Source organism: Anoplophora glabripennis, unplaced genomic scaffold (genome assembly GCF_000390285.2).
Source record: "Anoplophora glabripennis isolate ALB-LARVAE unplaced genomic scaffold, Agla_2.0 scaffold1049, whole genome shotgun sequence".
NCBI classification, from domain to species: domain Eukaryota; kingdom Metazoa; phylum Arthropoda; class Insecta; order Coleoptera; family Cerambycidae; genus Anoplophora; species Anoplophora glabripennis.
This window is the reverse complement of record NW_019417124.1, coordinates 1-69772: the sequence shown is the minus strand read 5'-3', so window position 1 is coordinate 69772 and position 69772 is coordinate 1. Positions and strand designations below refer to the sequence as shown.

The 69772-nt window shown below is 35.2% G+C and overlaps 6 protein-coding genes across 8 annotated transcripts in view; 2 read left to right on the top strand and 4 right to left on the bottom strand.

Moving 5' to 3' along the window:
* Nucleotides 1-7924, top strand: part of LOC108913548 (retinal homeobox protein Rx-A-like) — an 11085-nt gene extending 3161 nt beyond the window's left edge. Inside the window, exons 2-6 of the mRNA XM_023455949.1 lie at nucleotides 2942-3128; nucleotides 3708-3801; nucleotides 6454-6683; nucleotides 6873-7085; nucleotides 7599-7924. Of these exons, the coding sequence (XP_023311717.1) occupies nucleotides 2984-3128; nucleotides 3708-3801; nucleotides 6454-6683; nucleotides 6873-7085; nucleotides 7599-7783 (867 nt within the window). The 5' untranslated portion in view covers nucleotides 2942-2983 and the 3' untranslated portion in view covers nucleotides 7784-7924. The remainder of the gene's footprint in view (nucleotides 1-2941; nucleotides 3129-3707; nucleotides 3802-6453; nucleotides 6684-6872; nucleotides 7086-7598) is intronic.
* Nucleotides 7925-12488: 4564 nt separating this feature from the next.
* On the bottom strand, nucleotides 12489-22623 carry LOC108913555 (cullin-2). Of its 2 annotated transcripts, none has more exons than XM_018719119.1 (12): nucleotides 22419-22623; nucleotides 22134-22328; nucleotides 21633-21913; nucleotides 20728-20903; nucleotides 20461-20673; nucleotides 20212-20403; nucleotides 19391-19651; nucleotides 18554-18712; nucleotides 18164-18385; nucleotides 17840-18106; nucleotides 13745-13960; nucleotides 12489-12958 (listed from the first exon to the last, which is right to left on the bottom strand). In XM_018719119.1, the coding sequence occupies exons 2-12, from the start codon at nucleotides 22250-22252 to the stop codon at nucleotides 12827-12829; spliced, it is 2238 nt and encodes a 745-aa protein (XP_018574635.1). In that variant the 5' UTR covers nucleotides 22253-22328; nucleotides 22419-22623; the 3' UTR covers nucleotides 12489-12826. The 2 variants fall into 2 exon arrangements, with proteins under 2 accessions (XP_018574635.1, XP_018574636.1); XM_018719120.1 differs by having other exon boundaries at nucleotides 18554-18700.
* Nucleotides 22624-24331: 1708 nt separating this feature from the next.
* On the top strand, nucleotides 24332-41103 carry LOC108913552 (vesicle-associated membrane protein 2). 2 transcript variants are annotated; one of them, XM_018719117.1, is made up of 6 exons: nucleotides 24332-24404; nucleotides 26989-27203; nucleotides 28321-28400; nucleotides 30361-30412; nucleotides 30795-30824; nucleotides 35593-36638. In XM_018719117.1, coding segments are annotated over exons 1-5 (363 nt in total). In that variant the 5' UTR covers nucleotides 24332-24402; the 3' UTR covers nucleotides 30809-30824; nucleotides 35593-36638. The 2 variants fall into 2 exon arrangements, with proteins under 2 accessions (XP_018574633.1, XP_018574632.1); XM_018719116.1 differs by lacking the exons at nucleotides 30795-30824; nucleotides 35593-36638 and adding an exon at nucleotides 39373-41103.
* A 3383-nt stretch (nucleotides 41104-44486) lies between these two features.
* LOC108913554 (aminomethyltransferase, mitochondrial) lies at nucleotides 44487-48158 on the bottom strand. The gene is made up of 6 exons (XM_018719118.2): nucleotides 47864-48158; nucleotides 45715-45923; nucleotides 45450-45649; nucleotides 45196-45324; nucleotides 44831-45000; nucleotides 44487-44759 (listed from the first exon to the last, which is right to left on the bottom strand). Exons 1-6 carry the CDS (start codon nucleotides 48111-48113, stop codon nucleotides 44506-44508), a joined length of 1212 nt encoding a protein of 403 aa, XP_018574634.1. The 5' UTR covers nucleotides 48114-48158; the 3' UTR covers nucleotides 44487-44505.
* Nucleotides 48159-49671: 1513 nt separating this feature from the next.
* Nucleotides 49672-57112, bottom strand: LOC108913551 (cytochrome b561). Its single transcript, XM_018719115.2, has 5 exons — nucleotides 56907-57112; nucleotides 56516-56727; nucleotides 52270-52478; nucleotides 50554-50708; nucleotides 49672-50343 (listed from the first exon to the last, which is right to left on the bottom strand). The coding sequence occupies exons 1-5, from the start codon at nucleotides 56960-56962 to the stop codon at nucleotides 50181-50183; spliced, it is 795 nt and encodes a 264-aa protein (XP_018574631.1). The 5' UTR covers nucleotides 56963-57112; the 3' UTR covers nucleotides 49672-50180.
* Nucleotides 57113-58446: 1334 nt separating this feature from the next.
* Nucleotides 58447-63417, bottom strand: LOC108913547. Its single transcript, XM_023455950.1, has one exon. It carries the CDS (start codon nucleotides 63415-63417, stop codon nucleotides 58447-58449), a length of 4971 nt encoding a protein of 1656 aa, XP_023311718.1.
* Nucleotides 63418-69772: the final 6355 nt, after the last annotated feature.

Genomic DNA, 69772 nt, shown 5'->3' with positions numbered 1-69772 from the left:
ATTTATCATACCCCGTGAAAATTCCGATTTCCAGCTGTCGGACTGAAAAAACGCGGCTTGAAATTTGTCGGACAACAATACTTTTTGACTGAATTAATTATTTACAATTAATTTTACTAAAAATTACCTATGTGGTAATTGATTTTCAATACCCTGTTATTTTGGCATCTTTTGACCGGTAGACACGTCAATGTCGGAAGAATTTCTGTCGGACAAATTTAAATCCGCATTTGCAACAAAATTTCCAGTTACTTCAGCTAAAAATAAAAGATGTGGTCTTGACTTTTCAAGACCCCGGGAAATTGTCATGTTTTTGGACTTTTCCGAGTGGAAAAGCGGAGGAATCGGGAAAAGTCGCAGAAGAAAAATGTGATAGACTCGTCAAAAGGATGCTCCTCTGGAGTTATAAAGTATGTGGTAATCAACTTTCCAGGGGGGGGGGCTGTACTGTGGATTAATTAACCATTGCACAATGCCCAATCCGGTGTTCAAAGTTATCAATTACATTTTGAATAACATTTGGTGTTATGTTTCGACCTACTTTTCTAATACGATTTTTCAATCATTCGATAGTGGCTGGTCTGTTCAAATACACTTTGCTTCTTAGACAACCCCACAAAAAAAAAATCTAGTGGGGTAAGTCAGGGGAACGTGGTCAAGCGGCCCTCTTCTGCCTGTCCATCGATTTGGGAAAACTTCATAAAGGTAATTTCTTACATCGAGGCGAAAATGTGGAGGGGCGCCCTCTTGTTGGAACCAGTCGTCATCAGCAAGCATATCGTGCTCATTAGGAAAAATTAATTCCAGGGCTGGAATCAGCTGAAAACGCAAAAAATCCAAATAAATGTCGCCTGTCAAATTGCTCTAAAATAAATAAAAGGTCCCAGTATGCGATTTCCTACTATTCCAGCACAAACATAATTTAACAGCGAATGAATTGGAACTAAAACGATTCACGTTATACCTAAGTTACTCTGGTGAATTTTATGTGTTTATCTATGTTTTTTTTTTTTGAGAAAAAAGCTTTAAAGTAAGTAGGAAAAGATTAATAAAAAGTAGGCACGTTTTTTAAAGTACAGAAGAGACTATGACTGTAAAAGATGATTTTTTACTTTTTTTTGACAACTATGACAAAAAATAGGCAGGTATAACCTTATATCGCTGAAAAAAAATATGAATTTTGTTCCATTAAGACACGTGTAGAGAGTGAGTAAATTTAAATGGGATTACAGGATATTTAGAAAAAAATTGACGTTACGTTCTCGAGCTCGATCTTCAAGGGATGGAATACCAAACAAACTATCCGCACCAAAACCAAGTGCCCTGGTAGCACAATCGTGTGCAATTCTAATACAAGTTGTTTCAAGTTTACTTGAAATATCCAAATTGTGTCAGATCGTTTTGTGTGTATTGCTGAAATTTATATCGTTTCTTATGCAAGATACTTTTACAATACTTGCACCAGACTTAACCAAAAGTACTGGAGTCCAAAGGGGTGAATTAGTATAAGTCAAGTACAATATGTCTTACTTAATTCTAATGTAAGTCTGCAACATAGTCACTGGCTTTAATTTTACCCCTTTGTGCTCAAGTGCCCTGAGTCAAATCCATTGAAAGCATTGATCAAGACAATTGCACAATGAATCTTGCAGTAAACCTGATGCTGATTTCAGCAGTAGGTACACACAGCAGTCTTGTATAAGTGTCTTGTGCAGGATTTTGCTACCAATTTAAATGTACACCAAAATAATATCTGAGACACATCGATTTTCGCTTCAAGGGGGACGCGTGATGTAAGTTTTAGTGTAAAATACCCTTAAACTTTAAATGGCACCCTATGTTGTGTGACACCAATTGTGGTTTGGATATGAAATAAAATCATCACTTAAAGAATAAGACAATATATCAATGAATGAAAGAATTTTATTTTATTAAATGTTCAAATTGGTTTACCTCCGCTTCCATACAATAATAAAATCTTTGCTCCACTTCCGAATGAACATTCCATTCTAAGGGCGTTAGATCTGGCGATCTGAGAGGCTACTCAATTGAACCTCTGCGTTCTATCCAGTGATTTGGAAAGTTCTGATTAAGAAAATCACGAAGAGCTACGGCATAATGTGATGGAGCACCATCTTGCTGAAACCATGCATCCTCTTCTTGCAACGCGTTGTCATTTTCCAGTACTTCCACAATCATCGGGTAGATATTCGTTTCCAGTAGATTCACGTACATGTTTCCATCCAGATTTCCCGGTTATCTATTTTTTTTATTGAGAAATTTTTAAAGAATGTCATCATATAACGTCCGAAATGCTTCGAAATGTTCGTTCGGAAGTAGAGCAAAGATTTTATTATTGCATGTATGGAAGCGGGGAGAAACCAATTCGAACATTTAATAAAATAACATTCTTTCATTCATTGATATTGTTTGTATTATTCTTTAAGTGATGATTTTATTGTCATATCCAAACCAAAATTTAAAAAGTATGTTGTCGTGAACAGAATTAAAAAAGCTTTAAAATGAGATGTCACTCAACATAGACTGCAATTTAAAGGTTAAGAGTATTTTATGCCCTTCAAAAAATAACTTTCCATCCTTTTAGATCATTAGCAATTACAGTTCCCATTAAAAAAACTCGTTTTTTCAAATCAATCCTGTGTCGAACATAAAGACCAGTTTTATTTTAATTCTGACCTGTCTGACAATGAAGATACACAAACATACAACGCTCGGTAGTTTGCAAACAAATCAAATATCAATCAAATAGGTACCTACCTAACTGTTGGTTGTTGATTTCGTATTGAAAATCAAGAAATCCTATCGAATTCGACTCACTCTTGAGTCACCCCCCGTGTATACTGTTAGATCATGGATTAACTTTACATATTGTACTTTACGACTATGAAATTGCAAAGTTTTGATTGTACTTACCCCAAAGGTCGTCGGAACATTTCGCTTCAAACGAGTCACCTCCATTGCCATGGATTTGGATAAAAATCGCGACATCCACGACGACATCAACGAAACAATGGACGACCTGAGCGCCTCTACCGGGTACGCGATCAACAGCCTACTTAGCAGTTTCGCCCAGGAGGAAAACGACGCCGAAGAACAAGAAAAATACGGTGAGTTGTCGATTTTTTCGCTTCTTTTGACTTTTATCGGCGTCGTTACTATGCGAACCTTTCGCTTTATGTCTTTGAACGACTGAGGGTGTGATAAACTTTCGAAATTGGTAAAATTAAATTACGTACAAATTGAATTACGGCCCTCCTTCTGCCCAGTATCTATTAAATTAAAGGATACTATAATTTTAATTCAATTTTAAGCGTTCCTCTGTGGGTGAGGTTACGTAGGGTGAGATTCCGTTAAAATACAAACCTTAAACAAAGCAATTAGAGGTTTAGTATAAACAGGGTGTATAGGAAAAAAATTCTAAGATAGTTTTTTCCTGTTTCGCATAAACGGCGAAGTTAACCTAAAGAATTCATAAAAGTCAAAAAAACTGTTTTTCGCTAATAAAAAAAACTCAATTACAATCGAAAAAGTTAAATTAGAAAGTTGTGGCTATTAAAAAAACCTATCGATTCGTTTTTTTTTTGAAATATAACGATTGCTATATTACTTTTCAAGATATATTCGCATATCATTAAGGAACACCCTGTGTATGTCCTTAAGTATATCACCTTGCATGTTGATTTTAGACTACGCTGACCCCTTGCAAAACTATAATTCGAATGAAGACGAAACCACATCCACTTTATCGTCTGGTTCTAAAAGGAAACAGCGGAGATACAGGTAGGTAATTTTTTATCTGTTAATTACAATACCTACATATTTCGTTTCGAATTCATGCTACCGTCATCTTGACCGCAATAAAAGGATATTGTCATTTAGTCATGGGCGTAGCTAGAATTTTTGCTTGGGGTGGGCCCAGGGCTGGCAAGCACTATGCAGCCTCCAAAAAAAGGCTTCCGCAGTCAGCGACTTACCGAATAAAATTTCAAAAACCCGAACGCGTTTTGATTTCATTCTAAAAAAGGTCACGCAGTCATCGACTTACCGATATGCCGATATGATAGACGATAATATTAGATCTTTTTTCTGGGGCGGGCCGTACATACCCCTGCTCCTCCCTAGCTACGCCCATGATTATAATCAATATAGGGCCACATGTAAAAAGTATTAATTCCATAAAATCTAACTCATATGAATTTAAAGGTTTTATAGCCATTATACCATCTTTATGCTTCGCTTATTCCTTCATAGGATTTTTTAGTGTTTAGCGATTTGTCTGATTAAAATTATACATTTACTAAATTTGATTAAAAAGTCAATGCTTGTCACTACATTGTGGTGATTCTAAGAAAAAAAAAATATCTTATTCTAAAATGGACCATTTTTGACTTATTTTTGCTTCCTACTCCAATTTACCATTAATGAATTTTTTACAAACATTTTTATGCAAAAAACGCATTTTTTTAGATTTTTGGTTATAAAACCTAAACTAACGTAGCAATCTGAATATACAGGGTGTTTCTAAATAAGTGTATAATATTTTAGGGGGTGGTTGCCGAAGTTATTTTGTGAAAAAAAAGTTGATATAAACGTAGGTCGAAATATACTTCGTTTCTGAGATACAGAGTGTTTAAATTTTAATTTTGTATTTATTTTTATTAATTATTTGGGAGTTTTAAAGATATTGACTAGAAATTTGATGGTTGTATTTTATTTAGAAATATTGACAGCAACCTACTAGATAATGTATCAAGAGAAATTAAAAATACACAACTAGCAGTAAAATGTGTTTTATTTTTTTCCTCAAAAACGGTACATCCTACGAAAAAAATTGAAGGGACCAATTTCATTCAGAATTGATGGCGGATCTCAAAAAAAAAAAAACCCGAAACGAGAAAAAGTCAGTGGCGTCCCATTTTTTTTATTAAAAAAGTTTGTGGCGTTCCCGCACGAACGCCACTGGTGCAAGTGGAAATATTCGGATCTCGCCAAAAATGCACATTTATCCCTCCAAAGCGTTTTTCAAGTTTCGAGTCAATATCTTCAAAACTGAAATAATTCATAAAAATAAATAAAAAATTAAAATTTAAACACTCTGTATCTCGGAAACGAAGCATAGTTCGACCTACGTTTATATAAACTTTTTTTCACTTCAATTAATCTAAGTGGTGGTATATACAAAATGTAATAAAATTTCCTTAACATATGGACACCTAAATATACATTTTCTAAGAAAACTTTCAAATTCACGTTTGATGTCAAGATTTCAAGTAAATATTAAAAAAATGCAGGTTCCACATCATTGTGATTCCGTGTATTGGTATTATTTATTATGTATCACACCACTTATAATAATATTAAACTAACAACATTCAAAATTGTATGCCTATACAGGGTGATCCATTAACGATCCGGAGCAGCTACATAGGAAACTAGGCGTGCTACGATTATGGTGTAAAAAAATCTATTAAAAATTGATTTTCAAGTTTGTAACTTTACAGCTAGAGGGCGCAACAGCTATAGTGTTACAGAGAATTATCGTTTTTTCGAAATTTCGCTTATATAACCTAAGTTGAAAATGCACTTTTTCGGTTCACTGTTAAACCCTTCACAAGTTTTGTTTGAACTTTTTTTTTTGTTATTACCATAGCAACGCCAGTATGAAGGACGCCATCATGAAATTTTTAAATTGTCATAACTTCTGAATGCCTTAATCGATTTCAAGAAACGACGGCTCATTTTAAAGAACTATTAATAAGATTTATATTTATGATATGGGAATAACTATTATTTTCCTGCGCAACGGTAGACGACGCCAATCAGAAAAGTTTTGTAATTGTCTCCGTTTACTAAAAAAAAATTAATGCAACGATATAGGGTTTCGTGGATTGATAGACCATTTATTAAGGAAAACAAATACACAAACCGGAGGTCGATATCTTCTTTCGCTTTCAAGTTATTACTAAAATAGTGAAGTTGTGCTAGAACATCCTCCTTTATTTCGTTCTCTAAATAACATTGACAGTCCAAGCCATAATTAAATTGCAAAACTATACCAAGCTTGTCATTAGAAAAGTACTTGCTATATTTTGAAATTTTTTTGTTAGCTACAATTTTTATTTTTTTTTTTTTACTAATTCCAAATATCCGAGTAGGTACTTATTATCCGCAAATTGAATTTCTTAGTCTTCATTGCCTCATTTCAACCTTTCGAAGTGCGAATGTGACATTTTTCACCTTGCACGTTGTTATATATGGTGTATTATCGATCATTAATACAGAACATACCGGCAAATTTGGCATAGGTTTAATTTTTAACGATTTTTGCAATTTTGACAGTCCATGTCATCGGGATAGTCATTCCCAAACCATTTTCCGTTGAACTTCCATAGCAGTCTGCAATATTTTTTTATTTCAAAGTTATGTTTTCAGAACGACTTTCTCGAACTACCAACTGGAGGAACTCGAGCGCGCCTTCCACAAGACCCACTACCCCGACGTCTTCTTCAGGGAGGAGCTGGCCCTGAGGATCGACCTCACGGAGGCCAGGGTCCAGGTTTGGTTCCAGAATCGTAGGGCCAAATGGCGGAAACAGGAGAAAACTGTGAACAAGGGCATGGGGGTCCAGGCGACTGGCATCAGCGCCCCCTTGAATTTACCAGGTGAGTTTCGACGCCATCAGAACGGCCTTCAAATGCACAGGTGTTTGATTTAAGTCTATGGTATCGTACTCGTGTTGATTTAGATCAGTAGATGTGAAAAAAGACAAGTTAAAAAAATTACAGGTGACGAACGAAACTTCGGCGCTTAGACAAAAATGACTTCTGAATATATATCTTTTTCACTCTCAGGATGTTCGGCGCCACTCCAGAGTCCCATGCTGAACTTCTCGTCGACAGACCAAGGCGGCACTTCGAACTTATTTCTGGGGTTGGACTGGCCAATCACGTTTACCGGTCACTCGACTTCGCTCAACATGGACGTCCAAACTGTGAGCGTCGAGCAGGATTGCCCAGTGGAAAATCAACTGGGCGATAGAATCAATGAAACCATCTTGATTGCAGGTAGGTAACCATTGAATTCAAATAAATAGATTCATTAGTACCATACGCCCTACATATTGCAGCAAATTCTCTTTATTTGGCACAGTTCACAAACTTTGACAGATTCGAGACTTCACAATAACAAAATGTACCTAACCTAAAAAAATTCCCCTTTTTTTCCAACCATTTAAAACTTTAGGGTAGTGATGCGGATTTTGTAATTATTTGCATTTTTCAGGTGAGATTTCTGATTAGCCAAATTTATTTTCATTTTTGGTGAAATTATTTATTTCATATTTTATCATAGGTGGCATAATACCCATAAATAAAGAATAAAACAAAAGTTAACAACTTCGATGTGTAGTTCTATTGTACTGTAGGTTAATAATCAAAATCAGATCCCAACAAATATTTGAATCCGAATAACATTATTTGACGCCGAAATAACACTTTAAAGAAGAATAACAAAAAAGATCTATAAACTTCCCGTAAAAATGTTGGTATTACTTTTTTTTTCATTTTTTTTCTTTGTAGATAGAATAACAAATTCTATGCAGACCAGCCTTATGGACGACAACATCTTGCTGAGCGAAGACCTAACAGAGAGGATAGACACCAACATGACACTGATCTCACCCGGACCAAACGATATATCTATAGACCCTGATCTCCTCACCCTAAAACCATCGAGAGGTCATATAGAAAACGAAGAACGGTAGAGATACTTTAAAATAACAAAATTAAAATACTCGTTATTCAATCTGAGATGACGCAGTGGACGATAAATATTAATGTTACTTCGTTCGCCACTTTATATACAGTGTTTCTAAAAGTCTACGAAATATGTGCAATAGAAAAGCCTTACTATAACATAGACTGTGTATTATTTTCCCACAACTTTTCCAGGCAAACGATTCTCTCGGAAACACAATCTCGATAAATAAAAATGGGTAAGTTTTATTAAAAAACATTTATTTTCAATTGGATATAAATTGTAATTGTTAAACAACAATTATTCCTTAAAGTTAAATCAATTATATACAAGTATGGTACATGTGATCATTATTATAACGAAAAGTCATGCAAGAATTAAAAAGGAACGATAACAATTAGGAAAATTAATTTTTTAACAATGATAAATGGCTTTTTGGTTGTAACAATTTTTTAAACCGCAAACGCAAGCAAACAGCGGAAAAATGCACTAAAATATGGATTATTTGGTGTTCTCTCAATTTTGTAACGCTCTGTGTGAGGTTTGTAGTGTCATTTGGATATTTGACAACAATAAAGCTTTGTTTGATGGTAAAACATAAACGCTTACGATTTTCATGAGTAGTTTTATTGTACAGTAGGTCAAGAATTTGTCATTAAAAAAACAAGATCCTAATTTTTAAGTAATTTCTATAGAAGTATGTTTCTTCAATTTCACTAATATCTATCGGTAATTTCATAATAATAAATCGGAATAATTTGATGGTGATATTTTAAAAAAACAGCTTGCAGTGTTCACGAGTAGTTCTATTGTACAGTAGATCAAGGACTTAATTCGGATCACAACAAATATCTGAGTCTGAATTAAATTTATGTCGAAAGTGGAACACCAACGAAAATGTATTTAAAAAAACATCAAGATCTAAATATTTAAGTAAATTCTATAGAAAATTGTGGGTCTTTAATTTTGTAACACTCTGTATGTGTATTAGTTACGTTTACAGGTAGCTTTATAATAAAAAATATGATATAAAAAAGTATAGTCGCGACATAAAAATATTTGCAGTCTACACGAGTAGTTCTAATGTACAGTAGGTCAAGAATTTGAATCATGAAAAAATAACTGAATCTGTACCAACAGCTTGATCAGATATTTGTGGCGTTATTTAAATTCTTTACTGATGCTGGATATATAACAAAGCAAGAAAAATTAAACAAATGATCTAGATTTCAATTTTATAGAAAATGGTTGTTTTCTAATTTTGTAGCACTCTGTAACATTTAAAACTAATTTTACCCAAAAAAAATCAGCATCATTTGGTTTGCAGTTTTCATGAGTAGTTCTAATGTACAGTAGGTCAAGAATTTAAATAACACTATACTAAATATCTGAATCAAATTATTTGGGGCTGAAAATATCACACCAAAGAAAAATAACAGAAAAAAACAGATTTTTAATTGAAATCTATAGAGAATAAAAAAACGTTAAAAGTCTAGATTTTTAAGTAATATCTGCAGAAAATGGCGGTTCCTCAACTTTTAACACTGTATGAACCTCAGTAATGTCTACAAGTAATTTTACAACAAAAATCAGCTTCGTTTAGTGATGATATTTTTTAAAGATTTCTTGCAATCCTCGCGCGTAGTTCTAATGTACAGTAGGTCAAGAATTTAAATCAAGAAAAAATATCTGAATCTGTAGCAATAGTTTGATCAGATATTTGTGGCGTTATTTAAATTCTTTACTAATGCTGAAAATATAACAAATCAAGAAAAATTAAACAAGATCTAGATTTCAATTTTATAAAAAAACGGTGGTTTTCTAATTTTGTAGCACTCTGTAATGTTCAAAAACAATTTTACCCAAAAAAATCAGCATCATTTGGTTTGCAGTTTTCATGAGTAGTTCTAATGTACAGTAGGTCAAGAATTTAAATAACACTACACCAAATGTCTGAATCAAATTATTTGAGGTTGAAAATATCCCACCAAAGAAAAAACACAGAAAAAAACAGATTTTTAATTGAAATCTATAGAGAATAAAAAAACGTTAAAAGTCTAGATTTTTAAGTAATATCTGCAGAAAATGGCGGTTCCTCAACTTTTAACACTGTATGAACCTCAGTAATGTCTACAAGTAATTTTACAACAAAAATCAGCTTCGTTTAGTGATGATATTTTTTAAAGATTTCTTGCAATCCTCGCGCGTAGTTCTAATGTACAGTAGGTCAAGAATTTAAATCAAGAAAAAATATCTGAATCTGTAGCAATAGTTTGATCAGATATTTGTGGCGTTATTTAAATTCTTTACTGATGCTGGATATATAACAAAGCAAGAAAAATTAAACAAATGATCTAGATTTCAATTTTATAGAAAACGGTTGTTTTCTAATTTTGTAGCACTCTGTAACGTTCAAAACTAATTTTACCCAAAAAAATCAGCATCATTTGGTTTGCAGTTTTCATGAGTAGTTCTAATGTACAGTAGGCTAAGAATTTAAATAACACTACATCAAATCTCTGAATCTGAATCAAATTATTTGAGGTAAAATATATAACACCAAAAAAATGCAACAAAAAAAAGTCTTCAATTTGCAAGTAATTACTACAGAATAAAACAATATGATCTAAAACTTCAGGCCACTTTTGTAGAAAATATTGGTTTTCCAATTTTTAATAATGTCTGAATTTCAGTAATGTCTAAAGTAATTTTTCAACAAAATTATTTGGTAGTGATACTTAAAGATTGCTTGCAGTCCTCGCGAATAGTTCTAATGTACAGTAGATCAAAATTTAAATAACACTACACCAAATGTCTGGATCTTAATTAAATTGAGGTTGAAAATATCACACCAAAGAAAAATAACAAAAAAAAACAAAATTTTTATTTTAAGTCACTTCTGTTATTAAAACAAATAACTAAGGTCTACTAGATTTTTAAATCACTACTGTAGAAAATGGTCATCCAATTTCTAACTCTCCATGAGCTTCAGTAGCTTTTTTTCAAAAAAATCAACATTGTTTGGTAGTGATACTTAAAGATTGCTTGCCGCCTTCGCGAGTAGTTCTAATGTATAATAGGTCAAGAATTTACACCAAATATGTCTGAATCAAATCATTTGAGGTTGAAATTATCACACCTAAGAAAAATAACAGGAAAAACACGAGATTTTGAAGTCTATAGATAATAAAAAAAGAACATTAAGGTCAGATTTTTAAGTCATTTATGCAGAAAATGGCGGTTCTTCAACTTTCAAAACTGTAGGAACTTCAGTAACGACTAGTAATTTTACAAAAAATCAGCTTCGTTTAGTGGCGGTACTTAAAGATCGCTTGCCGTCTTCGCGAGTAGTTCTAATGTACAGTAGGTCAAGAATTTAATTTGTGTCCCAGTAGCATATCTAGAACTACTCATGACAAATAAATGAAAAAATCACATTGGAACAATAAAACTAAGCTTATTTAGAATTGTTAAGCATATTTACCACTTAAAGAATTGTTACAACTCTGCACGAGCGTTAAAAAAAAAAAAATAAAAAAATTGCCGTAACTTTTTTGCCATCGGTGGCTTACTATTGAGGTACAAGACACAACATAGCTGCCTTCACAAGAGATATATACATAGTGCGTCCCAAACCAGTGACGAAATATTTCCAGAAAAATAACTCCTTACTTTTTTGACACGAGTGATCTTNGTTCTAACGTACAGTAGGTCAAAAATTAAATAACACTACACCAAATGTCTGAATCTTAATCAAATTGAGGCTGAAAATATCACACCAAAGAAATATAACAAAAAAACAAAATTTTTATTTTAAGTCACTTCTGTAAAAATTATTTAAAAAAACTAAGGTCTAGATTTAAATCACTACTGTAGAAAATGGTCTTCCAATTTCTAACTCTCCATGAGCTTCAGTAGTCTTTTTTCAAAAAAAATCAACATTGTTTGGTGGTGATACTTAAAGATTGCTTGCCGCCTTCGCGAGTAGTTCTAATGTATAGTAGGTCAAGAATTTAAATAACACTACACCAAATGTCTGAATCAAATTATTTGAGGTTGAAAATATCCCACCAAAGAAAAAACAGAAGATTTTGAAGTCTATATAATAAAAAAAAAGAACGAGAAAAGAAGTCTAGATTATAAGTCATTTATGCAGAAAATAGTGGTTCTTCAACATTCAGCACTGTAGAAACTTTAGCGACTAGTAATTTTACAAAAAATCAGCTTCGTTTAGTGGCGATACTTAAAGATTGCTTGCCGTCTTCGCGAGTAGTTCTAATGTACAGTAGGTCAAGAATTTAAATTGTGTCCCAGTAAAAGATCTAGAACTACTCATGACAAATACATGAAAAACACACATTGGAACAATAAAACTAAGCTTATTTAGATTTGTTAAGCATATTTACCACTTAAAGAATTGTTACAACTCTGCACAAGCATTAAAAAAAAATTTAAAAATTGCCGTAACTTTTTTGCCATCGGTGGCTTAATATTGGTTTGAGGTACAAGACACAACATAGCTGCCTTCACAAGAGATATATACATAGTGCGTCCCAAACCAGTGACGAAATATTTCCAGAAAAATAACTCCTTACTTTTTTGACACGAGTGATCTTGATTTCTTTAAAATTAACTTAACCGCGCAAATTTATTCAAAAAATCAAACTCGATCCTGAACGACAAATCGGTTAGTAGAACAGAAAGATCGTAGAAAATAGAAAAACTCTATTTATTATAATGTACACGATATCATAAATAATAAATAATTAATCACAAAAAAAAAGTTGATCAAAAAATAAACAGGTCAAACTCATTTTGCATCACCGTTAAAATTTCCTATACAAAAGTCGTCGTTGGGGCTGCAGTTTACTAAAAATAAAGAGAACGTCACGTTAAAAACTCCCAGGGGTATCGAACACAAAATTAATTTCCTCAAAACGACCTTAAAATGGTGTTAAGTTCCTTCAGACGTCTCTCGTTCTGTACTCCAGCCAGAACGACCGAACGAGCAATCAGTCGTTGACTCGTTCCGAGTTAGTATCGAACGGCATTAAGCTACATAACTATACTCTTCACTAGAATGAGGAGTTCTTTCTATGTACTGTTTGTCGATCAACGATTCGATGCATTTCTTTATTAACTGTACACTAGGCGCGAACGACACCTTCGACTGGGCGTACACCTGCGAACAGAAAAAGGATCACAATATAAGGGAACGTTTTAATGGATCACACGTTCATTTAATGTAAAAAAAATGGAATACCAAATTGATAAAGTTCCGTAAACAGTTGTTTTCCTGCAGTAAACAGAAAATTTCGCTTATAAATGATGACTTTTTGACATTTGACAGTTACCCTGATTTAACTTACTAGCAATCGTGAATGAATAGCAAAAATGTCAAATTGCCGCATTCGAACAAGCGGCATCGTAAATTACAAATTGCTTTACACCAAAAAGTACTTTGAATTTTTGCAATAATTCATATTTAGACAAACTGTGTAATAAAATCTATAAAAATGTATTGCTGGTTGGCTATTTGCTATAGAGCTCTCTTTTCAAAACATAAAATACTATGAAAAAACAAACATAACCTCAAACATTTTAAAATCGCACCATCACAATTGGAGTTTGACGCATTTGAACAAGTGAAATTGCAAATTACAAATTTCGTTACACCAAAAAGTTATTCGAGTTTCAAACTCCATTTTATAGAAAATCTGCTTTAAAAGGGGGAAAGTCTGTTATTTGCCCATTAATTCATATTTAGACAAACTGTGTAATAAAATCTATAAAAATGTCTTGCTGGTTGGCTATTTGCTATAGAGCCCTCTTAAACACTTTTCAAGACATAAAATACTATGAAAAAACAAACATAACTTCAAACGTTTTAAAATCGCACCACCACATTTGGAATTTAAATAAAATTATTCCCCAAACCAAGAGAAGAGACAAATGCAACACGACTCACCTCCTGTATTAGCAGGTTGTGCTTGAGTACCTTCCGCGACTTCATTATCCTCACTATGGCGGCCTGCAGGTACATCTTCCTGTCCTCCTCCACCGAGTTCATCGTCTGCTCCACCTCGTGGGGTGTCTCCTTCTGCACGGCCGCCGTGATCCTGAACTTGGTGCGCTTGTTCGAGTAGTCCGTGTTCAGCCTCAGCGTCGTCTCCGGCGTCAGTTCCTAGAGAGGAACATAATTCACTCGTAATTTTACGTAAATTCACGTTTTTCGCTTATAACTTTTTTCTGTTCATTTCCACGAGAAAACAGTAGAGTACTTTTTTTTCGTCTTCAAAAGACCTACGAAACTAGCCCTCGAGCCTCAAAAAATGTTGATTAGATCAGAAGTTATAAACAGAAGAAGTTTATTTACGACTTTTGAATTAAACATTTATAAATTGCGTTATTGTTGCCAGAACGTTTTGGCGTCGCATCCTCTCATTCCTGATCACTGACTAATAACTCACGTGAAATCTGGAATCGGTAAGTCGAATAGTTTACAAGTTATGGCCTTATAAACAAATTAACTAATTATTAGTCTGGACGATCCCGAGGATCTTCCACAATCGCACAGAATTTTTGTCATGGTAGATTTCATCAGTCTTTTTTAAATTTCAAATTTGCAACTTGGAAAGTTTCATTTTTTAGCCTTAGTTGCAAAATGAAATATACGACGCACTCGCGTGATATATTTTTTTGTCCAAAATTAAAAAATATATCTATTTCTCTGAAAGGAAAGTTTACATTTTTTAGAGTGGATTGAAAAAAAAAACAAATATAAAATTTATTCATTTTTCTGCTTATGATTTTTTAAAATTTCTGAAATCATCCCTTAGCTCAGTAAATGAAAAAACATTTATACAAAAATTCATTTCAGATTGAAACTTGGTTTAATCGTCAGTTTAGGCAAAAAGAAATAATATTTCCCAAAAAGTATCGGTTAAAAACAACAAGATCATTGTTTAAACAATGATTATAATGTAAAAATTACCAAAAATTTGGTTTTTTAGCTGTATTAAAAACGCTCTCACCAACAGAAGTTTTTGTTTTTGTTTATACTTGTAGGTTTTCAAAAAACGCTTCATTTGAGACCTGCTAAATTAAAATGCATTAACAATTTGTTTAAATAATTGCAAAAAACCAGCAAAATTTGAATTTGCTCTAAATAGAAGAAAAGAGCATAAATCGTCTCTAACTGCAGTAAAAGTTGTATTTTGTTACGCTTAAGAAACCCTGAAAATTTGGTAAAAAAATATTTATTTGTTCACAAATTTTTGCATTTGTTTATTAGAAATAGTATTTTTTCAATTGCAAAAATGCGGTTGTTAGCGTTTTAATAAAGGGCCTTATGAGGGCTCATTTGTTTCGTCTGGACTTATATTTTCAAGATATGCAATCGAAAATTGTAATTTCATAGGCTAACCTCCTCAAAACGGTGTATAAACAAATAGTGTAATTTGTTTATAAGGTTTTTCGTTAATAACTTTGCGAAGAATGAATATTTTTTAAAGCCGCTTTGATATTCCTGGTCATATATCCTGGTCATTTTTCGCGAATTTAAAAAAAAATTGTTCTAGGACCATTTTTAGCCGAGATAGCGTTTTTCTTTTAAATTCATTACTTGTTAATTTATAAACATTAAGATTTGAAATTTCGGGAATAAATCAATGGACCCTTAAACTTCATAATAACGGTTAAAAATATCGAAAAAGATGCATTTCATAGTAATTTTTAACCCTTTAAAAAACGTCCTCGAATACATGGTGAGGGAAATAAGACAGAAACGTTCCGAGACTTCAAATCTTAACTGCCCGAAAATTTTGCGATATCTCCGGTAATTGTGGACCAATTTTAAGGTTTTTTTTTAATCAGGGGCAGCGCATGAAAATAACAACTGCACGGTCCATTTTGCAATAATTATTAATTTGTTATAAACTATTAATTTTGTGAAACAAAATTTTTTTAACATTTTTTCGAGAAATAATTTTCCACAATGGTACCAATAAACAATTTTCTTAAACAATATTTTTATGTAAAAAAATTCAGGAAATGATATATTTTTTATGTATAAAGTTTATTTTAATGAGAATCGAGTGTTTTAATTTACTTACCTGTTTTATATTACATCCAAAAACTCGATTCTCATTAAGATAAACTTTATACATAAAAAATGTTATTTCCTGAATTTTTTTACATAAAAATATTGTTTTTTAAGAAAATAGTTTATTGGTACCATTGTGAAAAATTATTTCTCAAAAAAATGCAAAAAAAAATTTTTTTACAATAGTTTATAACAAATTAATAATTAATTATTGCAAAATGGACAGTGTAGTCCATTATTATTTTCATGCCCTACCCCAGATTTAAAAAAAAAACGTTAAAATTGGTCCACAATTACCGGATATCGCAAAATTTTCGGGCAGGTAAGATTTGAAGTCTCGGAACTTTTCTGTCTTATTTCCCCCACCATGTATTCAAGGACGTTTTTTAAAGGGTTAAAAATTACTATAAAATGCATCTTTTTCAAAATCTTTAACCGTTATTATGAAGTTTAAGGGTCCATTGATTTATTCCCGAAATTTCAAGTCTTAATGTTTATAAATAAACAAGTAATGAATTTAAAAGAAAAACGCTATCTCGGCTAAAAGTGCTCCTAGCACAATGTTTTTTTTTAAATTCGTGAAAAATTATCAGGATTAAGAATATCAAAGCGGCTTTAAAAAATATTCAATTTTCGCAAAGTTATTAACGAAAAACCTTGTAAATAAATTACATTATTTGTTTATGTGCTGTTTTGACGAGGTTAGCCTATGAAATTAAAATTTCCAATTGCATATCTTGAAAATATAAGTCAAGACGAAACAAATGAGCCCTCATAAGGGCCTTTATTAAAACGCTAACAACCGCGTTTTTGCAATTGAAAAAATGCTATTTCTAATAAACAAATGCAAAAACTCGTAAACAAATAAATATTTTATCACCAAATTTTCAGGGTTTCTTAAATGTAACAAAATACAACTTTTACTGCAGTTAGGGACGATTTATGCTCTTTTCTTCTATTTATAGCAAATTCAAATTTCGCTGGTTTTGTGCAATTATTTAAACAAATTGTTAATGGATTTTAATTTAGCAGGTCTCAAATGAAGCGTTTTTTGAAAACCTACAAGTATAAACAAAAGCAAAAACTTCTGTTGGTGAGCGCTTTTTTATTCCGGTTAAAAACTCAATTTTTTGGTAATTTTTACATTATAATCATTGTTTAAACAATGGTCTTGTTGTTTTAAACCGATACTTTTTGGGAAATATTATTTCTTTTTGCCTAAACTGACGATTAAACCAAGTTTCAAACTGAAATGAATTACTTTTTGATTTACATGTATAACAAATTTCATTTACTGCGCTACCTTAACTTCTAGCCACCCTAACTCTGTTAATTTTAATACTACAAGAAAAAGTCAATGGACCATTTTTATGTGGAATTTTATGCTTTACAACTTTTATAAAAAACTTTTTTTTCTGGCTCTTACCCCTTTTGAGTAATCTTGAAAAACCCCTTTATTTTATATTTTTTCACCCCTGACCGGGGGTTGAAATAAAAAATTACTGTCAATTGTCGTTATTATATACCTCAAATCAAAAATTCAGGCAAGTTGACCAAATTGCTATTTAAAGACCCATTTAATTGGACCACTTTGTACACAATGACCTTCACAGCAATGACTTCGTGTTTACCGCAACGCTAGTCGCAAAAATCAAGAGAACATTGAATTTATAAATTTTTTTTTTAGTTAATAACAATCGCTTGTATTGAATAGCGAATAGTTTTATTTCTGGTACTTTCCGTGATATGTATGTTAACTGGTTGGTCCCTTTTAAGTGACTTTTAAGTGTTTCTAATGATATTTTTAGTATATTCAAGAGGACTACCGCAGTTTAGACGAATCCTGAAATATGTAGAAGTGTTAAAAACGTATTTTCTGTGCGCGCACGGAAAATATTTATCCGAGGACAGACGCTTCCAAAATCCCTAAAATAAACAAATAAAAAACAAATAAACAACCTCACTGTCGGCGAGCAGCAGCTTGGAGTCGATGAGGCTGACGGCGTGCCGCTGGAACTGCTCCGGATTCAGCTGGAGCGTCTCCCTGATCTCCTTGCTGGTCAGCGCGTTGCTGTTCTCGAACAGCAGCAGGATGGCCATCTGGAAGGTCTGCACCGTCATGACGTACGGCTTCTTCAGGTAACCCAGCTTCAGCTCAGCCTGGCACAGGTGGTGGAGCCACGTCAGCTTGCGCCCGTTGAACCGGTTGTGGTAGAACTTCTCGAACTGCGAAACGACCGTATCACCACACGCCCTGCGTCGCATAAGAAAAAAAATACCCACCATCTGGACGCTCTTCTCCAGCTGCTGGGGCAGGGCGAACGGCGTGACCACCGCCTGGCCCAGGGGCCACGCGCCCGCCTGCAGGACGTATATGCTGAAGTTGATGCCGAGGTCGACGTTGTCCTGCTTGAGGAAGGTGTTGAACTTGTTGTTCAGGCCCGAGCTGACCGACATGTCGGTGAACATCCTGTGCAGTTTGCTCGTGAACTCGTAGCCGCACGCCTTGTCGTGCGAGAAATAAAAAGTGTTGAGAAAATTTCCAGAGACAATACACATACTACAACCTCGCCGCGTAATAATAATCAACGTTACCTTCCGCCGCACAAATCAAACAAGTCAGATATATCGGACACTTTGGGACGTTAAAAAAATTTACGGATCGTCGCTCACCTGTTTCAGTCTGTTGATCATCGCCTCTTCGGCGTCCATGCTCTGCGTCTGCTGGTGGATGAGGCGTTTCGCCAGCATGCGCGAGTAGAACTTCTGGAAAACGTCCTTGTCGTCGATGTACTTGAAGACCGTGATGCTCTCCGCCAGCTTCTCGTCCACCTGAAAACGGCGGGAACGACTACAAAGGGTTCATTCATAAAATACGGGGCAGAAATTTCATGAAGGACGGGACACGGTTGAATTGGACCTAAATTAATACGGAGCCACCGGATTCGTTGGAACGCATCAAAAAGTCAAACCTTAATGGCTGAAGGTCGACAGTCGGGTGCTAAAGGTCAAATATCGGGAGCCAAAGGTCAATGGTTGAGGACCAAAGGTCAATGATCGAGGATCAAAGGTCAATGATCGAGGATCAAAGGTCAATGATTGATGACCAAAGGTCAATGATTGAGGACCAAAGGTCAATGATCGAGGACCAAAGGTCAATGATCGAGGACCAAAGGTCAATGATCGAGGACCAAAGGTCAATGATTGAGGACCAAAGGTCAATGGTCAGGGGTCAAAGGCCAACGGTGGAAGGGGAAAAGCCATTTTTGAAAGTTTACTGTTAGCGGACCAATTACTTTAAGTACGTTTTTATATTTTACTGGTTACTTTTTGTATTTTTAAATCCTGCAAACTTTTTCATAATGCTTTCTGGGTGCCTAAAGATTCCGGGAAAAAAAAATAGCCTTTGTTCTCCCAGCCCTAATGAATAAATAAGTAAATAGAATTTGTCCTTAATAATAATAATTAAAAAAAAGTCAAGTCAAATAGAAACGGCTCGACCCGTCCTACCTCGGATTCGCTGATCCCCTTGCTGGACTTCTTCAGCAGCGTGTCGCAGTACTTGGCGAGCAGCTCGGGGCTCCGGCACGGCGACCTGCCCTGGTTGGGCCTGTGGTTGATGACAGAGCTGCACGCCTTGTCCAGCGCCCCCATGAAGTTCTGGTCAGACTTGAACACCTCCTGGATGAGCTGCTTGTACTTCTTGTAGACCGTCAGCAGGTTCTCCACGAAGTTGATGTGGATGTTCTCGCCCTGAAGGTTGCCGATGGCCTGAAATGTAAAAAGACGTCACAGCGCCGGTTTCTTTACGGTTTTTTAAGAATACGCTGTTGTTGAAGTTTTTAAATTGAATCGGTGGTGTTTTCCCAGAGAAACAGCACGTCTAAAAAGTCATTCGATAACTGTCAAAATAAAGACAGCGCCATCTGTCAAAATTGTACTGCAACTGTCAAATTCAACTACAACAGCAACTTTTAAGCCTAAAAAGTGCATCACAACTGTCAAATTCAACTACAACCGCTCCATCTGTCCAAAACATTGATATCACAACTGTAACAGTGCCATCTGTGAATAGAAATTTCTACCACAACTGTCAAATTCAACCGCAACAGCGCCATCTATCCCCAAAAAATTGTATCACAAGTAGTTCGTGATTTTTTTTGTTTAAAAACAAGTAATTTAAAAAATTGTATAATCTAAACGTTGATACAGTGGCCAATGTACATTCTAATGTTGAAAGACTTAATTCGCGTGTAAAAATGAATCGTAAAGGGTTTCAAAACACACATAAACGCTGGAGTTTAATCGTGGAAAAATCAATGTGGACTTACCGTGAGGCCCTGCGTCTTGATGTGGTCGAGCACGGTATCGACGAGCACGACCATGGCATTCTGGACGCTCTTCAGCAGGTCGTACATGTTGGAGAGGTCCTTTTTCCTCTCGCCCTGCACCATGTTCATGCAATCGCTGTAGAGGAACTGCAGGTGTTCCGCCACCATGTGCGTCTCGCACCTGTGAGACACCTGCGGGGGTTTAAATGGGATGAATCCGTTTCACCGCGGGGTTATTTCGACGCTTACCTTCGGTAACGAGCTGGAGTGTAGAAATCTGCGTGCCCTGAACAGTTCCTCCTCGATTTTCGCCTTCACCCGCTCCATGTACAAACTGACGTCTTTCTCCTGCAAGAGCCGAGCCGCGTCCCGCTTGAAATTTTCCCCGCTGGCGTTGAGGAAGGGTTCCTCGAACAGCTCCTGGTAGAGCTGCAGCTGGCCCTTTTTCCTATAACCCTGGACCTACGACGGAAAGCTCTTACACTTAAACTTAAAAAAGCAAAATTTATTCCGTACCTCGACGAAACTGAGGATGGTGCCCCGTACAGCCTCGATGGGGACGCTGAGCGGCTGCTGCGCCCTATCCTGGTCGATAGCCTCTAGGAGCAGCTTGACCAGCCTCTGGCCGAGCGGGGCGATCATTCCCGACTGCCAAACCTCCAGCGCCAGCTCACCGATCTCCATCTGCTCTCCTGCGTCACGACAAACCATCAGATTTTCTAAATAAAATTTATCCCGTAACCATGATAACACCCGATTGAATTATATGCAAAGAATTATTCGTTGATGTCGACTTAAAAAAAAAAACTAATCGTGAGGCTCTATTTTTCATAAGAGAAAAAGATATGGCAAAAATTCAGTTCGTTTTTAATATATAAAAAAAAATTTAAAAACAGTATCTGTTTCTTGTAAATGAAAAAAATTACATCTATTATGACAAATGCAGATTAACGAGAAACAAAAGACCATCAATTGGGAAACATAGTAGCCTCTGACCTTTTGACAGTTCATTTTGTGGACCTAATTACAAAAGAAATAGGTTATGAAGTCATAGACATAAGACAGTCTATTTTTTTTATGAAAATATAAACAATACAAATCTAAATTATAAATAAGAAGCATTTAGAAACGTGTGAGTACAAACTGGTTTTGACAAAATAATTAATAAGCCTGCTAAATATTTACGAAATAAACAACCATAAAATATCACAATCGAGGTTAGATAGTGGCATGGTGTCTATTATAACAAATGCAAATTAACAGGAAACAAAAGACAATCGATTAGGAAACACTGTAGGCCGTGACCTTTCGACAGTTCATTTCGTGGACCTAATTATAGAAAAATGAGGTTATGAAGTCACAGCTGGTAACTTTTGATACTCGCAAAAACATAAATTCATAAATCAGCCGCTCGTACTTACCGGTGGACGCATCCGAGCTCCCGTAGATAATTTCTGCGTCGGACAATTTCTGTATCCTGATGTGCTGCTGGTTCAGGTACAGGTAAAGGCTGTGCAGGTATTGGCTGCCGACGGAGTACTGAGACCAATACAGGAAGTAATTCTTCACCAAGTTGTGCTCACCGTCCTCCTGGACCTTGTTAAGCAGTTTGGCCACGTGATCGATGAGATACTGCTTGGTTTCGGCGTAAAGGCGGTCCGCCATGGGTTCCGGGTGGGCGACGCATAGCGAATAGACGTCTCTGACAAATGTTTAGTATTAAATTTTAATATCGGCAAAAAAATAAAGAAAACGTTTACTGAACATTTTGTTTAGGAATTCCACAGACAACAAAGCTGATTAAGTGTACAGATAAGAGTTATTTAAATCGGATGTTTACAAATAGTGTGGTAAATGTGGAATCGACGGTGATTTATCAAAAATGTAGCAAAGAATGACAGTTAACATAACCTAGAACTTACGAAAATCTGTCGTTCCAGACGGTCCTGGCGACTTGATCCAAAGTTATTACTCCCTTTATCGTCTCCCTTATGGCGCCCCAAGTGGCGTTAAAATCCACCCGCCTAGGCTTTAAGGACATTTTCCGTATTCACACCACCTTCCCACAGTGCCAAAATTTGACAAACCTCCAAGAAATGACAGGGCAAAATGCGGTTCTAAAAATAAAACCGCGATTCAAAAACGCGCAAATAGGGTTTGATTTGGGCGAATTAGTGGATTTTTCGTAGTTATTTATAAATAGTTACCTTGATTTTATGCTGCTAACTGGCGACCTTGACTCAATTTCTTGAATTGTTGTGATTTTTTTAATTTAAAATATCACGATGCTGTCCGCACCCATTTGCCTGGTTTTGGGTCGTTATTTTCTGGGTTCTTGTAGCCCACTGAGACGAGGAATTTTTCGTGAGAAATGATGAATGTGGTAAATGTGTAATGCGAAATAACCTAGGACAGACGTCGAATTTTTTACAATTCTGTGAAATTTTTTTAGTTGGCGGCTTCATATAATTCTCACTGGATCGAATTCTGATTTGCCATAACGTTGATAATAAAGTAAGTCTGGGGAACAGAAATTTTCATTTATTTGTTACTGAAATTACAAAAATAGCTATGAACATCGACAACCAGTGTAACATATCTCCTTAAATTGCTTTTGTGTGTAAAAAATTGGGAAGATTTTCATTCCAGTAGGTGTAATATCCCGTAGGTATTCTGATATGATATAAGGACAAAATATCTACAAAAGTGATAGATTTAGGCTCTTTCTAATGGACTGATCAACATATCAAGTGGATTCCATTGGATGTTGTCAATCGCGAAAAGGGGGGATAGTCTTTGTCAAACGACGAAATAAATATGCGTAAATTCCGTTTTTGCTTTACCTCCTAGCTTTGGCATTAAGTTACGTAATTGAAGCAAAAAATTATTTAATATTTTATGCGCCGCGCGCGCCATTATTCTATGGCTAGAAATTGGCCTCAATGATTTGGGATCGAGGGGGATTATCCCTCTTTATCCTGCCTCATCTCATGTAGGCCTGGACAGCCTTCGTAGGTGGGCCCCATCCGTCGTCTACCCCGCACGGCCACCGACGCGCCCTGGTACGTAAGAAACACTGACATATTACGAGACTTACAATAGCCGGCTAGGGCCCTTTCTTCTGGCGCTCTTCTTGCTTCGCCGGCTCGTCTGTGTAAACCCCGGGGGTAGTGTCATGTTTATGTGTGGTATGGTTGGGTAGGGTAGTGCGGCTATGCAGCCTGGGATGCGCTTTGCTAAGGTGGCCCTTAGGCTAGCGCGGGAGGGGAGGGGTAAGGAGGGTATGGGGGGTGTGTATGTGTGTGTGTGTGTGTGTGTGTCGTTGTCTTCGTTTCTTGATCCTGGCTGTCTCTGAAACAGAAAAGGTTAGCGGGCAGGGGGGGGGGCATTGGGGTGGTCACCCAGGGTCAAAAAGTTGGTGTCTAGGTCTTTTGTGTTTGTCGGTCACGTCGGGTACGTAGTCAACGGCTTGCCTGAGGAGGGGATTGTCATGTCTAGCGGCTACGTCAAATCGTTTCTCCGCGTTTTGTCTTATTGTCTGTGTAGTGTTTGTGTATTGTAAGTCTCGTAATATGTCAGTGTTTCTTACGTACCAGGGCGCGTCGGTGAATATTTTATGCAAAAATGTTGACGTTTTAAATTTTATGAAGACACTAATAGACAATATCACTGAACATTGAAAATTGAAATAAATCGAAATACCAATGAGCCAGTGAACATTATAAATTTGAACTGACTTTTTGGGTATGTTAAATATTGCACAACGGAAATAATAAAATTAAAAAGTCTACAATATGCAAATCTCTTGAAATTGAAAGTGAATGTACCGAAAAAGTTTTCGCATACCCCTTACACCGACCGTACATTGTTGCCAATCTTATACACCCCTGACGATAATCAGCCACTAAGTAGGCCGTTCGGCGAGTGCTAGATGGGAATTTCCGCTTTGTCAACCTCTCAGGGCGACAAGCGGGGGCGGCATAGTAGTAGGCCGGCACAGCGCCGATCCCTACCGATCGTCATTTATTAATGAAACTTGACCTATCGCAATGCTCTCTGCGCCCCATCTAGTGCGCGTGCGCGACGCGCCAGTGTGACGTCACGATCAATAAGAGAGGAAGAGGATCCTCACGTCCCTCAGTGTTATTAGTGTACCTCCTTTTAAAAATAAGTTATTGTACATTTTAGAACATGTAAGTAAAGTATTTGGCTTGCTTTTAACTGTCGCTAACCCCGACTGTAAAATGTAGTTGTGCGATGTTTGATTTTTTAACTAAAACGCGTTGGCTCGCCTGAAAAACCGCAGATTTTAGTCTTTCTTTCAGGGCCTACTAGATCACTCAAATAAAGCAAGTAGCTTTTTGCTAGAAAAACGCTTTGGGCGATTATTTTTCTAGCAGATTTATTTCTGGTTGCTTACGACAAAACTGTAATTTGGTGGTTGCTGCTCCCAAAAGGAATACGAAAAATTTTAGCAATTAGTGCACACTTTTATGATTTTTTCAAAATTAAGACACCACATTATTACGACAGTGGCGTGTACTTGTGATTTTAACCGAGTTTTTTTGGTCTGGAAGTAACGCGAACGTAATAAAAATCGGTGCTATGAGTAAATGCACGGCAAATTGTTGTTATATTAAATAAACAATTTGCTGATATGTGGGTGTCAGAAATTGATTTTTAACGGGGTCGTGTGCGCAGGCGCGCGTGGAGGTTACCACGAAGTATTGAATCGCCGTAATTTTCCGTATTTAAAGAAGCCTTAGTTGATAGTTTTGCGTAGATTTTATTTATAGTAGCAGATATCATAGAAGTGTCACAGCTCTGAGGCTTTTATATCTCTCGCCACTGGAAAAATGTAAGTCACGACACTAATTTTTACATAAAATACAACACTGACTAATTATCTGAGAAGTAATAGTGATACTTATGCCTTATTATAAAATTTATGCATATAGTATCCGTGGATTTTGATGGATCTTGCATCTTGAATTCAATTTTCCAATACGGAGCGTATTTAAATGAAGAACACTAATGTTATCGGGTAATTTAAAGGTCAAAATATGATAATCTGGTCCAAATTTACTGCATTTACGAACTAGGAGACATTTAAGTGAAAATTAAAGAAAATATTTTTGTAATTTATAAAACAATGAACTTCAAATTTGGCCTGAGGTACCTACAGTAGTATTATTAACAGAATTAGAATATTAAAATTTCAATATGTAGCCCCTATGACTTGTTACTATTTTAGCTAAACCTTTCAAGATAAAAATGTGACGCCACTGTCCAAAATCCACGGGCAATAGTTAATGATATATATAATTTTTAATTGACAGTACAACCGTAAATTTCCTTAAGAAACTGCATGTTTTTTGGTGAATTTATTGTATAATTCAACAAAATAATTATATATGTAATCTATGCCCAGTGGCATAACCTTTTTTATTTTGAAAAAGGGCCTGGTTGCAATAACAGTATATCACTGAGGTATAACACAAAAACATGTGATTTAATTTTAACTTAAACACCCTGTGAGAGTTATGAAATACACTGATATTGTATCAGTTTTTGATTTTGACGTATGGTTATTTTCAAGGGCAACGCCCGATAACGACAAACAAAAAGCAACCGGTAGACTTACTTCCGTTTGATAGCAATGAAATAATATAGTACGTAAATAATGAAAAGATCGCATTCGTTTTCTTTATTTCCGATTTTAAATGATTGCACCCAGATTGATGACGTCAGGGTTTGTTTTTATCATCGAATGTCAATACTTAATGAAATTTGAACAGAACAGAGAAAAGAGTGTTGGCCATAAAGCATACATTATACAGGGTGTCCGTTAAAGAATGGGCCAAAAGTCGTATACAGTGTCACTCATAGTTTAGTTTCCGAGATAGGTACAGGGTGTTGAAGTTAAAAACATAAAACCGATTTTTAGGCATAGGATCTCGGAGATACGTTAAGGGATTTTTTTCTAATTTAATATGAGGGGTTTTAACGGGGACCTACACCATTCCCTGCCATTTTGCGTCAATACAAAAACCCAGTGGCGTGCGAACCATATTTTTGAGACCCTTTGTCTAAATAATAAATGTTACGAGACTGCGTAAAGCGGGAATAGATAATATTTTTCAAAGAATAAAAGGCATACTTTTACAAGAGAACAAGTCAACGATTTTCTCAAGCTAACTTTGAACGACAATTTCAAAAATTTCGATGACATTATTATAGGTACAATTCCAGATTCTAAACATGGTATGTCACGTAGGTACGTTTACAATTACTTTTCGTCTGGGTTCTGTTTCTCACCTAAAAATTCTCAAGAAATATATCAAAATAAAATTAAAAATAAAACTGAAATTTCATGCTTTTTTTACGCGCTATGAAGCAGGTAGATGATACAACCAACCAGTCGGCAAGAATACCCTTTCTATGATTCCTAATAAGATTGCACCGTTTTTTAAACTAGAACATCCTGAAACATATACAGGCCGTTCATTCCGAATAACATCGGCAACGTTACTGGCTAATACAGTTACCTCACCTCCCGTTGTCCATAGTAACTTCCACTTCTACGGTCAAATCCACTTACCTCCTTAATAACAATGTATTAGTAGTCTATTTAGGTACTATAGTGGGAGCAGATATGTTATACCAAAAATGTGTTTACGTTTTTATTTTAGTTTTCTTAATTGTTGATATGTTTTACAAGTGTAATACCTGAAATATCCCACGTAAGCACTGTACCTTGCCCCTTCTGCTTCTCAGGTCAGCAGGGGACGCACTGGCCCCAGGGGCGGGTACCGGAGGCGGAGAGGGCGGCGAGATCACGGGGGGTCCTCGGACGCCCCAGCAAATTGCCGCCCAGAAACGGCTGCAGCAGACGCAGGCCCAAGTCGACGAAGTCGTCGATATTATGAAGACGAACGTTGAGAAGGTGCTGGAGAGAGACTCAAAGTTATCGGAGCTGGACGATAGAGCGGGTAAGACCAATAATTAAACGAATCACTAACGCGTTTTATTCTTCTTTTATTTTTAAAATAGGTTAGGATTGAGTTAGGATTTTGTAAATTGGAAAGACCTTTTTAATAGTGACGTCATATACGCCAAATAATAGGCAACCCGGCCCATAGTGCACATTTGCAAAATTTTCCGACTATGCAAACAAATTTCCCGAAAGATTGTTCGAATGTTTATTACAAATGTATCCAAACGTTTTTGAAATAAGATAGGTCGAAAACGAACTTAATATTTTGTACAGAGACGAACAATTTCGTAATTTAGAAGTTCAAAAAACAGTAGAGATATTATACAAGGAAATTAAAATGGTATTTTCGGAAACATACAAATTGTTTTGACCAGTTTTAACAATTCCTGCAACAAGTTTCACGGTAGAAATAAATTTTTTTGTGTTAAGCGCATTAAGACTTAGAAATACGATGACACAAGAGCGCTTAAAAAACTTATCAGTGATGACGATAGAAAAAGAACTATTGCAAAGTCTTTAAAACATTATAAGTAATGGAACAAACCAAAAAGTAGTACAGAAAAGCAACCACAAACCACTAATCATGACGTCGATGACGTATCAACAAGCTCTCACCTGCGTATGAGGCTATTCCTTCCGAGCATGCGCATTAGGAGTAACACGGCTACTGTTAAATTTGTACTTTATTTAAATTTAGGGATATCCTTTTATATCGTTTTTTGTCAGTTTAAAGCACAGTAGTGTATCTATTTTACCAAACACGTGTTGGTTGTTCTTAAATACCTATAAATCCTTGTACAAATAAGTTAATTTGAAGTTGTTCATTTTTATAGTATCTATGTAAATAGCACACAAGGATCAGATTCGGTCTGTACAATTTCAACTATGACGATTTGTTGCGGCGTTGCCTAAATATGTGACGTCACAGTAAAAGGGTCTATTTAGGAAGGAAATCAGCGATGATTTATTCAAAATTGAGGTTAGAACCGACCCTTTACGGGTATGAGAAGGAAAAAATAGATGTATCATTAAGATTATGCTACAACGTAAAGCTCCTAGAGTACGTATAATAAGCCTACAATATATACGTGTAACGGTAATACTATTTTTAGATGCCTTGCAGCAAGGTGCGTCGCAGTTTGAACAACAGGCGGGAAAACTCAAGAGAAAGTTCTGGTTACAAAATTTAAAGGTAAGCATATTATAGTAATACCCAAGTGCAAAGCTAATATTGTCTTTTTGTTATTTCCCCTAAAATAGTTTTCATTAAATCAATTTCCGTAGAGTCGTTTTTATATTTCCCGATTTAATTGAGTTTCGTGAAGAAATTTTTCAAAATCGCAAATATTTACGGAAATATTTCTTTTCAAAGAAGTCCATCCACGTGTACATTTTGAAAACCGCTGCCCACATGGGAGGTAATCACTTGTACACGCACACCAATGAATTGTGAGGTTGCCAACTCATGTGTCAAAAGAATTATTTGAAATTGTTTTAATTTCAGCCTTAGGTTATATCTAACTCGAATTATACCTAATCTAACCCAAATTTTAGCTTTAAAATATAGTGAATTTTATAGGATTGAAAGAAACATTAATTTCAGCAAGTTATACAGGGTGTGGCGTGTATAATCTATAAAATTTAAACTACAAAAGTCTTATACGAAAAAGTTCTATCTTCGCGTTTTTTTTTTGTAAAAAGTTCATTTATTCAACAAAGATGAAGGCCGACCCTGTGTTTATTTATTAAAAACTTTGTAAATGTTTTTATGCGACCCGAGATACATCCTTATAATATGAGTGGGTATAATCTAATACTAGTAATACTAAAAGGTTAGGTTACATTCTCAAAAAATTTGGGCAGTCAACTGATTTTATATTTTTATTGAATTCATTATTCACTTAGTTATTAAATAATAAGCATCGTCCATCGACCCATCAGTGTTAAAAAGTGAAAGATTCCAGACAAAAGTTTTTATTTTGTAATTCCAAGATAGTGACAGTGTAATTTTTATAAAAAAGTAAAAAATAAGAATAGCGTGCCGATTACATTAAAAAGGAGATTCTTATTTCTTACTTTGCTTAATTTTTTAGTTTGTGCACAAACTAGTTTTACGATTAACCGAGAAAACAATGCATTTACTATTTCCGAACGTGTCGGATATGGTGTTAGTGTATGGTGCAGCCGGAGAAAATGCCCTCGCGGCGACTAGGTTGTACCGGGAACGATGGCCACAATGCCCCCCCCCCACATGTGCAAATACAGTCCTACAGTGTGTTCAGCGGTTGCGAGATATGGGAAGTGTTATTCCTCGAGGAGAAGGACGTGATCAGCAAGTGAACCTTAATGTTCCCCGGATTGTGATCAACGAATGCGTTTTGCAGATAGTTTTTACGGCAATGTGCCAATCAAGTAGACTTTCCGGCTTATGTTTGTGTAACAGATGAGGCGACATTTACCCGTGATGAATTTCCATAATATGCACATATGGGCCGATGAAAATCCTCACGCGATTAGGGAAACTCATTTTCAACATCGGTTCGCGGTAAACGTTTGAATTATTAGACGATGTGGCATTACCAGTTCGGGCACTCATGTTTTATCTTCAAGATGGGGCTCTTCCACCCAATTCTCGAGAATTAACAACACTTTTAAATGAAATGTTTCCTCAGCGTTGGATTGGACGCGCCTCTAACTCTGATGGACTTTTATCTTTGGAGTCACTTGATATGTCTTTGGTTTACAATACTCCAATTGCGACGGTGGAAGAATTGCGAAACCAAATACTTGAAGTTGTTGACACAATTTGGGGAATACCTGGAATTTGTGAAGACGCAAAAATCTGTCATTTTTGCAAATCTTTGCATTTCTAGTAACACATAACACTGCACTTTGATTTTGTTTTTGTATAACTTTGTTTAAAATCAAGTCGCCAATAGGATTGTCAATATACGAAATATTCCAGTCTGTTCAAAATGAAGCTAAAATTTGGGGAAATAATTTCAGGCTTTTGCGCCAGCAAAATGTCGTCGCAACAAAGTTTTTATCACGCTGTATTATCCAAATCTCATTGTAAAAGTACCTACCAGAGGTACTATTATGTAAACAGATGGCGCTAGATTTCATTATAATTTCCGTTTTTTATTTTCCAGATGATGATAATAATGGGAGTTATCGGCCTTGTAATTCTAATCATCATTGTTAGTAAGTAAACCCTTTTATTATCTCTCTCTCTATATATCTATCAAACAAACACCGTCATCCTCATACCTGTAAATCACTCATTCTCGAACAGATAAAGCAACATTATTTGAAGGAAGTTTTACACAAAACAACTTGTCGTGTTAAGTTACCTACAAAACAAGAAATTTCGAAACGATACAAAGATCTCAAACGTTTCGACAACTGCCGCAAGATCGCAGAACGATAAAGGTGAACTCAAGGCGTTTTGGAGGTAACTTAACGCCATAATAATACTACAACTACCCCAAAATATATTACCCGGTACACAGAAAACACCGAGCCAAACCTACTAACCAATTGGAAATCAAAATTTGTCTTAACGAGAGTGTTTTTTCCTCCCTAGTGAACTTCATGTAACTGGGCCAAAAATTCGGTAATAGTTTTGAATGAAATTTGTGTTTTAATGTAAAGGCTTCTGTCTGTCTTTCTGTCTTAGCGCCCCCCTATCCCCCCACCATTTATGACATATAGACCGATTTGAATCATTTCAATGAGGGCATAGTGAGAGTAAATTGATTTCTTGTCAATACGGCTACGAATGAAGAGTTTGATATCGCAACGCGGGGCAGAACTGATTTTTCTCGTTGAAATAAACAACAAATAAAGAGTAACATATTGTTTCCTTTTTTTTAACTCAAATAAATAGTTTAAAATACACTTCAATTCTTGTGTACGCCGCCACTGTAATACTCACGTATTTATAACAAGATTGTCGGCAACCTACAGTGCATGTGGAGGGTGATAGTGCGGGTCACCGGCGACGGAGCGAAGGGTTGTTCCGCATTTGAAGATGGTACATTTAACTGTGAATTTGAATGTTTTTCATCGTCGTTAAATTACAAACGAACTCCGTATCTTGAGGTCCGCGTAGTTAAAAGTGGCAGGTTACGCATTTAAGAGATCACGTGAGCTTTGTACATTACACGAATAATGGACTGGAGCAAATTCAGAGAAGTGTTATAAAAATCATGTGAAGAAACAGACTATTTATTTGACCATACCACACATTCACTGAAAACCGTTCGTGGAACATTTTCAATCGAAAGTATTATTTTTGGAATTTGACAGAAACGACTAATTATATTTCATCCAGAAACATACCCAATTTTTTTTCCTGTTAAAAAGCTCTCTTTTCTCTAATAAACTTTTATTAGAGAAATTTTTCTGGATTATTTCCAGTTTAAAAGTTATATAGGGGAGGAAAATAAGTTGGGAAATGACCATTTCGCGACTTTTTGTTTCGGCAAGCTGAATTTATCACTACAGATGTTAAATATTATGTACAATGACATATTAGTTTCCACAGTCATAAAAATGGGGGGAAGATTGTTTACAGGATGGTTAATTGTATAATTTTTACGTAAATTCACGTTTTTCGCTAATAACTTTTTTTCCGTTCATTTCCACGAGAAAACAGTAATGTACTTTTTTTTCGTCTTCAAAAGACCTACAAAACTAGCCTTCGAGCATCAAAAAATATTGATTAGATCGAAAGTTATAAACAGAAGAAGTTTATTTATGACTTTTGAATTAAACATTTATAAACTGCGTTATTATTACCAGAACGTTTTGGCATCGCCAAATTTTTTTAGCCTTAGTTGCAAAATGAAGTATACGACGCACGAGCGTGATATAGCTATATATCATTATTCGGAAAGCTTATGAAAAGAGCTTTAAGTTAAAAAAAATCGCCAAGATTAGTTGAAAAACAACGGACTGTTAAAGTTGACGGCCTATTAAACAAATTAGGTTGGTAGCGGCAAAAAAAATATTGTCATAACCGGCAACTCGAGTACTTTCCCAGGTAAAAATATTTTATTTGTGGAAGTATGTTAAGTGCATAAGAAATATTGTCAAAAGTCAGTGGGTCGCTTGATTTTCGGCGAGCCGTGGCGCGGCGGAAGGGTGGGGGAAACGAACGACAGCGAGTCCGAAGAAAATGACGATAATATTCATNGATAAAAATATTTTATTTGTGGAAGTATGTTAAGTGCATAAGAAATATTGTCAAAAGTCAGTGGGTCGCTTGATTTTCGGCGAGCCGTGGCGCGGCGGAAGGGTGGGGGAAACAAACAACAGCGAGTCCGAAGAAAATGGCGATAATATTCATAGTTCTGCCGTTAAAAAAGCGAAATTCGCTTGAAAATAATATATTTGACAGTCTGTATCTCCGTTGTTTTTCAACGAATCTTGAAGATTTTTTTTAACTGAAAGTTCTTTTCATAAGCTTTCCGAATACGTATAGCTATATCACGCTCGTACGTCGTAAAAAATAAAAAAAATTTCCAGGTTACAAATTTGAAATTTAAAAAAAAATTATAGATTTCAATGTATTATTATGAAATATACCATGACAAAAATCAGTGCGATTGTGGAAGATCCTCCGGATCGTCCAGACTAATAATTAGTTAATTTGTTTATAAAATTATAACTTGAAAACTATTCTACTTACCGATTCCAGATTTCATGTGAGTTGTTAGACAGTGATAAGGAATGCGATGCCAAAACGTTTTGGTAATAGTAACGCAATTTATAAATATGTATAATTCAAAAGTCATAAACAAACTTCTTCTGTTTATAACTTTTGATCTAATCAATATTTTTTGACGCTCTAGGGCTAGTTTTGTAGGTCTTTTGAAGACGAAAAAAAATTACTTTACTGTATTCTCGTGGAAATGAACGGAAAAAAGTTATAAGCGAAGAACGTGAATTTACGTAAAAAATTATACAATAAACCAGTCTGTAAACAATCTTCCCTCCATTTTTATGACTTTGGAAACTAATTCGTTATTGTACATAATAGTCGTTTGTATGTATCCCGAAGAAAATGTTACTCTTATTTATTTGTTTATTGCGACGTGAGGAATTAGTCCCAAGATTGTTCTGCAGCATCATCCTACGTGTGATAGTCTCTTTCAAAAATCATTAAATATGTAACTTATATTGGTCACTAACACTTAAAATTGTCGATGTGATCATTTACTCCCAGTATGTGTTATTATCACGTATATTGTGAGCATGTTTTTTAAAGGGGTTTTTTCCCCTGATACTGCATGATTTCATCCAAGTACAGTAGATGCTTGAACTTTTTAAGTTGTTTATTTTAAACGTTACATTTTGTCGAAAGTCGATTTAAAATTAACTGTGTTTGCCCAAATTTTAGTCAGAACTATGATTTAAATGTCTTTTAGGAGACATTTTTTAGTCTTTTTAGGAGACTAAGACTCATGTTTGACTAAATGGGATCGATTTCCTAAGTGAAATTAAATAAAATATTAAATAAACACAAAACGCAGAAAATAAAGTCACTCCAGTTGTAAAATTAAAAATTTATTATAGTTATGTTGGCAATTCTGAATAGTATTATTGTGTTAGGTTGGTAGTACCAACAGCGGCCAATACTAGCCACTAGACGTTTACATTCATATATTTAAGAGAATGACTACCAAGTCATAAAAGCAAAGACGACGTTTTGAAAGTTTGTTTTAATTTTAACGACTCCTTTTTTTATATCAAAATGAAACAGTATAAAGTTAAAACATATTCTAATAAAAATTTACTGGTTACAATTTTTAAAATATACATCCTTCCTAATATTCAACGTATGCTATGGAACCTGACTAAGGAAAAACCTTTTTCTGGCGATAGTCGATTGTTGTTCTTTGACATCGTTGAGAATTAAGAATTAACTTATTTCTGTGTTTATTACATACGATAAAGTGATGCTTCTACATAATTTTGAGAACATTCCCCATAAATTACGGAAATAAGTTCGTTATTATTGTAATATGAGACATTTTGACTAATTGGTACTTACCCAAAACGTCCAAAATTTAAAAAAAGAAAGTTCACTGTCAGTATCATTATCAATGTCAAAAATAAATATCTCTGTCGTATTCGCAATGTGAATCTTCAAACAATTTTAACATGTACAATACAATTTTTGCATATACACACTTTGTTCACTTCATTAAAAATAAAATGCAGTACATTATCATTTAAAGTAAAAGATACACTGAAAAAAAAGTATTTGAATGAAATGAGCAGATTTAAATGGAATTATTTGCCGTTATTGTTATTTTACTCTATTCAAATGTATATACTTTGGTCAAACTATGTGAAACATTTGCTGTAATTATAATTTTTCTTAGAATTTATATTATTTGTAAATTAGGTATATAATTTAATGCAAATCTTTTACAGTTTTGAAAGTTATTATCTCGGACTTTAATTACAATATATCTTATAGTTCATCATAAACTGCAATCATATTTGTTTCAAAACCAGCAGTTCCTTAAAATATATATTTAAAATTTAGTATTAATGCAGGAATTATTCAAGAGATATGTAGCATATTATAATCAAACTTATGTTTTCTTGAAAGAAAATTGTAGCAGGTCACAGAATGGCCTAGGTGGGAAGTAGCACGATAGATGGAGCTACTTACGCTCTGTGTATACACATCTCTTTGTGAGTAACGACACTAAAGCAGCCGGATCATTCTAACAACATAATGATGAGGACCATCAATAAGTCCTAAACCGATCTCCGTCGGAAATACTTTACTTGTAAATCGCTCTCTTGACAAATGAATTTCGTGACGGGTGACTGAACTCGGGTCGACTCAGGTAGTCATTTCCTAAATCTATGAATGTACTCTTTTCTGTTTTGCACAAGACGATGACAATGAATCGTTTCAGAAAACTAACAAAATACTGAAAGTTATCATAATTTGTCTAAATCATCTTACGAGGCTAAATATCAACCTTGGTTTTACTTTAAATGCGTTCTAAACTAAATTTGTATAATACTCCATTCTCGTTGCATGCGTAGTGCATGGTATCCGAAATATGGCGCCGTTGGGAAAGAACAACGGATTCATTTAATTTTTTTTTTGTATTATCAATAATATTTATTGCATTTATAATTTTTTTGCCCTGTTGTAAAGTTTAAGCAACAATTCGCTTCTCTGCCCCCTATTTGTCTTAAAACTGTGAACAATTAGACGCAGTGACACCTAATGATGCCAATCCGATGGGCGACGACTATTTCTAGTTTCAAAGCTAACCCGATGTTCTTTCTCATAGCTTGCCGTCGCAAGAGAACAACGAAACTCATACTTCCCGTAATTTCTTTTACAGTAAGAATGATATTTGGCAAAATAAGAAAATCTACCATTTATAAAAAACAATACACCAAACCAAATATTATAAAAATAAATACTTGTAAGATTATAAAAAGGTCGGTAGGGAGTTAGATTTGTTGGCGATATATTCAATGGTAAAGTCTTCAAACAAAATAAAATCACAACTGTCTCATTTTTATAACGGAAGGAATATCTGGTATTTCCCCTGATTGACACAAGATGGCGGCGCATTAAACGAAAAACGGGGGATAATATCGGGTATTTTGTTCCTTGGTAAGAATGGTAGGTGTGCTGTCAAAAGTCTTAAAAAATGTATTTAAACGAACTTGTCTAATATATTAATAATTGTTTAAGTTATGTAAGATATAGTGAAATTTTCAGTGGATATTTCTTTTACTTTTAACTAGGTTAACTTGATCTTTTTACTTGTAACAAAAATCGAATAGACATAATAAAATCGTCGGGCAATCACAACAAAAGGAAGATCAAAATGTACTTTCGTGATTGAAATACCCCTTGCACACTTATTTAACCAAAAATATGCAGTCACACACATAAAATTAGATAATTCTTTAAAATAATAAGTAATTTACATACTTTTTTCGTTACTTACATTCATTTTGTCCAGATAACATACCAATAAACCATAATAAAAGAAAACTGTTTCATAAAGTGTGATTAGTTTATTTTTTTGTCAGCCTAATAAAGTGAGGTTATGTTTGTACAGTTCAAGTTTTGGAACGATAAGGGTGGCTGCTTAAAAGAGAGGTTAGGTTTCCGCCGCGCTCTTCTCGTTTGTCTCTCGTTTTCAAACGATTCGTTTTTGTTTTGATTGCGCCGACCCTAAAAACAACTAACTGGTACTGGATATGTACATAATTTTAGCTGTAAGTATTCATATTCAGGCTGTAGGCGATATGACTTGAAGTTAGGAGATTAATTTATCTGTTAGATGAAAATGTTTATATACATGTATATAGGATAAACAATCGCTTACGAGAAAAAAAAAGATGCATTTAAAAAACAACATCGGCAATATGAGAAGGGTTTTTTTAATGTAGCGTTTTTTAATTTGTTAAAAATTGTAAAATTCCAAAATTCGAATTAATAAAATATGTGGCACTAAAAGTTGGATTTATTGGGGGAAACGACCTTGTATCTAGAGGAACAGAATCGCATCTACAGCGAAGTAATAACAATGCAATATTTCTTTCGTAACTATGTGACGTAAAAATCTGTCCTCTAAATGTAAGGTTAGCTTGCATTTAATAAACACTATTACGGAAAGAAGAGAAGTGTGAAGAAATGTGTTAATTTCGTTTCGGATACCAGGACGATAGAAGAGAACGGACTGGACTGTGGAAGGTATATTGATAATATTATCTTCTATTGCATGGTACATTTACACTTGACTTTTTACTACATTTTCTGCCTGATTCATGCTACATTACATTTTCATCACATCTGCCGAGATACGGTATATACAGAGAAAGACAGACAGATTTTACACTACAGAGAAAACTGAACATCTAGTTCTAGTGCGGGGCGTTTTTTAAGTTAAGTATACCAACTAGACGGGGTTTTGCGGAACCTAGTCGATAAGAGAATGGAGTGCGTTCGCAATCGTGTTCTAGGAGCTGCTTTTATATACTACTTATAAAATTTCCTGTAATGAAACATGCAGCAGATTGTTGAAATGCGTTTTTCTTGAAAACGGACAATTTCTAGAGCTAATGACAAGTATACCATTTTTTCACGAAAATTATGTAGGTTTAAGATTTAAAAAAAAAATAAGCTTTAACGTTGTGGATAAAAAAATTATGCTCGTATTTACGTCATAAACACGGCGTATGTGGCGCCCTCTAGAAGATACATCGAAATAGATAACAAATTATGATTTCTCGTATACAGAAACATTTACCCCTAAATTTTCACGTTCATACACTCAAAAATATTATAATTATTACGAAAATTCAATTTTTAATTTCCAACTTTGACACCCTGTATCTTTTTTGTTATCAACATATTATTAAGGCATGTTGGCTCCAATCGTAATATTTTGAAGTAAAAAATCTATTATGTCTCTATGGACCATTACTTACGGACCACACTGTATATTAATGCATACTTAGCTTCGTTAAATTTTTCTCTTTTCAAAAATATATAATATGTTACTGTTTGATTCAGGACTTTTCGACATATTTCAGTTTAAAATATTATTTTATTGTTAAAATAGGAAATAAACTTCTGTCAAAGTCATTTGTTTGTTCCGCGTGTCTCGTCCATAGCCACTGCGATCCCTCAGACATAAATTACACTCCTGTTTTTTCAAAAATAATTTTAGTTTAGTTCTATATACCGATATAAGATGTTCGTGTATGCGATCACGCTTATTTCGTTGCTCACGAATTGTGTTTGTGGCATTGTCGATCGCTTGCTCCGCCGTCTGTTGCGTCAGGACAGCCTGCAAAACTAAATCTAACGTATTAGTAGTTGCTACCCGAATTATTGAACTAAACTAGCTATAAAACAAATTGAAGTGTCACGAACTCACATATGATTAGTGGTTCTATGATCTCTCTCGATGCTATCGAACAGCCCCTACTTCACAGGCATTAATTTTAAAGAATTATGAAACCAAAATAATAGTATTAGTAACCTTGGACTGCCCTGAAAATTTACAGGTTGTTTTTTACATGCTAGACTAACCTACATTTAAATATTGCTGAATTTTAATAAATCGCCCTGTATATTAGAAATTAGGGGTTTGCGATAATTCACTCTGGGTGCTCAGGTTAATATACCTATCGTTGTTGATAAGAGGGCTCTATAGCAAATAGCCAACCAGCAATACATTTTTTATAGATTTTATTGCATAGTTTGTCTAAATATGGAGCAATGCACAAATAACAGACTTTCCTCTATTCTAACGCAGATTTTTTATAGAATGGAGTTAGTTTGAAGCTTAAATTACTTTTTGTTGCAAAGAAATTTGTAATTTGCCGCTTTTGAACAAGCGGCAGTTATTTGAGTTTCAAACTAAATCCATTTTATAGAAAATCTGCGTTTAAATGGGGGAAAGTCTCTTATTTGTGTATTCATTCATATTTAGCCAAACTATAAAAATGTATTGCTGGTTCCCCATTTGCTATAAAGCCCTCTAAAGGTCTTACGGGTTAATTTTCGTAAATCTCCATTAAGATGTAATTTGAATTAAACCGATTGACGGCATGTAATAACTGTTTTATTCATCACTACAGTCATAGCGTCAATACGTTACTTGGCAGTCACTTACGCCTTGACATACAGGTTCGGAAAGTCCCCATGGTTCGTCGGCCGTTACGTGAGAGCGATAAAGTAAGTCATAGAAATCCGTGCGATAGAGAAGGATGGCTATAATGAAGGCGTCTCATAGTCACCGCTCGTTTCGCCCTTCCACAAATAAAGTGGATATGGCTAAATGGAAACCTTAATTTTTTAGAGAAGAGAGCATTTTTTCGTATCGGGCAATATAAGAAATAATTTTATCTGATAATATTTCAAAATTTGCAGCTAAATATAAAAAAAAATTAGGCAATATACAGCGGAATGGAATTATAGGAACAGTTGAGGTATTTGATCAGTCTAGGGACTTTATAACACGCCATAAGCGCCATCTGGATCATCAAATTTCATTTCCGTTTAGTTTCTGTTCCCTCTTTGTTAATCAAACGATTTAAAGTCGGTCGTGAAACTTAACTAAACACCCAGTACACTTGATTTTTTCTGGCTATAGTGAAGTTCATGCCTGCTGAGACGGCGCCAAGCGGAGGCACGAACGCTGTAGCGACCGGGCAAGCCGCGGGCGCAATCACCGGAGGCCAAGCAGCGCAGCCAGTCCAACCGGAAAAACCAGCAGCGCCATAATCCGCTGCATAGGAGAGGAGGAAGAGGGGGGCGGTGGGGGGACCTGGGATACGAACGCTTTTGTAGTTTTATTATTTCCACGAACGGCAAGTTCTGAATACCTCGAGTTTTTCCACTTTCAGGCCTGTCAACTTTACAAACACAATTATTCTTAAATGTACATTGTTTTCTAGCTCTTGGTACATTAAAAAACGATTTATTTTGTACCCCACAAGTGTGTATATGTACAACTAAATATTTAGGACGATAAAGTTATCCCTTCTGTCGACTGTGATGCCCCTGTGGGCAATAGCACATTGGGAATAACTTTTTTTCGTTCTATATATGAATGATTGTTATAATTTTACGATTAAATCAAAATAATAACGTGTTATTCTTCCAAATTATTGAGATTTGCATGGAGGTATCGTACTGACGCTGAAGGCGCCATCTATTAACCGTCAGGAAAACTAGAACCTAATGGACAAAAACGATAGATGGCGCTGACGCTCTTTCAATTTTATGCTAAGTTTCATTGATTTTTCGGGAGCTATCTCGCTAATACTATTACATCTTGCCCTTATGGAGAGAACGAAAAACAGCTTAATCGTAACGATTGGTCCTGGCGATCCCCCTTGTTAAAATAACGAAAAATCTTGTGCATTATGAAATTTCTATCGTTCTGTTAAGCGTAAGGCATTTTTTTACGTAACACCTTGTAGAGTGCGTGTTTATTGTGAAATGTAAATCTTACATCGCATCAGTTATGTGTTTATAATTCTAAAGAAATTAGTAAGTTAGCGGAATTTTTTGTATAACCACAATCAACATTAAATCTCAATCGTAATTATACTAAAATAGTGAAGTATGTTTGTAATACCCTGTATAATTATCGCAGAATTCCGTAAAACTTTTTCGTTGGCACATATTCACGTCTCTAGAACTAATACTTTTGTTTGGTACTGGTGAAATGATTATACAGGGTGGCCAAAGGAAATGTATATCTTCAGGCTTAGTGTACAGTAAACAGCTTTTACTTGATTTTGTAGTTTAACTATGAAAATGTTCGATATGGGGATCAGTATTTGTACAGGGTGACACATAAGTTTCTTTACAATGACTGGGAGAAAACAAAAAAAATCGGCAAAAAAAATTACGACGTTCAGAGAAACGTGTATCGCCCTGTACCATCTAGTTCTTTTGCAGGATTTTTCAACACTTTACACACATATAAAAGCATATTTTTATGTACATATTTTTTTTAACTTATGTTGTTCACAAGGTACATATGTATAGGTAGGTATTGGACTTATAGTAAATTCATTCTTAAAGGCAAATGTTTTAGGTAATCAATTATTCTTATTGTAAATATTATTATTGATTTTTAGGATATTTAAAGTGTTGGTGTCGACTGGGGTATTAGTCCAATTAATCTGTCACGGATTATTTGTTAAATTTACAAAAAATACCACCTGGAAACGAAAAATATGGTGATATAGGAAAAAAATTCTAAGAAAGATAGTGTTTCTTTCTTATGGCGCATAAACAGCGAAGTTAACTTAAAAAATTCATAAAAGTAAAAAAACGGTTTTTCGCTAATCAAAGAAAAGTTCGTATTTTTAAATATATCGATTGCTATATTACTTTTCGATATATATCGAAAAAACGATCAAAAATCGACTTTTTCTGTTTTTGCTGTATCTCTTGCAAATTAAGGTTCTGAAACTTGTTATTTGCAGTAAATATAGCTTTCGGCAAGCAAAAAAGTGCCTTTTTTTAAATTAAAAAATATTAAGAATTTTTCGAGTTATCTCGATTTTTCGATAAAAAAGGTTATCTCGAAAATCGGCTCTTCTTGCTCGACCAATAATCGTAGAGAAACGAATCAGGGTTAATTTTAGCCACTTTTGCATTTTTAATTGTGCAAAAAAAATTATCTCAGCTCCAGAAGGTCGTAGAGCAACGTATTTTTTTTTAAATTCGCGTAAAAATGCCAGCAATCAATTCCTGTAATAGACATTATCGAGAAATGAAAATCGAAAAAGATATTCAACAAAAACGCTTTTTACTTTTTTCAGTCATTTTTGGACACATGAAATGAATAAAATCGTTACCACTCTTTTTTACCATGAAAGTACAACTTTTAAGGAAAAAAATTAGCCCTGATTCGTTTCTCTACGATTATTCGTCGAGCAAGAAGAGTCGATTTTCGAGATGAGCTTTTTAATTTAAAAAAAGGCACTTTTTTTGCTTGTCGAGGGCTACATTTACAGCAAGTAACAAGTTTCAAAACCCTAATTTGCAAGAGATACAGCAAAACAAGAAAACTCGATTTTTGACGGTTTTTTCGATATATATCGATATATTTAAAAATACGAATCGATAGGTTTTTTTAATATCTACAACTTCGTCGTCGTTTAAAATTTTCCGATTAAAGTTTAAGTTTATTTTTTATTAGTGAAAAGCAGTTTTTTTTACTTTTATTAATTTTTTAGGATAACTTTTATGCGCCACAGAAAAAAAACACTATCTTTCTTAGAATTTTTTTCCTATATCACCATATTTTTTATTTCCAGGTGTTAAATTCTGGACTATATGTATAGTTAAAAAGTCGGGAAAATCCCACTTCTGATCGCCTGTACGACTCAGTCGCGACACCCTATATACGCCTTTGAAATATTTTAAATGTAAACATTCAACTAGGCTTTAAGATGTGTATAATAAAGGATGGACTATAATTGTAAAAAATTGAAAAATATATAAATAAAGTGATACCAGAATTGATCTTAAAACACATTTTTTTTGAGTTGCTTCGGGAATTATTCACAGTTGTGAAAACGGTGCCAACAGATGGCGCCGTTTTCGTTCAATCCATAGGGAGTGTCCTAATTTTTAACACCGAGCACTTGATTTTATTTCACATTTCTCGTTGCCGTATTTTAAATATTTTGTCATTTTAGGTGAAGAAAATAAAATAACTCATATTACTTATAGTCCACGGACCCACGTACGAAGAAAAGAATGATTACCAGCAAGCTGTAACTTTGCGTGCAGCTTAAGTTCAACGAGTCTCCCAAGATTTGACTACGAGGAAAATTCAACAGTGGTAAGTTTTCCCGTGATTTTCAGGAAAACATGTCAATCTGGCATAAACATGGAATGTTATGACCAGCACCACCAGCAATCTGGTTTTGATTTTTTTCTCTAATAATTGAAATGTATAACACAATAATATACTTGTCCGCCAAAAAGATTGGAAAATTTGCCTTAAAAATGGGAAAAATAACTATTTTTGTGGTACCTATTGTTCATTCCGCTATAAAATAATAAATTTTTTAATGAAAAAATAAAAAAGAATAAATAAAAAAATAATCTTGTTAATAGTAGCAACAGAAATTGAAATTCATAAATAATTATGTTTAACTGATTTAATTAATCTCCATCAAAATGATTTGTTTGTTCAAAAAACTTATATGTACATTTTATTTTATAAACTATTGTAACTATTTTATAAAAATTGGTAACTGTACAATGAATGCATAAATTGTTGCATGTGTTTTTTTAAATTAAAATTTGCAATCTTGTTTTGACAAACAGTTTACACATAGTTTTGTTCTTGAAAAACCAATTAAACCAATTTTAAACCAATTTTAAAAATATACATTTATCAACGCGTTTATTAAAAGATTGTCTTGTTGTAACATATAAATCCTTAATGCGAAATGACTGGAAGTTTCAAAGCCAAATATTTTGAAAACGGTGGGAGACAGCTAGTTTTATAAAGTGTAGCTTTTTTGTGTAAAAAAAGTTGGAAAATAAGAATTTGATACCAAAGGTGAGATACCTTAAAGTATAAAAAAGTTATATCGTTTTTAACACATTCAATCTACTGCAGCTAGCGCCCTCTATGAACTTTAACCAAAATGTGAACACATTTCAATTCCTCTACATAAATAACTCCAAACCTCAAAATTTTGTGATATTTGCATTTGTTAAGGAATAAATTTAAAAAAACTGAAATAATATTTTACATTTAACACCCTGTACCTCTTTAACTATCAACTTTCGGACTAAGGTAAGTTCGGCTATATCGCAATATTTTTGCTTGGAGAATCTACCCATGAATTTTGACCTATTAGCTCGGGACCACCCTGTATACAATTTTTTTGTAATTGTATAAAAAATAAATTTAAATTAGTCGTATTTATTTTGAAATCTGCGAAATTTAAACAAAATTTTTTTTATTCATATATTTTTTTATTAAATATAAATTTTTCTTCTACATCATGCGTAAGTATTGAAACCGCAAAATTTTATCGTTAAATTTTGTCGGACAAGCAAAAAAAAACCGATAATTTTGTTGGACAATTAAATTCTCAGGTTAGTATTGCATTTTTTTAAATAATGACGCTTTTGTCCGACAGCTGGTTATCACCAACCATATTCTCGTTATGTCAACATCTTCGGGGCGTCGGACTGCAAAAACTTCTCAAGAATTTTGTCGGACAATAAGATACTTTCATTTCAAATCTTATTACTAAACCCTCCCAGAAAAATCAGCTTGCTGGTTGTCACCAACCATAATTTCACCAAATCGACATATTTGGGGTGGGGGGGTAAACTCGAAATACCAAAATTTTTGTCGGACAAATTTTTTGGGGGGTTCAAAAAAATATATCCTTCATTTAAACTTTAAAAAAAGTGCTGGTCATAACATTCCATGTTTACGCCAGATTGACATGTTTTCCTGAAAATCACGGGAAAACTTACCACTGTTGAATTTTCCTCGTAGTCAAATCTTGGGAGACTCGTCAAACTTAAGCTGCACGCTAAGTTACAGCTTGCTGGTAATCATTTTTTCCTTTGTACATGGACCCGTAGACTATTACCGCTGTACTTTAAAAATCATCAGTTGCAAAGTAAAAATCATGCCCTAACTACCCCCTCAAACTACCTAAAAGTATATTTACGGGGTGGTTACGGAAAAAAAAACAAAAGAAGAGCTCGTTTCTCAGCGGTGTCTTTATTTAGGCCTGTTGTAATAGTTGGCCTTGACGAAAGGCATCTTACTGACGACAGCGTCGTACACCCTATCGCGTATCTTCAGACCAACCCTGGTACCTACTTTGCTGTAGCTCGTAGGGACGTAGCCCATGGCGATATTGCCGCCTAGAGAGGGTGACGGACAGCCAGAAGTGACCTTACCCACTTCCTGATCTTCTACGCAGATGATGGAGGCTCCCTGCCTTGCCGGCGGGCCTGTTTTTGATACCAACCCTGAGGAAATGAATTTATTTTAACGGTAATTTTACCTGGGGATGAATCTAGTGGCCGTTTCCATTACTGACCTACTCTTTTAATCGAAGATCCTTCCCTTATCTGCCTCAGTATGGCCTCCGCCCCTGGGAAATCCTTTAGCTCGCGTCTCCTTTTCGCGACCAACCACGTTAGGGCTGCCTCGACGGGGGTGGTTTCGCTGGTGATGTCGTTGCCATAGAGGCAAAGACCTGCTTCTAACCTAAGAAAAAAAATCTATGTGCAGGGTGTTAACGATAAGTTTTGCCAAACTTTAATGGCGTATTCTACCGACGGAAATAATCAAGTGTACACCATTAAAGTTTAGCAAAACTTATCATTAGCACCCTGTACATTTGTTTCAAATGTTCCGATGCATTTCTACTGTTTACTGTTTCAACTATACAGCTACTTTTACCTTAAGGAATCTCTAGCTCCTAGCCCGGCTAGTTTAACGTTTTCATTGGTCAACAGCTCTGCAGCTAACTTCACGGCACTAGACGCTGGCACCTCGATCTCGAACCCGTCTTCGCCAGTGTAGCCACACCTGCAACAAAAAAATTGGTCAAGGTCACCTTCCAGTAGTGTTCTAGTGTCGTTTCTGCCAATCGGCTGCCTGTCCTCGGTTGGTCCGACAGCCGATTGGTTAATAACTGTAGATCTATCACTTACCTCGTGATTCGGCAATTTTCTACGCCAGCAACGTTGCCAGTTGTCGAGTTCATGAAATACAACTGGGATAAATCTACGTCCGTGAGGTTCTGTAAGGCTTCGGCGGCCCTGGGACCTTGCAAAGCCAGTAGACCCCTCTCCAAGGGCTCGTAGTACCGTAGTTTGATGTCGGTGGAAGGGTTGCGCTTCCTGTGGCTGTCCTAAAATATATAGGAACGGTAGGGGAGTCGCAAATTTCTGGGTTTCCTTTACAAAAAGAACTTACCAAAGCCTTCAGCAAATGCTGCTGGTCGTGGTGTTTGCGCGCTGCGTTAGACACCACATAGAGGTGGTCTTCGGCTATTTTGGTGATGATAAGGTCGTCTAAGATTCCACCTTGTTGGTTGGTGAATACCGTCAGCACAGCGCCGTTATCCTGCAAACCTTGGATATCCGCAGTACAGACAGACTCTAGATATGCTACACAGTCTTTGCCTACAAGGAGTGGAAGGACATTTAATATTTCTTTATGACAAAATTGATTTGTGTGTTTGTTTCCTTTTTATTATTTCTATTCAGTTCCGATCCATAATCCAGAGGCTGATAAAATCTCAAAAAATATGTCTTTTTATACCTATCATGGGCCTGTTGTCTTTTGTTTTTAACTTACAAAACGTCAAAGATGATTCTTTCAATCGAAAACGTCGATATTGACGGTTATCAATTATCTTGTTAGTTAATTATTTAGTTAGTTAATTATCTATAGCCTAATATTGAGACGTAAAATAACTAGAAAAAGGGAGATATTAATTTTAAATTTACGCTTTCCTCATAAACATATATATAGCCTCATATACATATATATATGACTATAGCTGCGTGATGGTTACTACTTCCATCTGTTGGTTGCAGTAAGTTTTCAGCAGCGCCATCTATCGACTACAGTAACTTGGTGGTGGTCAACAACAAAATTTAAAGAAAAGAAATCCTAAATTAAAAGAGCTGATAGGCGAGAGTGCCAACCAAATGTACTGAAGGCCGTAAACCTTTTGATAGAGAAGCAAAAATTTTGAAATTTTTAAGTAAATTCTGTCTCTTAATGACTCAAAAGATGAACTTACCTGATCTAAGTTCAAACTAAAGCTTCTGATGATGCCTATATCTTTGGATATTTGTTTGGATTCACATTTTCTCGACAACAGAAAAGTTATGGTTTCCAAGTATGATTTCGCCATTACTTATCAGGGGAAGGGGAAATTAAATTTCTAANGGGCCCACCTACGAAGGCTGTCCAGGCCTACACGAGATGAGGCAGGATAAAGAGGGATAATCCCCCTCGATCCCAAATCATTGAGGCCAATTTCTAGCCATGGAATAATGCCGCGGTTCTCAATTATCTTGTAGAAATCGCTAGATGTGATCTTTTAAAGCGACATCTTAAGGTTAAGTACTGAACCACCAATTAGTATTATTATCATCCTCTAGAAAGCGAAACAATTGAAACCTATAGCCTAATATCGAGACGTAAAAAAACTAGAAAAAGGGAAATATTAATTTTAAATTTACACGTTTCTCATAAACATAATAATTGATATGATGGTTGACTAAAAATATTTAATTATTATGTATTTACGTATGCATAAATTACTCTTAACGAAATTAATCAAGTGTCATTCATTTTCATTTAACAAATAAGCACTGCCATCTATTTACTACAGATGTAGTTCTATGTACGTGACTATAGCTGCGTGATGGTTACTTCTGCCATCTGTTGGTTGCAGTAAGTTTTCAGCAGCGCCATCTATCGACTACAGTAACTTGGTGGTTGTCAACAACAAAAATTAAAGAAAAGAAATCCTAAATTAAAAGAGCTGATAGGCGGGAGTGCCAACCAAATGTACTGAAGTCCGTAGACCTTTTGATAGAGAAGCGAAAATTTTGAAATTTTAAAGTAAATTCTGTCTCTTAATGACTCAAAAGATGAACTTACCTGATCTAAGTTCAAACTAAAGCTTCTGATGATGCCTATATCTTTAGATATTTGTTTCGATTCACATTTTCTCGACAACAGAAAAGTTATGGTTTCCAAGTATGATTTCGCCATTACTTATCAGGGGAAGGGGAAAGTAAATTTCTAAATAAATGTTAGTTAAATATCTGTTAAATAGCCGACTCAAGCCAGATTTAGTCAGATTTCGGTCAAAGGGTAAGCGGTTTCTGTATTTAACGTATTTATAGAACCTTGATCTTCGAAATTTCCTCGATTCCAGTGGTTAAAAAACTTATTTACTCAATTCATCGATCGTTACAATTCTTAACATAGAGATTTCCGTATTTTTTCTCTCTGTTAGCAGTTTTTTTCATTTTCTCAAAATTACACCTTTTTAGGTTATGTCACACAAACGTTGTTCATTTTTCGACCACAGCCAACTTACCGTAAATCTCCGTCTGCAACATGTGGGACACATCGAACAGAGACGCGCTTTTTCTAGTGAAGAGATGAGAATTAACGATGCTCAGGTCACTGTACTGCACTGGTAGCAGGAACCCGCCGAAATTCACGATTTTCCCGCCCCTCTCGACGTGAAAGTCGAACAGAGCCGTCGCCTCGGCCTTAACATCGGACGAGAATGCCCTTTTCAGGGCTCCGACACTCGGCTTACTCACAGCCCTCAACGAAAACATCGTCGCACCTTTTCGACAACCACTGGCCGTCGTGATTTGATTTTCTTATCTATTTCTTGTCACATTCCGAGACGACTTGGTCCAATGTCAACTGATAAAAGAGGTCAAGTCGGCGGTGACCGCCGATTATTTCTTGTTTAGAAATAGGATGGCTTCGTTTAGATAAAGCGGAATTCTTTTCAGTGTTTATTATACCTTGAAGTAGGTAATCTTTAGAAATGTACAGGGTGTTGGGATATTTCACCGACAAAACGCTAATAAAGTAATACAAGACGTTCTATATTATGGCTAGTTCTAGGATGACAATAAATTCATGAAAAACTTATAAAAACATAAAGTAGGACGATAATAGCCATTACCTAGAAGCCAGAACGGATCCAGAGATTGAAACGACAAATAGTGCCATCTCAATCGGATCGCGCAGTAGAGTCACCAGCGGGGTCTCCCCTGCTTGTGATCGAACGTCCACCCAGTTCAGTAACCAGTTTCCGAGACTCAATCTTTTAGTTCCACGATATGGCGCCCAACGTGGGGCCTTGTCACCCAACGGCCTAATTTTGCGATTTCATGTCAGCGCCTACAGAAATACAGTAAATAACCTCAATTATTCGAAGCTGGTATCAGCTATTTTCAATAAAATGCGTAACTAATTGACCAATCGATCTGTATTTTTTTTAAAGAAGCGTCTTTTCCAAGAACTTTTAAAACCTGCTTTAAACAATTTGGTTTGACTGAATATTCACAAAGTTATTCTAATTGTTTATAAGTACAAAAATTCGTTAAACAAGCGCCAGAGCTCTCCTAATTGACGGATTCGAATTTTTCAAAAAGCGTTTGAAAGCTTGAGAGCCTTTCTATATTTGATTAAATTTTCGAATATCTAAGGGCCTTGGTTTTTGCTGTGCAAAATTTTGAACATTTGCAAATTTTTTTTTAAAATCTGGATTGCAAAATTATTATGAAATTGATAAAATTTGGTGTGGTGATTCTACATAACATGAAGTTTTCTTGAGCCAAGTATAAAGGTCCTATACCCAATTTAAATACCCAAAAAAAATTCCCTAAAAAGTATGGTTTTTTAACCCCATTTTTGTGATTTTTTCGATTTTTACCATAATAATTGTGATTCGTTCGATTTGTAACGAGTCATGTTTTGTAAAAAATTTAATTACAGATATTTTTTTCCTTTTCCATTTTCGCCTAAAATCAACTCTTGAAACGATTAAATAGGAAGAAAAATACGACATTTTTCGAATTTTTTTAACATATTGTGCCGCCAAAAGTTAAGCCCACGTTTTTTTTATGCGCATAGAAAAAATTTCATTTCTAGTGAAATTTGAAAGCCAAAAATCTCCGTGGATATACGATTCACCCAAACCAACACAGACACCGCCTAGTCTAACGTGCCTGTATAGAAAGACAAATGTAATCAAGAAATCTACTGTTACAGCTACCGTACTGGGTATTATTATTACACAAAATGAGACATTGGTATCAAGTGTTAAATATTGCTGTCTCAAAATCATCAAAGGAGGATCTAGGAGAACAACCACCACGAATATTCCACAATATTTTATTCCACACAATAATACTATTAACAATAATAACACATCACCATAGGCAAGACGTGTAAGAGCCTACCACTAAAATATAGACACCACACAGCTCTGACGAAATATTTGTAAATAGTTAAAAAATATATTTAAGTCCAAATCATATCACACAATCTTCGAGAGAAAAAAAAAACTAGTTTTTAAGCAACATTTGCCGGAATAAGCACCGTTTGACTTTGGGTTTGATGTACGAAGCACCGTTTGAGAAATACTTGTGCCAGAAGTGTACCGTAAACTTCCCAGGTAGTGAAAAAAAGGACACCGACGCGATATTACAAAAATAACTGATAGGTGCGAGATCTGGACCGCCTGGCGGCCGCTGCATTTCAATTACGATGCAAATAAACCGTTTTACCGACGAAGTTTACGATACACGGCACACTCTACATTTAAAGCACCACATTTGATATAGTTTAGACATCGAGGTTTTTAATAGAGATTAAATATTTCCGATTTAATCGGAACTGGCGAGGGCCATTTCGTCCTCGGGCAAAGCCACCCGTTTGTAATCTAGCTCGTTGACCATGTAAAGGACCAAGACGCCGTACAGGGCGGCGAACACGCCGATGAAGTTGAAGACGACGCCCTCAGAAATGAACTTTGAGTAGTCGTCGCTCCTGCGAGAGAGAAAGTTCAAAATATACAATAATTAGTCCAATGCCAAAGTAGTAGGCAGCGCTGAAGATATCATCGGAACACTATGCGAAATGCACGGCACATTACAATTTTCATTTTATAGGATTAAAGTGTGGTAAATGTCGCGTTTTGATTTATTCATGGCTTCCTGTCTACTATTTTGGATCTGGAGTATAGATGTGTGTACTTACAGTGTCCAAATGACCTTCTCGGTTATGCCAGTCACGGTGGTTGCGATGGCCAGCACGAAACCTCCCGTGCCGACGGCGGTGTGGACGGGCAGGAAAGCCTGACGCACCGTCTTCGACAGTCCCGGGTAGAGGAAGCTCACGAATCCGAACAAGAACTGAAAATGAAGGTCACCATAGAGTGACGAAGATGGCAGAAAAAAATAAACGCTAGGAATAAGAAAAACACACACTGGAAAACATATAAAGAAAATTGTGAAAAATCTACAAGGCATCGCAATTTATAGATGAGGGCATCAACTTTGTTAAATAAAAAAAAAACAAGTGAACTTCAAGTATTATTCTTTTTTTTTCCAATTATACAGGGCGATTCAGTCATAATGTCATTAATTTTAATCACGTATTCGGAAGACCTAATAAAGACAGAAAATCAGAAAAAAAATGTTTTACTCGACTTTTAAAAATGAAAGAAATCAACCCATAACTCCCGCTAAGAAGGTGGCCCTACTAGATGCCCGGATGCTCGGAAAATTTTGTAACGTAATGTCACGAACAAATCGTCAGCTGAAGCGAACAGCGTTGCCAAGTTCACATCATAATCTAGGTTCACATTTAATTAATCCGCTTTAGTATGTGGATACATATGTACGAAACCAATAAAATGCAAGTAAATAAAGGATCATGTTGCATTTTATTATAGCTAATTTTAATAATTGTATTAACTTAGTGTAAAATGTTTTAACAAGCCTGACTTCTTGAAGTCAACTTTCGTTAAAAGAAAATAAATAAAACAGAGGTTTGTAGGCACACTGTATTTTATCAAATAAAAAAAGTCAGTGTGCACACTAAATACCCGAATATACAAAATACACTACACACGGTTACAAAACCATTAACAATTTAAAGCGTTTATTCAAATCTACCACCCTCCATATCTCCCGCATTTTTCCCGCAAAGGAGTTAACATATCACATTTTCAAAAAGTTCAAGNTGACGCACCGTCTTCGACAGTCCCGGGTAGAGGAAGCTCACGAATCCGAACAAGAACTGAAAATGAAGGTCACCATAGAGTGACGAAGATGGCAGAAAAAAATAAACGCTAGGAATAAGAAAAACACACACTGGAAAACATATAAAGAAAATTGTGAAAAATCTACAAGGCATCGCAATTTATAGATGAGGGCATCAACTTTGTTAAATAAAAAAAAACAAGTGACCTTCAAGTATTATTCTTTTTTTTTTTTCAATTATATATCAGTGCATGAAAAGCTTAGATTATTTCTGCAAAAACGCAAAATTTTAAACTAGAGAGGGATATTCTTCAGTATCTTTCAGGGGTTACGTAGAAAGAGTTTTCTAAGAGAACAAAAAAATGTAAATGAAATTTTTATATTCAAAATAACTATTCCGGGACAAATTTAATTTTTTGCAGTTTTCCGCACGACAGATCCTTTTACCTTATTTTTCTTAATAAGTTACATGGATTACTATCGCGTTAATATTGTTCTATAAACGCCAGCCAAACCTTCTACCTCAACCGTGAAGAATTTATCATTAACAAACGAAAGCTTTCACTTAAAATTAAATCACACGAAATACCCGTTACGCTACGCCGGCCGCCAACTTTTTTAACATGCATTTCCGTAAATAAGCGCGCGCAAAAAAACGAGTTTGGGCAAATTGCTCGACTGCTGAACAACCCACGAATAATCGACTTACCTGGGCAGCGAAAATGATGACCGTTATCAAGCCGATCCAGGAATGCAAAGTGTAGAGGTTAGGCATCGGCTTGTCCAACAAATTGTGGGAATCGAAGACGGCTTTCAGCCCCACCACGGACAGGATGAAGGCCAGGCAATGGAGGCTCGCGTGGAGGATCTTCAGCCTCATTTTCGGGACATGGCGGAAGGTCCTGTACACCAGAATGGCTGCAAACGTCACGTTAGAGTTAATTTACAAGCAAAAATATTAGTTGCTTTCATCTTTTCTAAAGAGCAACATTTTAAAAATACATTTAGTCAACAACCTGAAGTGGTCGCAGTCTTTCCATCCACATGTATACAACAATAGTCAACACTTTTTAATAAGAAACATTCGTTAATAAGTTTTTCAACTGCACAAAGCATTATCTCCTCGTTATTATCAAATAAATCAATGTTTTATGGCAAGTCTGGTTTGTATTGTGTTTACCAAAACAACTGTCACTTGTATGTTAAAGCAAGAACTGAAGTTAAAAGTTCACTTGCAAGAAAACACACATGAACATGTTTGTTTAAGAGTGGAGGCATTTTCCCCAGTTTTGTATATGCGGTTACTTTGGTTACAGATTTAAAAAGTGACATCTATACACAAGCACCAACTTACCACATTTCACTTAAATCAGACAAAATGTTTTGGAACCATTTTAAAAATAATGTGTATAAAATTTTGACAACTTTGCCGTCCTCTAACGACTAGACGAAGCAAATCTGTATAGAGGTAAGTTTAGTTCTAAACAATTGAACGCCGTTTTAAAAAGGCAAAGCAGAGGAAAATTCGAAACATACAGTCAGCCTTGGTTACAGCAAACCGGGAGGGATCTGACAATTACGTTCGTTTCGACCGAAGTTCACTATAACTTTGAGGGTTCAGAGAGAGGTAAAAGTAAATAAATATGGACAATAAAATAAATATAATGCAAAAAATATGTTAAAGAAGGAAATTTAAACCAAACGCTTCTCAAAACTAATGTCTCAGTTGAAAAGTAAATCGGTCTGGTGGCATCCAAAGAAGTCTTAGCAGGGTTAAAAGGAATTTTATTGCATGAATAATTAAAATGGCCATTTTAGATGAAAATACACTTTTGCAGTTTTTTAAATATACCACGAAAACGAAGCAAAATTTCGGTATAGTTCATAGGAAAAATTTTGTAGAGAACTGAATTTTCCATCAAAAGGCTTATTTAAAAAATGTAAAAAGAAAATTTTAAGCAATAAATCGTTAATAAACACTCAAAAAAAGGAGTTAGATTTTTTATATTTTTTTTACTTTTTTGACTCAAATTTCTTTTTTTTAGAAGTAGGCAAAGAAAATTGCTTTACAAAAAAACTAGATGAGATTCCCTTCAAAATGATGCGTTTTCAAAAGTTTTTGGACTAATATTGATGGAGTTATTTATAACCAGTCAAACTTAAATATTTTTTAGATTTTCGTTGTTTTTAACATATATTAGAGTAAAAAAAGTAAAAAAAAATTTAAAAATCTTATTTTTTGCTTTTTTTAAAATTGTTTATTAACGATTTGTTGCATAAAATTTTTCTTTTAAATTTTTTAAATAAGCCATTTCGATGGGAAATTCAATTCTCTACAAAATTTTTCCTATGAACCATACCGAAATTTTGCTTCGTTTTCGTGCTATAATTAAAAAACTGCATTTTCACCCCTATCTTCAATCTGAACCCTCTAATTTAACAGCACCTCGTGGTTTTTTCATTTTTAATGACCCTTCGAACAAGACGGGATCAAAATCCTTAAACGAGTCCTTTCTTTTTTTTTGCAAAAAATGAGAATTAAAACGTATAAGGCTAAACGCGACGAAACTCGAAAAATTGGCTAAGTTTGAGCGGCCATATATCAGTCAATTCTCATCCAAAAATACTGTACAACCTCTTTTTTTGAAGGAAATTTTATCTACTTTTTTTTATGAAGCAATGCCTATACCTATCGTTACTCAAAAAAAAACTAGAGGCAAGAAGTGAAAAAAAAATAATAAAATTGAATTTTTTGCTTGAGTAATTTCGTGTTTTTTTAATTTATGAGCATCCTGTATATCTAATCTAAGATGTTTGTATAACAGTCTCATTTTTTGGAGGGGCAGAACTTTTTATAAAGAGTGACATTATTGATAAAGTCAAAAACAAAAGATTTTCTCCTCTTGTCAACTCCATTTGTGGACACACTGTATATACATTATTAATAAACTTTATTGTACTTAAATTCTCAAGTTTTTACTAAATTATTTTATTAAAAAAGTAAAAAAATCATCTCTTATTTTTTGCTTTGTTTAAAATTGTTTATTAACGATTTTTTGCATAACCTTTTAAATTTTTTAAATAAGCCATTTCCATGGGAAATGCAATTCTCTAAATAATTTTTCATATGAACTATAGGGAAATTTTGCTTCGTTTTCGAGCTACAATTAAAAAACTGAAAGAGGTGCATTTTCACCCCTATCTCCAATTTCCACCATCTAATTTAATAGCACTCCGCGGATTTTTCATCTAAAATGACCGTTTGAACGATTCATGTAATAAAATATCTTGAACGTCATACTTCCTTTTAAAATCCTATAATAAACCAATGTTCCAGACTGGAACATTGGCTTATGCATGATGAAGCACCCTCTCATTTTACTAATATTGTTAGAGACTTTTTAAACCACCAGCATCCAAATAAATGGATTAGAAGAGGAAATAATTGCCCACAAGCTTCGCCTACACGATCACCAAACCTCAACAAATGTGACTTCTTTCTTTGGGGAAGGTTAAAAGAATTTGTGTATGCCTCAACAGTTGCGTCTCGAGCAGAATTACGGATAAATACACGTCATTCATTAGAGACAATACAGTAGTAGTCAATTTTCGACGAAGAATAAATTTACGCCTGCGAGAAAACAGGAATCATTTGGAACAATTTCTATAACTTTTCAGTGCAAATTATATGTTATTTCTGTTGTTTGTTTTTCTATTAAATTATTCTTATTCCAAGTTTTTTCCTGATCGTCAAATTTGACGTTTAAATTCATAGCAACTTTTAAATGTTCGATGATTTTAAATAACAGCTACAATATGTATTATTAGTTAGTCGTCTTTTTGTTGAAAACAACAAAGTTTTTTGAAAACTACCAAGAGTAAGAAAAGTTGTAGAATTAAATTCCCCATAAAATAAAGTATCTTTTAAGTCCTCCAACGGATTAAAAAATTCCGTCACATTTTAGTACTACAAGATATACAAGGCAAATGTTATGCGGTTGTCACTCGAATTCCTAGTAGCAAGACACATACCAAGAGAACATTCATCATTTTAGACGTAAGTCATATTACATTAAATCAAAAACACTCTGCTTCGCGTTCCAAGTTTACTAAAAATTGTTGATCTTTCATTAGATACGTTAATGGAAATTCTACCAATCAAGTGACTGGTATTAACAAAATAAACGCTCTAAGAGAAATAACACCGCTGAAAAAAATTAAGAGACTGCGACTATTCTGTTGAACGGTTCAAGATGTGTTTCAAATTGTGGCGTTGGATCATCGTTGGCAACAAATACTAAAGAACTTTTTGAACTTTTTTCACTGTAAGGTTTTTGCTTAAGCATCTTCATAACAAATAACCCCTAACCGCTTTTGGCGCAAGGGCTTGTTGCATTAACTTTTTAAATTTTGTTCACGGGAGGCAAAATACCTAACAAATAAAAAAAGAAGGAAACTATGCCACAAAGTAACTATTACCTTCATAAAAGTAAATTGAGTCTCTTGGACTGAAGCTCAAAATTGGCAGTTTTAATAGATGGGGTAAAAAAAATTAATACAACTACACTAGGTATCGAAAATCGGTAAATATGTAAAATAATTGCTGTCTTTCTAGTCTAACTATGTTGTTCAGAACACTTTTAAGCGTAGTACGTCACGTACTTTATAACCGAATTAACATATAATCTACACTTTTATCCACTACGCAAAGTTGTGCAGTGCCAAAGTCCATCATAGCTGAATATTTCTACAAATTTGATAAGTAATTGTTTTTTTTACATGCGAAGATTCGTAATAGATGAATTAATCGTAAAAGTGTATTTTCACCACCGATTTTTATGGCACTTACAAATTTGTTTGTTATAACCAACAGTTCTCGGTAACAAAACACGTTACAACCGCACTTGCCTGAACATATAGACCGTAAAATAATTTTTGTATGTGTAAATACTTACATTGCGAATAAAGAAAAACCATTCCCAGTACCATTAAGAAAGGGTGCCAGTAAAACTCTTGCTTGGGGTTAGACTGCCATGCGAAACCGCCCCGAAAGTGCAAGATCCAGAACAGCACTAAAATTATTAAACCCACTCCTACAGAGGTGGTGAAGGAGTACAGCGACTGGTAATGCTTCGTCCTTTGGTGTTCCGCCCTTGCCTCCATCTCGCTAAAAGTAATAAGCACCTAGACCCTAATGCTATATAACTGCGTATATTCCGTTGCTTTCTGCAACACTTCGCGTAAAAAATATAATTCCTAGTACGTTTTCTTATGAAAAAAAACTCACTGTTCACTACCGGGCGAAGTTTTAAAAGCAAACGGTTAAAAAAATGCGTAAAAACTCACCTTAGCAGCCCAACAGATTGTTCCTCGTGCTGGGACAGGAGAGATTCTGAGCTCATTAGCGGTAAAAAGCATTCAACAGGTCAAAGAAATCGATAAAATCCGCTCCCACTCTTCCGCGACAGAAGCAACAGTTACCTTCTCTCGGAACCGTATTGGACGAGGGAAATATCCAAATCTACATGACGGAAATCTCGAAAACGGATCCCGCTACAGCACACGGTGTTGTTGTTGAGGCAAATATGCGTATTTTCGTATGCAAAATCAAAATAAACAACCACATAACCTCACTTCAGGCTAACATATGTGATGGTGATGTGTACAACCCGTTTTTTAGGACCCCTTTGGTCACGGTTGGTCGGCGAAGCGGAGAGTGTGACGTCATCCGGAAAGGTCTGAGAAGTGCAGGTTTGTCGAGGTCGTACTGGATATAAGAAATATTGTAGAATTCTTTTCATTTAATCTGAGATTTCCGTTGTTGCGTTAGTTTTTGACGATATTCCGTTTAGAAAAGATATAAGCTTGTCAAAATTTAAAAAAAAAATTAACAAAATTATGCTATTCAAATTTGTTATAGTTGTACCTATGGTCTATGGTTGTTATGAAACAAAAATGCAACAGGACTTCAATTCATTTATTAAGGAAATATTACAAAAATAAACTTAAACACGTTAATAAACTTATTTTCATTATACAGGTGTCAAGAAATAAAGAATTTATTATTAGATAAATAATATAAACTATTTTATATCAAGTTTGTTCCTTATAGTACCTACTTACAATTTTACTGGCTTAATTTCAATTTTCAGGTACACTTTAAACATAACTCTATCACTTTTTAAGATATTTCAATAAAATTTGGTACAGGAAAGCTTCTATGACAGCCGAATATTTAAGTTTAATTTATAAATTATAAATGTTGAATTAGGTATATGAAAATGTTCTTTGTTCACGATTACACTCGCAAGTTTTTTTATACAGTAATTTTTATAGTTTCTTTCCGCGTTTTATCAAGTGAACTGTCTTAAAACAAAATTATAAATTAAAATTAAAAATTTAATAAATCCTAATTTACCATTACAATAGTATCAAAAAAATTATCTCAACCGGTTCAGAAGTCATCATTTATGTAATCAAATACAATGCATTGATATTCGAATGGCGGTTCCTCGTGGTATAGATAAGATATATCTCTGGCAAAACTGAAAAACTAATTTTTTTTAATGAGAAAACTTTTCCTTAATGTTATCATCTACAGCACCTTGAAGAACCGTGCCAAGTGACATATAGCACTCGTCGAATGTAATATGGAGTGGAGCCTAGACTATGAGCAACATTGAAATCTGAACCATTTTTTGCTGGATGCAAAGTCGTCCGACCATTGTCGTGTTAAATATTGCAGTTTACACCAAGTTCAAGAAGGAAGTGTTTCCAAGTGATTCACAGCATTCGCACTGAAATCTAGTCCACATTCCATGATAAATTTCACTGCATTCGACTGCGATATGAGCTGCTGTGTACCGTTCATATTTTTAACATTAGTCTAACCAAGTTCAAGAAGGAATACGACTGTCTTCAAATGACCATGTTCACAAGCTGAATATAGTGGAGTGAATCCCAAACTGTCGGTGGCATTGAAATCTGAACCATGTTCAATCAGGAACTTCACTGTGTCCAAATGACCACGTGCAGCTGCTGTGTGCAGGGCTGTCCGACCATCGCTGCTTTTAATATTACAATCTGCACCACGTTCAAGAAGGAATTTAACTGTCTCCAAATGACCATGTTCACAAGCTGAATATAGTGGAGTGAATCCCAAACTATCGGTATCATTGATGTTTAAACCATGTTCAATGAAGAACTTCAATATATCCAAATGACCATATTCAGCTGCTTCGTGCAAAGCCGTCCGACCATTATTGCTTTTAATATTACAATCTGCACCACGTTCAAGAAGGAATTTAACTGTCTCCAAATGACCATGTTCACAAGCTGAATATAGTGGAGTGAATCCCAAACTATCGGTATCATTGATGTTTAAACCATGTTCAATGAAGAACTTCAATATATCCAAATGACCATATTCAGCTGCTTCGTGCAAAGCCGTCCGACCATTATTGCTTTTAATATTACAATCTGCACCAAGTTCAAGAAGTAATTTGACTCGCTCCAAATTATTATGGTAAATCAATGAATATAATATAGTACAGCCATCATTGTTTGCACTATTGATATCTGAACCAAACTTCAGGAGGAGCTCCACTGTGCCAAGCGTGCCCCTGCAAACTGCACCGTACAGAGCCGTAAAACCGCCATCGTCTTTAATATTACAATCTGCACCAGCTTCAAGAAGGAATTTGACTATTTCCGATTTATCACGGTTACTAGCGCAATGTAATGGAGTTTTGCCTCGCTTATCCTTCAAATTGACATTTAAACCATGCTCTACCATAATTTTCACCATATTCAAATAAACACGTGTAGCTGCTTTGTGCAGGATTTTATTGTTATTAAGATAACAATCGGCACCAACTTCAAGAAGGAATTTGACTGTCTCCAAATGACCATAGTTGACAGCAAAATGCAGTGGAGTGTTGCCAAAACAGTCGGTAACATTGAAATCTAAACCATAATCTATCAGAAACTTCACTATGTCCGCCCAACCACGTTCAGCGGCAGTAAGCAGGGCCGTAAAACTACGCCTGTTTTCTTTAATATTACAATCTGCACCAATTTCAACAAGGAATTTAACTGTCTCCAATTGATTATTGTAACTCGCTAAATATAGTGGAGTAAAGCCATCAAGGCTTATAGCATTGAACTCTGAACCATGCTCTACCAGGAACTTCACTATGTCCAAATGGCCACATGCAGCTGCTGAGTGCAGGGCTGTCCGACCATCACTCCTTCTTTTAATACTACAATCTGCACCAAGTTCAAAAAGAAATTTAACTGTCTCCAAATGACCACGTTCACTCGCACTATGCAGTGGAGTGTGGCCATAAAAGGTTGTAACATTGAACTCTGAACCATATTCTGCCAGGAACTTTACTATGTCCAACCGACCATGTACAGCTGCGACGCGCAGAGCTGTATCACCAGTGTCCAATTTAATATTACAATCTGCACCAAGTTCAAGAAGGAATTTGACTCTCTCCAAATGACCAAGTTCACTCGCCATATGCAGTGGAGTGTGGCCAGAAAATGTTCTAACATTGAACACTGAACCATATTCTGACAGGAACTTCACTATGTCCAACCGACCACGTATAGCTGCGACGTGCAGAGCTGTAAGACCACTCATCAATTTAATATTACAATCTGCACCATACGCTACCAGGAACTTCACTATGTCCAACCGACCAGATTGAGCTGCAGCGTGTAGGGCCGTAAAACCATCGTTATTTTTAATATTACAATCTGCACCAAGTTCAACAAGGAATTTGACTGTCTCGAAATGACTCATTAGAGTTGCCGAGACAAGTGGCGTCCAACCTTGCGTGTCTGTGATATTAATCCCAGCTATCCTTGTAAGATGCTGTAAAACATTCAACGTGTTGTCTTTAACATCAAAATCACTCTCGTAAAAATCTCTGACATTTATTACTTTGTCTGTAATGGTTTTGAAACCTATACAATTGAGAAGGAACTGAAGGATTGTCATGCAACCTTCTCGCGCCAGGAGATGTATTAATTCCGATTGTAATTTATAGGATTCCCAGGTGCTCTCTTGTTTAACGGATCTATATTTATCGAAAATAGTAGAAGGCAGAGTATCTACAATCTTCTGCAGAAAGTTATCAAAGAAAATACGGGTAGTGTTATATCGAGGTTGAAGTAGTATTGTGTCTATAAGAAATGTGTGAAATTCTAAAGTTTGGTTTCGCTGTAATTCTGCTAGCAAACACTCCGCTACAAAGTAATCAGCAAATGTTCTGTGGACGAAGTGAAACTTGCCATCCAATTTTTGCACCACGCCTATCTTTAACACGTTTGTTTCCACGCTTTTATCGCCTTGTGTGTAGCTGGAGAAGTAGCGACATTTATCTTCGCCTAGGATCACTTCCAAGGCCAGACTTTGGTGGTAGACAAGACACTGGTGGAATTGTTCCGTGAGCGCTTGATTGGCCGCCGTGTTCCCAGTTGGATTTCCTTTATCCATAAATATGTCTCTCTTCTTTTCGACGAACAACTCATATAGCCTTGTCACGTTCATTCTTTTTGTTAGTTTCGCTTCCGTTTCATCCCCCCTTATATACTCTCTGCACCCACTCCAGTCTGTCGACTCGTTCAATTTGGTGTTCTCTTGGAAAATCTCAGCCGCCATTCTTAAGTGCAGCGGCACGCTGGCGAAGTGATTGTCTTTGTTATCATCTAAGTGCGTCCATGAAATGTTACTTATGAGTGCCTCTGCGTATCGCTTACATTTCGCTTTACTCGTACCGTCTTTTAGTTTCAAATTATGGGCCCAATAACTCGTTAGGAAATCCAACTGATTTTGGTATGAGAACGGCTGCAATAGGAACGGCTTCACTTTCAAGGTCGTCTCCAGATCTTTGGACATGTGCGATCTGGTAGTAACTATGATTTTGAGAAAATTATATTCTTCCAGGCACTGTCGAAGTAAATTCAGAATAAGCCGCGTGTAATCGGGACTGATTTCGTCGATCCCGTCCAGCATCAACACGACTTTCTGGCTCACGGTGAATACATGTTTTTCTAGACGATTCGTCAGTTTCGTCGCGTCCCTGGAATTCAATAACTCCGTTACAGTTACAATTTCTTTACCGTTCCTTATCAAGTCTCTTAAAATTTTTGTATAATCATTTAATTCGATTTTAATTACCCATAGGTAGGGGTTGTTTATTTTTATGGTTATCGCCAATCTGGTTAGAATAGTGCTTTTTCCCATTCCCGCGATATCCGCTATGAGTATGAGTTTGTCGTCGACATCAAAAATGTTGTTCTCTGGAATAGTCTCTTCTGTTTTCTCACCTCTCTCAATTCCTTGTGGTATGCTTGTTTTCATTTTTCCGTCTTTATTCCACTTTATGTCCACGGTTTTGTCAACCGTTCTTTCAAAAGTGCGACTTACGTAGTATCGATGAGTGTGTTTGTCTAAATCTGCAGGTGGGGTCCCCACTTTAATTTCTTCCTCTCTCAGTAGTGTTTCCAGAATTTCTGAATGTATAATACTCCCATAATTTTCGATAGTTTGCGGCGGCAATAGTTCTTCTAAGCTAACACTCTTTCCTTGAAATACTATATTTTTTCTTCGTAATATTCTCTCCTTAGCATCTCTTGCTAGATCTTCTAGTGTCACAAATCCATCAATAACACTGCAATCGTTATTTTTTAGTCCCATGAGCCTAGGAAGCTCGTTTTCGGCCTCGGCAACCAAAATAATTTTTTTGTACTGATATTTCTCCAATATCTCTCCTAGCTTATCACTTGTCATAGATTCGTCGTTGGTGTTTGCCCAAATAACTATCAGATAGGTGTAGCGACGTAGATCAAACGCGTTTATTGCTTCTTCTAGTACTTCTGCGTCATCGTCTGGAGTGACATAGAGCTTTCTACCGCTACACTTCTGCAAAGCCTGGTAAATTTTTAGTGACTGCAGCAAATATCCCCCTTCGGCTACCACGTGATATATTCTTTTTGAATCTGTAAAGTTCAAATTGTTGTTTTCCATCGAGACGTTGTAGTCTTTTAGGGATAAGCAGTACTTGTCGCTCCTTATTTCAATGAACATCGCTTTTAGGCGAATGTCTGTTAAGTATTCTCCCTTTGGTTGTTTGAACCAGTCCTCCACTTTGTTGTATACGTCTTGGGAAGATATTTTGCCCACCAAACTGGAATCTTTCAGCGGTAACAGCAATTGATCGATAACCTTGGGCATACGCTCTCCACTCCGATAGTTAAAAATAAATTGCAAGTATCCCAAAAATTCCTTTATATTCTCTTCTGTAATTACCGCCTCGTCGATTCCCTTGTTTTGTAAATTATCCTTAAAGTAAATTTCAGCGTTCGCTTTTAAATTAGGCAACATTTTTTCGCTGAATGTGAAAAAGGGAAAGTTGTCTTCATCGTAGTACAACGCGTTGTCTTGATCAACGCGGTGACGGATTAAAGCGCCTTCTAAGCCCTTACCATCGACACTTGCATTGGTGCAGACAATAATACTTTTCACGTTGAATTTCGCCTTGATCTCCTGATACGAGAAGAAGTATTTGGCCAGACTGAAGTCTGAGGTTTTGGAGTTGGTCGAGAGTAGTTGTTGCTTGGTGATCTTCTTGCTGGCTTTGAATTTGGCCTGAAGAAGGACGGCGCTACCGTCAGGCAGCTCCAATACGAGGTCGTCGAACTTGGCAGCATCTTGATTCTCGGAGGAAAGTTTACAATCTTTGAGTTTTCGATAAGCATTCAATACAACCACAGCCAGCAGGCTGACTTGGAACTTTACTCCGTCCAGTCCGGCATTGCCCTTACTTTTTCTGTACGTGGCTTCCATCTTTCAATTGTGGCAAATACCCTGGAAACAAAATTATTTATTATCACTTACTATACGTTTCAAATATATTGGCTCCTTACTTTGATTACCATTGTAGAAAAATGGATAGGCGAAAAATTTAGAACAAAATAGAGATAATGGCTTGAAAATACAGGGTTGGGCAAATGTGTCGGAACAACTGTGTACAGGGTAAACCACAAGTTTTATTAAAAGTGTCTTTAACAAAAGTTTTCGTGGTATTTTTATTCTTTTCGATGATGTACCTACTTTAATTTCCAACGCATCGACTTTTTTTAAGAGATACGGTTTTGTTGGCAGTTTTTTTTTAAATATACCGCCCTGTTTATTTTAACATATTTAGAAAGACAGATTTTCACCTATTACAATGATATAGGGTTTGGTGGGTCTGTGATTTATTGTTTTTTAAATGTTAAATGAAACAATAAAATAAAAAGTTGGCTATTTACATTTTTTACATATTTGATACCATCAGTCTCTTTCAAAGAGAATGTTTAAAATACAACTAACACTAGGCCCACTGTGTTGTCTTACCGCGTTCATTCGTAAATGTGTACTTAAAAGAAAAACACCGCCCGTGAAAATAACAAATCGAGAGAAATACGTCAATATTGCGTCCGAGGAGCATCGGTCGGAGTTCGGGGACATACGGCTCTTAACAGAACCGGCTAATGTAAATATTATCATGTCCACACAAGATACGTCGCAACAGAATAGTATTAATACAAAGTATAAGAGTAAGAGAAAATATAAACACAGCAAAAAAAATAAGGGAGCAGAAAAATTTCCAAATTTTTTTAGTGATTTTTGAGAGGCTGTTAGACGTTGAGCCACAGAGCATGTGCGGTTTCCTTCCCCGGGAGTAAACGTAGCCTACCAATTTAGATTCGTCATGAAGGCAGCATGAACGTTTGTGATGATACTTTGTAAAATTCGGTAGCTTAGTGGCGTTACGACCTCACACAAGTGGCCGCCGGGCGTAAATCGTAGTTTATCATTCTAAAATCTGCCATTATTCACAAAAGTCACGGCCTTTCAAAAATCACTAAAAAAATTTGGAGATTTTTCTGCTCCCTTCTTAATTCTTTTGCTGAGTGTATAAAAGTGGAGACGCTTTTACCCTACAAAGTTCAAAATACAGATAAGGTTTGGCTTATATTGACTGTGTTGAAAATATACAGGGTGTCCCACATGCACTGACGCCCATTAAAATTATTTCAGAGACTACTTCGATTTGAATTTTGAAAACTTGGGATACCGGATTTTCGGGCATGTCCTTCTCAATTAAAATAATGGCGTCCACGTACCACTTCCGGTTATACCGGAAGTCGCCATCAGCTCGCTTATTTTAAACGGAACACCCTATATATTATTGCAATTTTGAATTCTAAGTGTTATTTTAGGTGGACTTTTATGAAGTTTCCCTATTTCTAAAATTAACCGTTTTCGAGATATTTCATTTTTTTCAAAAAAATGGAGAGAAACAGTGACTAACTTCAAACCATGTGTATTTTATAGTAAGAAAGTTTCCCATTCCAAACCTAAGCTTCCCATCCATACTTTCAAAGTGGCTTAATTGCATACAGAGTGCTAGAAATTTAATGCCGAGTTTAGTTAATTCAAACCTTCATAAGTCGGTTTTTTTAAATGGAACACCCTGAATGTTTTTCTATATCCTGATACACAATTTTATTCTCGTTCGAACGGTATCAGGGTTCCCTATCTCTTTTAGTTTTTAAGATATCTACTATTTTTTGTGTAATCACCTAAAATCATGTAATTTCTTACAAGGATAGCTGTGCAATTTTTAGCAAAACTTCAAAACAAAAAAATAAACTGTCAATTTGTTCTTAGTGTCTTGCAGTGACAGTTTAATTTAGTGTTTATAAGAAATGGAAAACAATACATATTCAAATGCTGATATTTTAAATTTATTATTCATTCACGTACGTTGCAATGGGATTATAAGCAGAACATGTACAGTTTTTAATGAGACATATCCAAATTTGCCACCAATGAGCAGAAAAAAGTTAAGAAGAATTTTAGCAAATCAACTAGAGTATGGTCGAATTTGTGCAGAAAGAATTTTACCAAAACCAATAACTTCAAATGAAGATAATGTAATAAATGTGCTAGCCTATTTTAATGTTCATCCAGAATCCTCAACTCGTGCCGCAGAGTATGATTTAGGCATTTCACGAGCGTCCATTCACAGGATGCTAAGAACTAATGATATGCATCCATACAAATTTAAGCTACTTTCTGCTCTTCATCCGGGTGACGCCGTGCAACGTGTACAATTTTGTGAAACGATGTTAGTGCGATACCAAGAAGATCCACAATTTTTGCAACATATTATATGGACAGACGAGTCAAAATTTACGAGAGAAGGTATTTTTAATAGACATAATACTCATTTGTGGTCATCTGAAAATCCTCATGTTATCCGGGAAAGAAACTTTCAAAATAAATTTAGCGTAAATGTTTTTTGTCTAATTAAAGATAACCAAATTTCTTACCATATCTACGAAGAAAATTTAAATGCCGACAGATATCTCAATATTTTGCAAACGGTTGTGGTAGATTTTCTAGATGATATACCTTTAGACCAACTAAGGAAGTGTTGGTATCAATTAGACGGGGCTCCACCCCACTGTCACAATCAAATCGATCAACAGCTGACTGAAATGTTTGAAGATAGATGGATGAGACGCCTAGGATCGTGGAATTGGACAGTAAGGTCTCCCGACCTCTCTCCATTAGATTTTTATGTTTGAGGAGTAATAAAGCAAAAAGTTTATTCTACACCCGTTGCTTCAAAAGAGGATTTGATTGCTCGAATACGAAGTGCGTTCCATGAATTGCCTGCAGCTAAAATAGCAAAAGCGGTAACTGATGGTGTTATCTCTAGAATCCACAAGTGCTTAGCTGTTAATGGGGTCATATTGAACACTTATGACTTTTTTAAGTCATTTCTTTTATCTTAGTGCATTATTATTATCAACATACTTAATTAAAATTGTGTATTACTATGTATGAAGTTGATTTTTTAGAATTCTTCTTAACTTTATTCTGCTCGTTGGTGGAAAATTGGGATATGCCTCATTAAAAACTGTAAATGTTCTGCTTAGAATCCCATTGCAACATCTGTGAATAAATAATAATAAATAACTGGTGACAGATTAGTTGTTTGTTTTGAAGTATTGTTAAAAATTCCACAGCTATCCTCGCAAGAATAAATTACATGATTTTAGGTGATTACACAAAAAATAGTAAATAACTTAAAAACTAGAAGAGATAGGTATAGGGAACCCTGATACCGTTCGAAAGAGAATAAAATTGTGTATCAGAATATAGAAAAACATACAGGGTGTACCACTTAAAAAAACCGACTTATGAAGGTTTGAAGTCAACTAAACTCGGCATTAAATTTCTAGCACCCTGTATGCAATTAAGCCGCTTTGAAAGTATGGATGGGAAGCTTAGGGGTCTAGCTATTCCCCCTATAAATATTGTTGCTTTATCTTTCTTACTATAAAATACACATGATTTGAAGCTAGTCACTGTTTCTCTCCATTTTTTTGAAAAAAATTAAATATCTCGAAAACGGTTAATTTTAGGAATAGGGAAACTTCATAAACGTCCACCTAAAATAGCAAGCAAGTTGATGGCGACTTCCGGTATAACCGGAAGTGGTACGTGGACGCCATTATTTTAGTTGAGAAGGGCATGCCCGAAAACCCGGTATCCCAAATTTTCAAAATTCAAATCGAAGTAGTCTGAAATAATTCTAATGGGCCGTCACCGTGAGACACCTTGTATACATCGTGAAGATCTTGCAATTTTAACACTGCCCGAAACAAGATTTTTGAAGAATTTTTCGAGGTATACAAATGTTCAAAATAAATAAATAAATATTAAGTCAACGATCAATGACCTTCTAAAGTGTATATTTATCTTATCTGATTACGACTATGCCAACGAATAGGTACACTTATTTAAAAATATTGATTTCGTTTCGCAAAAAATAAAATACGTGTTTTACAAACAATTAAATAAATTAGAACCGAATATGTTTAAACTAAATTATACTTAGGTACTTATTTTCATACAATGTCCAGAGCAAAAGTAAAATATATATGTTTTTCAGTTAAATATATTCTTTTTCCTCGAATTTTTCCTCGACTGGTACAGTTAGTTTTTGTCTAAGTCCCTTGGCGTTAGGTTCATGAACAAATATATAAAATCCCTGAAATGAAAGTCTCGAAATTATAGTGGTTTGTACCTGATATTAAAATGTATTTAATCCAGGGATTTTGTCTTAAATTACAGCATAGAAAATATAGTACTAACGTAGAATTAAATGTCCCTAATATTGCCACTAAACCGCGAAACAGCGCCTCGTAACGTTTTGGAAGCTTACTACTACTTAGCTCCTAATGAGTAGGCAACACTTTATACTTTGTGAACTGATTACAGCGCCATCTATCGTATGCAAACAACTAACTTATATACTCTATATATTATTTAAAAAAATTTCAAAGTAAACCCTTATACAAATAGGAATAGTCAAGTGTCAATACTTTTGAGAACAGATTATTTAGTTAAACAGAAAATGTAGCGAAAAACTAATATTCAGTACTTTTCTAATTCACTTCTGCTTTGATAACGAAACTAGAGGTTTCAGAAACGTCATAGTGTTATTGTGATGTGTATTTGTTTTTCCAGTGCGTAACCAGACTTATACATGTAGATGTATGTCTCTGGCATCTCACTATTAGGCAAAAGTTTTCAGTATTGACACTTGACTGTCCCTATCGGTACAAGGGTTTATTTTTCCAGTTTTTTTTTCTTCAAACTATGGCAAAATATCCAAATTATAACATTTATAATGCCACAAATAAATACAGACAATTTCTTATTTATTATTTTATTATATTATAGTATTTTTCAAATTTTGACATTTGCCAAGATATACTTAGTAAATGGTTTCGATAAGGAAATAAAACATTTTTTAATAATTTTAAGTTTATTTTGTATCTACAAGAAATCCTAATTGATTTATACAGAATGTTGTTATGCATGTACTATTAAAACAATTTCTTGTTATGTATTTAATTGTAAGTAAAAACGACAACAATTTAATTCATTTGCTTCATAAACTTGATAAGTTGGCAAGTAAGCTGTAAAAATATAAAAATTATGCATGAACTGTTATAATAATCTCACTTTCCGGAGAGTATACCTAACCGAATATTTGTACAATATTGGGTTAAATTCAATAGTTCATATAGTTTGGAACTTTCAAACCTTAATATTAACAGTATATTTTCTATGTCTCAAACTGAATAAAGAAAGCAATTCACCACCATTAAAAATTTTGTAAGCATCTAAGTATCAAAGGTTTCATAAAATATTAGTTGGAGTTTATCATCATACACATAATTATTTTTATCTATATTTAACTTAAATAATATGTAATTTCAAACATGCACATTTTATGTGGACTGTTTCTAATCGATTAATACAGGTAACATGAGTATGAGTGTTCCACATAATGTTGGTAAAGATATAGGTTTGGTTTTTAATAAAATATAACTTAAAACTTACACATCGTATTCCCAGTATAATATAATAACAAATAGAAAACTCTTAAGCACTAAATAATTATAAACACAATTCTTGCAATACTATAATTTACAATTTTCAGAGGATAACCTAAGAAACCAAAGACAGAATTATATTCTGTGCCAAAGATAACGAAAGCCAAACTTCAAATACGTGCAAAGTCCAAACTGTATTACCAACCAACCCAAAATGACAGGGTTAGCATTCTCTGCGCCATCTTTTATTTTGGAAGCTAACTAACATGTGACGATTGTGACGGCGCCATGACAGTTTCATTACTCATATGTTAGATTTCTTTCTACGTTAGTACTATATTTTCTATGAATTACAGTACCTGATCCTTATTTTTTAAATTGGTAGGCAGCGTCATCTCTACGTTAGTACAATCATCACCTAAGTCACAAGTATTACAGTGATCTTCGAGCATATACCACTGGAGGTAGCAGCCATTGCGAACCGTGTGGCTGAGAGTGACAGACAGTATCTCAGTTAATGCTGACTCATTCTGGCACGCACGCCCTGCGGAAGCCAATAAGCGCGAGCATTCGCTTCTACCCAATCGCGTGCGTGCTAGAGTGAAACAGCAAATACTGAGATACTGTCTGTCTCTCTCGCACACTCAGCCACACTTTGCGCAATAGCATGCTACCTCCAGTAGTATATGCTCTAAGGGGCGGAGTTTAAATCTATTCTATTTGGGAAAAAACTT

Coding starts and splice junctions, on each gene's coding strand:
- LOC108913555 (XM_018719119.1), bottom strand. CDS start 22,252: ATGTCCTTAAAGCCTAGGCGGGTGGATTTTAACGCCACTTGGGGCGCC. Junction 20,404..20,460: donor ACTCCAGCTCGTTACCGAAG/GTAAGCGTCGAA, acceptor AAACCCCCGCAG/GTGTCTCACAGGTGCGAGAC. Junction 13,961..17,839: donor TGCTGCTCGCCGACAGTGAG/GTTGTTTATTTG, acceptor GTTCCTCTCTAG/GAACTGACGCCGGAGACGAC.
- LOC108913552 (XM_018719116.1), top strand. Junction 27,204..28,320: donor GGAGCTGGACGATAGAGCGG/GTAAGACCAATA, acceptor TACTATTTTTAG/ATGCCTTGCAGCAAGGTGCG. Junction 30,413..39,372: donor AATTCTAATCATCATTGTTA/GTAAGTAAACCC, acceptor TTCTGGCTATAG/TGAAGTTCATGCCTGCTGAG.
- LOC108913554 (XM_018719118.2), bottom strand. CDS start 48,113: ATGTTTTCGTTGAGGGCTGTGAGTAAGCCGAGTGTCGGAGCCCTGAAA. Junction 45,001..45,195: donor GGAGCTAGAGATTCCTTAAG/GTAAAAGTAGCT, acceptor TTTTTTTCTTAG/GTTAGAAGCAGGTCTTTGCC. Junction 44,760..44,830: donor ATCTTCGATTAAAAGAGTAG/GTCAGTAATGGA, acceptor TCATTTCCTCAG/GGTTGGTATCAAAAACAGGC.
- LOC108913551 (XM_018719115.2), bottom strand. CDS start 56,962: ATGAGCTCAGAATCTCTCCTGTCCCAGCACGAGGAACAATCTGTTGGG. Junction 50,709..52,269: donor TCATCATTTTCGCTGCCCAG/GTAAGTCGATTA, acceptor CTTCATTTTCAG/TTCTTGTTCGGATTCGTGAG. Junction 50,344..50,553: donor GAGAAGGTCATTTGGACACT/GTAAGTACACAC, acceptor TCTCTCTCGCAG/GAGCGACGACTACTCAAAGT.
- LOC108913547 (XM_023455950.1), bottom strand. CDS start 63,417: ATGGAAGCCACGTACAGAAAAAGTAAGGGCAATGCCGGACTGGACGGA.